At 37.4% G+C, this 63,790-nt stretch overlaps 1 protein-coding gene and 1 long non-coding RNA gene across 2 annotated transcripts; both read right to left on the bottom strand.

Annotated features, from left to right (window-relative positions):
- Nucleotides 1-12,635: 12,635 nt before the first annotated feature.
- On the bottom strand, nt 12,636-31,315 carry LOC133074176 (uncharacterized). Its single transcript, XR_009697093.1, has 3 exons — nt 31,181-31,315; nt 16,697-16,783; nt 12,636-12,948 (listed from the first exon to the last, which is right to left on the bottom strand). It is a non-coding gene; the product is annotated as an uncharacterized LOC133074176 (long non-coding RNA).
- A 4,130-nt stretch (nt 31,316-35,445) lies between these two features.
- On the bottom strand, nt 35,446-56,034 carry LOC133074174 (arylacetamide deacetylase). The gene is made up of 5 exons (XM_061168139.1): nt 55,841-56,034; nt 48,362-48,584; nt 47,331-47,400; nt 45,955-46,126; nt 35,446-40,425 (listed from the first exon to the last, which is right to left on the bottom strand). Exons 1-5 carry the CDS (start codon nt 55,976-55,978, stop codon nt 39,829-39,831), a joined length of 1,200 nt encoding a protein of 399 aa, XP_061024122.1. The 5' UTR covers nt 55,979-56,034; the 3' UTR covers nt 35,446-39,828.
- Between the last annotated feature and the right edge of the window lie 7,756 nt (nt 56,035-63,790).

Here is a 63,790-nt window from a genome sequence, read left to right as displayed (position 1 = left end):
TACATGAACCATGAACTTCCAGATGTTCAATCTGCATTTAGAAAAGGCAGAGGAACCAGAGATCAAATTGCCAACATTTGCTGGATCAATAGAAAAAGCAATAGGGTATCAGAAAAACACCTGCTTCTGCTTTATTGACTATGCCAAAGCCTTTGACTGTGTGGATCATGACAAACTCTGGAAAATTCTGAAAGAGATGGGAATACCAGACCATCTGACCTACTTCTTGAGAAACCTATATGCAGGTCAGGAAGCAACAGTTAGAACTGGACATGGAACAACAGACTGATTCCAAAAGGGAAAGGAATATGTCAATGCTGTGTATTGTCATCCTGCTTATTTAACTTCCATGGAGAGTTCAGTTCAGTTCAGTCACTCAGTCGTGTCCGACTCTTTGCGACCCCATGAGTCTCAGCACGCCAGGCCTCCCTGTCCATCACCAACTCCCGGAGCTTACTCAAACTCATGTCCATCGAGTTGGTGATGCCATCCAGCCATCTCAGCCTCTGTCATTCCCTTCTCCTCCTGCCCCCAATCCCTCCCAGCATCAGGGTTTTTTTCCAATGAGTCAACTCTTCACATGAGGTGGCCAAAGTATTGAAGTTATGCAGAGTACATCATGAAAAATGTTGGGCTGGATGAAGCGCAAACTGGAATTAAGATTGCCAGGAGAAATATCAATAGCCTCAGATATGCAGGTGACACCACCCTTACAGCAGAAAGTGAAGAACTAAAGAGTCTCTTGATGAAACTGAAAGAGGAGAGTGAAAATGTTAGCTTAAAACTCAACATTCAGAAAACTAAGATCATGGCATCCAGTCCCATCACTTCATGGCAAATAGATGGGGAAACAGTGGAAACAGTAACAGACTTAAATTTTGGGGGCTCCAGAATCAGTGCAGATGGTGACTGAAGCCGTGAAATTAAAAGATGCTTGCTCCTTGGAAGAAAAGCTATGACCAACCTAGACAGCATTTTAAAAAGCAGAGGCATTACTTTGCCAACAAAGGTCCATCTAGTCAAAGCTATGATTTTTCCAGTAATCATATATGGATGTGAAAGTTGGACTATAAAGAAAGCTGAGTGCCAAAGAATTAATGCTTTTGAAGTGTGGTGTTGGAGAAGCTCTTGAGAGTCCCTTGGACTACAAGAAGATTCAACCAGTCCATCCTAAAAGACATCAGTCCTGAATATTCATTGAAAGGACTGATGCTAAAGCTGAAACTCCAATACTCTGGCCACCTGATCAAAGAACTGACTCATTTGAAAAGACCCTGATGCAGGGAAAGATTGAAGGCAGGAGAAGAAGGGGATGACAGAGGATGGGATGGTTGGGTGGCATCACCGACTCAATGGACATGAGTTTGAGTAACCTCCGGGAGTTGGTGATGGACAGGGAGGCCTGGCGTGCTGCAGTCCATGGGGTCACAAAGAGTTGGGCAGGACTGAGTGACTGAAATGAACTTGCTATAGAGATAACTTCTAATTGTATCAGTATATATACTTTATACACACATCTACAGTCCATGATTTGGCAGAACCCATGCTAGGTGTGTTAGGGAATACAAAAGTGACTTAAAGGAGTCCTCTGCCCTATCTTCAAGAAAGTACTTAATTTTAAACAAAAACGAAAGCAACATTGTGATACATTTCCCTCTCACTTTTGTCTCCTTTTCTCCTTGGAGTCCTGAAATATATATTTCTTGGAAAGGCTGATACTTAAACAGATATTTAAAGAAATGATTGCTTGAACATACGCCAGTTCTTTTGGTGAGCACAAGCAGGTTCTCTCCCTGCAGGAAGTTGCAAACATATAATAGTGATATACGGGCTTCCCAGGTTGCTCAGCAGGTAAAGAATTGGCCTGCAATGCAGAAGACTCAGGAGATGCAGGTTTGATCCCTGGATCAAGAAAATCCCCTAGAGGAGGTCATGGTAACCCATTCAAGTATTCTTGCTTGGAGAATCCCATGGACAGAGGAGCCTGGTGGGCTACTGTCCATAGGGTTGTCGGATATGACTGAATCAATTGAGCATGAACGCACGCAAAGCACTGCATGGTTATGTTCCAAATAAGTCTAGGAATCCTCCCTTTCTTGTAGGTATCCACCCTCAAGCAGTGGATAACTAATCTTTCCTGTTTGGATGCAGTAGATGGGCAGGTGGTTATGTTTGATCATGGCTGTGGACGTCAAAAGGAGCCAAGGATTCAAGAATCTGAACTCTGCCTGTTTCTCTTCCCTATAGCATCCCAGCTCAGCACTCCCAATCATTCTTCATGCCTTCACATCTGAGACAGAAGGAAATCAACTCATTCATCTCATTAAATAAGAAGCCAGCCTTCCTCTCACTCCTAACTACAGTCAGTTCATTTTTAAATTTCTTAATGTGGAAAGACTTAAACTGCTTTTCTAAATCTGAAGGGAGAGAAAGCTATAAGAAGTAAATGTTGGGTGTTGATTTATTTTATTCCTGGTTTCCTTCAGGCACTTATCAGTTAAATGTAGGATAATAAAATATCTGTTTCATGAGGAAACATGATTCATGATTAGGATCATTAAGTTTGAACTGATAATGATTCTGTTTCAAATGGTTTTTTTTGTTGTCTTTAAGGAGCTAAGTGATAAATGACTTGAAAATGTGTAGCTTGTTTGAATCATGAAATCTAAGCCTGGTATTCTTGTCATCACATAAATAATTACTTCATGATCCACAGAGGGAAAATTATGTACATCTAGATTTGCACCTGTCTTAGTTTAGTTTAAAATTTCATATTGCTGTTAGATGCAATCAAAATAGCAAATAAAATATCTCTTCAGTGTTTATTGTACTATCATTATATGGTTGTGTTCTTAAATTTCTGCCAGTTTAATGTATCTTGTTTCAAACTCTGCAAGTATCAGAAAGAGAAATAAATAAAATATAAAATGAGTTGCCTTAACTTTGCCAATAAATTCTTACTTCCATGTTGTTGTTGTTTAGTTGCTAAGTCATGTCCCACTCTTTTGTGACCCCGTGGATGGTAGACCACCAGGCTCTCTGTCCACAGGATTTCCCAGGCAAGAATACTGGAGTGGGTTGCCATTTCTTTCTCCAGAAGATCTTTCTGACCCAGGGATCAACCCTGAGTCTCTTGGCAGGCGAATTCTTTACCACTGAACCACCAGGGAATTTCCAACTTCCTTGTAAGACTGACTAAAATAAACTAGAAAAAGAAAGTTACATTGTTGTTCTTATTAAAGTGGCCATCTAGGAGAGAAGGAAATGTTTAAAAATCCTTTCTGCCCCTATATATCCAGGGATCTAACCTGGCCCAATCTCAGGGAGTCAGAATGATGCGGGCCTTATCAGGGCCAAGAGATATGAGTGTTCTGTGTTGAGGAATTGACACTCTTTGTCTTGAAGGAAGAAATTAAGTCCATGCTTAATTCCAAAAATATTCCTGGACTAGAGCAATTCTACCTTTCTGTCTTCTTTTGCAGACATCCTTTGATAAGCGAAGGAGATGTGCTGTGCTGTGCTTAGTCACTCAGTCGTGTCTGACTCTTTGCGACCCTGTGGGCTGTAGCCCGCCAGGCTCCTGTGTTCATGAAGATTCCCCAGGCAAGAATACTAGAGCGGGTTGCCATGCCCTCCTCCAGGGGATCTTCCCAACCCCGGGATCGAACCCAGGTCTCTCGCATTGCAGGCAGATTCTTTACTGTCTGAGCCAGCAGGGAAGCCCAAGTAAAGGAGATAAATGCTTGGAATTTTCTAATCCCAATGAATGACTCTTCGCCCAAGTAAAGGAGATAAATGCTTGGAATTTTCTAATCCCAATGAATGACTCTTCCTACCCCCAAGATGGGTCAGGCTGGTCCCATGGTGACAGACAATAAGAATATGAATCACAGGGAAAGGAGGAGGCGGGTGGGATGAATTCCTAGATTGGGATTGACATATACATATATATTATTGATGTGTGTGTGCTCAGTCATGTCTGACTCTTGGCAGCCCGCCAGGCTCCTCTGTCCATGGGATTCTCCAGGCAAGGACTGGAGTGGGTTGCCATTTCCTTCTCGTATATTATAGATACTGTGTATAAAATAGATAACGAACGAGAACATAGGGAACTCTCCTCAATGCTCTGTGGTAAGCTAAATGTTAAGGAAATCCAAAAAAGAGGAAATATATGCATATGTGGAAATGATTCACTTTACTGTGCAACACTGTTAAGCAACTATGCTCCAATAAAAATTAATTGAAAAAAAAAACCCAACACGAATCACGTTCCCCCTCCAACTCTCAATGGCCTTTTTCCTTACAAAAATGACATTAGGTCATATTTAGTTGTATAACCAACAGAGGAACTTGCATGCCAATAATAAATCAACAAGATATTTCAAAATAGCTAATATTTCTCTAAAACAGTGTCTACAAGTCCATTCACAGAAGCTGTTGCATATTTCCCATGTACCAGAGGTCAAACCTTGAGAGCTAAGCCCCACGGGCCTAGAACTTTTCAAATTCTGGATTAGAGGTAATTACACTATATGGATTTAATTATAGTGTTTCCTTTTTGGATTTATATTTTCCTCTGAGATTTAAAAATCTTAGATATAATGTTTAGTGGTTAAAACTTGCAACTCTGGATAACGCATAATAAAGACCCATTAAGGACTATAATTTTGAAAAGTCAACATTTTATTATTACTGGCAGAACATCTATTTTCTTAAAAATAGCACTGAATCAGTGAACCGATGATGTACAATATATTATAGGTTATTTGTATTTTGAGTTGCAAATGTGATTTTAAAAAAGCAAATTAACTTTTATATAATAGATTATAGCATAGTATCCATAGCCTTATCTACATAGAAAGTGCCACCTTCCATATATTTTGGTAATAAATAAATTAATGATGTTAAGTTATCCCTATCATGGCTAAGTACTATGCCAGTTGTCCTGCGGTAGAGATAGATAACAAGATAAAGTGCCTGCCTTAAGAAATTACTTAATAATGTATTTGAAACTATCAGTCACCACCAAGAACCACACAGGTATGGGACTGAGGAGGTAACTAAACTCTTTTTTTTTTTCTTTTTTGATGGCCTGTGGCATGTGAGATCTTAGTTCCCTGACCAGGGATCGAACCCATGTCCCCTGCATTGGACGTGCTGAGTTCTAACCAGTAGATGGTCAGGAAATCCCTAAGACTCTTAATAGGAAGCCGCATGTCTTATACATTTCCTGAAAGAATAATTGGCATGTGGAATTCTAAGTATGGAGCTTTGAAAAATATACAATTATTATGTTGATTTCTTAATATATTGTGTTTTATATCCCTTGATATCTTTTCTTTATGAAACTTTATATGACATGTTAGAAGGGCTTGTAGCAGAGAAGCAAAAATGGCTGTTTAGTGATGCATTTTCTTGGTTTCTGGGAGGAGGATTAGATTAAGTGACATATAATTTCATAATCCATGAAATAATCATGGTCTTTCATTTCAGACCAACTCTGAAATGAGGAGCATATATCATGGAGTTCTAAGTACATGATCGTGATATGAACTATTCCACAATATCTTCACTCTGAGCTTCTAAAAATAGATTGTGATTTTTTTTTAAATCTTACTCTGTGTAGTTTACTGACAGTTTTAAAGGTCTTTAGGGATTACAGAAAACACTAACTAGGTAGATGATTTCACCCACAGTGTTCTAGTCAATGCACATTTGGTTGTAAGGAAGACTTATTTTAAAGAGTACTCATAAATAAGAATACAAATATAAGTGAGGTTAGGCCTCACTGAGAATCTGGAAGTTTAGAAGTCAGCAATTAATGAATGGAAGCTGGTCTGTTAGGGCTTCCCTGCTGGCTCAGTGGGCCAACCTGCCAATGCAGGAGAGGCGGGTTTGATCCCTTGGTGAAGATCCCCTGGATAAGGAAGTAGAAACTCAGTCCCATATTCTTGCCTGGGAAATCCCACGGACAGAGGAGCCTAGTGGGCTCAGAGTCAGATGTGACTTAGCAGCTAAACAACAGTCTGTCTGTCTGCCTTTCTCTGTGTTTACCTATATCTATCTGTCCATATGTCTGCCTATCTATGTGTCTATCTACCTATCTATCATCACTATCATCTATTCTCTCTCATTATTTACTCCATCATCTTCTCTTTCTGTTTGGCTTCAGATGGTCATTTTAGCAACTAAAAAACTACATATTCTTTCATCACAGCTTCCTTAGCCTAATGACTTCATTCCTAATTTTTGAAAGAGAGGTCTAACTTTCTAAGTTCACTTTTCAGCTGGGTCTATGAGTCTGCAGTAAGGAACAGACAAGGCATTAGGTCAAGTGGCCTATGTTGAATGCAGTTTTCCTTAGGAAGGAATAAGGATGGAACGAGCAGTAAGGCATCTCTCATAGACAAGCATTTTAATCACAACATGCCTAAAATTAGAATAGTCTTTCTCTTCTCCACATCCTTCCTAATACATATCCACAGGATACTCATCTTCTCTGTATTCTTAACTTTATGAAAGGTTGATCTATTGATAGTTATCCAATCAAGTTATCCAGTCCAAAAAAAATAGAAGACTGATTTATCTTCCTTATCTCCACATATCCAATCAGCTCTCAAAGTCTGAAGATTCATTGGTTTTGTGACTATAATACCATTCACTTGATGGAAATTTATGTAATCTATTTCACTTCAATTTTTTTTAAAGGATGAATTTAATACAATACTCATATTTTATAGGTTAGGAAACAAAAAACAAAGATTTAGAGCAGTTAGTTAACTTACTCAAAGTGACCTGCACAGCAAAAGACAACTGAGTTTTATCCTAGCATTCTGACTCTAGAACTATCCCTGCAGCAAGGAGTCCCTTGTCTAACTTTATGGGAGATTGGAGTACTTGTAAGCGGGTGCAACTTGAACTTGATGCAGATATTTTACTTCTAATGTTAACCTTATATTGGGCAAGTTAATGATTAATTCCTATCTTAATCAACTGCAAGGAAGCTGGTTGGATGGTGATAAAACAATGACTACTCTGTGCATATGTCTGTACTATTTCCTGCCTCTATTTCTTTTTCCAGCCACAATTCCTTACTATTCTGTATTCAGAATGCCTGGTTCAGTTCAGTGCTTGGATCTCCACTTTGTAAATTGTTGAAAGGGCAAGTTTAAATAAATCTAATCTTACTTAAGCAAACTCATGAGTATTTCTACCTAAAAGTAAGATACAAAGAGAAAGGCACAATTTATTTATCTTTCCCATAGTTAAAGGAAGTTTCAGATGAGGGGAAGGGAATTCAATATATTATTTTATTATTTCTATAATTTTATTTTTATTATTTCAATTATTTTTCTTTATCCTATCCTACATGGGCCCTATTTCAGATTTGAGTAAACATTGCAATCTTATCCTCAATATTTAGAATAGGACTGTCTTAATTCTTTGCAAATATTTGTTCATGATAATTGTTTGCCCCAAGTCATCATGCATATGTTTGTGTAACTGACTGTGTGGATGGCAAAGAGTATAAACCATGTAACTAGAGTAGGGTTTCTGTGAACGTCACTTGAATAATAAACCTCTGATTGTTGCATATTTGTTCTTATGACATTGATAGCCAAAGAAATGATTTATTTTGTGTTAATTCTTGGTCAGATTTGTGTAGAAATCAATAAACCATTTTGTAATGTCCTACTTTCTGACTCATTTTATAGCAATATATTTACAGGGAAAGTTGGGATTGTATATACAAAATGTTTTCCATTCAAGATTACAGGATCTTGATTTATGATCTGTTACTTATTTTTTAGAGAAAATGTACTTTGCCTTATTGGCCACTATTTTGTACTGTGTTTTTAACCTTCTTTCCATTCAGTCCCTTGTAGCTCAGCCAGTAAAGAATTTGCCTGCAATGCAGGAGACCCAGGTTCATTTCCTGGGTCAGGAAGATCCCCTGGAGAAGGAAATGGCAACCCACTCCAGTATTCTTGCTTGGAGAATTCCATGGACAGAGGAGCCTGGCTGGCTTCAAGCCATGGGGCTGCAAGAGTCAGATATGACTCAGCAGCTAAAACACCACACTTTAGTCAGTTCAAAACTCAGTTTCCCCCTAGAATTTTTAAATAAATTTGTTAGGGCATATAATACATTTTACTGTATAAAGTTACTTTGTTATTTTCATTGTTGAAACTCTAGATACTTCTCAAAGAGAGAGCATGCAATTACAGATCAATAAATATTTCATTCCTATCCCAAAGAAAGGCAATCCCAAAGAATTCTCAAACTACCCACAACTGCACTCATCTCACACGCTAGTAAAGTAATGCTCAAAATTCTCCAAGCCAGGCTTCAGCAATACGTGAACCGTGAACTTCCAGATGTTCAAGCTGGTTTTAGAAAAGGCAGAGGAACAAGAGATCAAATTGCCAACATTCACTGGATCATCGAAAAAGCAAGAGAGTTCCAGAAAAACGTATATTTCTGCTTTATTGATTATGCCAAAGCCTTTGACTGTGTGGATCACAATAAACTGGAAAATTCTTCAAGAGATGGGCATACCAGACTATCTTACCTGCCTCTTGAGAAACCTATATACCGGTCAGGAAGCAACAGTTAGAACTGGACATGGACAAACAGACTAGTTCCAAATAGGAAAAGGAGTACGTCAAGGCTGTATATTGTCACCCTGCTTTTTTAACTTATCTGCAGAGTACATCATGAGAAACGCTGGGCTGGAGGAAGCACAAGCTGGAATCAAGATTGCTGGGAGAAATATCAATGACCTCAGATATGCAGATGACACCACCCTTATGGCAGAAAGTGAAGAGGAACTAAAAAGCCTCTTGTTGAAAGTAAAAGAGGAGAGTGAAAAAGTTGGCTTAAAGCTCAACATTCAGAAAACTAACTTAATGGCATCTGGTCCCTTCACTTCATGGGAAATAGATGGGGAAATAGTGGGAACAGTGACAGACTTTATTTTTGGGGGCTCCAAAATCACTGCAGATGGTGATTGCAGCCATGAAATTAAAAGACGCTTACTCCTTGGAAGGAAAGTTATAACCAACCTAGACAGCATATTAAAAAGCAGAGACATTACTTTGCCAACAAAGGTCCATCTAGTCAAGGCTATGGTTTTTCCAGTGGTCATGTGTGGATGTGAGAGTTGGACTGTGAAGAAAGCTGAGCCCCGAAGAATTGATGCTTTTGAACTGTGGTGTTGGAGAAGACTCTTGAGAGTCCCTTGGACTGCAAGGAGATCCAATCAGTCCATCCTAAAGCAGATCAGTCCTGGGTGTTCATTGGAAGGAATGATGCTGAAGCTGAAACCCCAATACTTAGGCCACATGATGCAAAGAGCTGACTCATTGGAAAAGACCCTGATGCTGGGAGGGACTGGGGGCAGGAGGAGAAGGGGACGACAGAGGATGAGATGGCTGGATGGCATCACCGACTCAATGGACGTGTGTTTGAGTAAATTCCGGGAGTTTGTGATGGACAGGGAGGCCTGGCGTGCTGCGATTCATGGGGTCACAAAGAGTTGGACACAACTGAGCAACTGAACTGAACTGAACTGAACTGAACTGAAATATCACCTGAAATAAAAGAACGCTTTGCTGAATTGATTGAATCATGTTTATTTTTCTGTTTCATGTTTATTAAAGCATTCTCCTTTTTTCTCTAAGTTTTAGAATTAAACTCTTGGTTATATTCATTAGGAGTTCCAAGGACATATTCTTATAAGAAAGGTATAGTTGAATTAGAATTAACTACTACATTTAGCAGTGTGGAGTCATTGGTGACAGTCCCAAGAGTATTTTGGAGGATTTATGAGGTAAAACACAGATTTCACTGGATATATGAGAATATAAATGGAGAAGAATTGGAACCTAGGGTTAACACTTTTGAGAATTTCTCTATGTTTTAATCCCCCATTTAACCACCAACTTTCAAAATACCTTGTGTCTCAAACTCCAAGCTTACCTGGCTTTCTATGGCCAGAATCAGCTTGCTTTTCATAGAGATTTGCTACTGACGCTGGGCAGGACCCTGTGGGGCTCCTGGCCATGGGAGATTTTCTGTGTGCCCCATTTGTTATTTAAGCTTCAGCCTCCCTGACCTTACCTGAGCTGCTAAGGATAGGTTCAAACAGCTTTTAATCCAGGAAAGGAGGGGCTACAGAGAAAAGGGGGAAGCAGTGAAGAAAGAAGTGTACAGCCTTAGGGCAGGGTTCTGGTTCTACTTTAAAGGATACACATAACACTATCTTTGAATTCTTCTGTAAAACCAAGGCTCCCAACAAAAGGAAAATGCTAACTACTTGATGAAGCATTCTTCATCCCAGATACAGTCACACAGCTTGGTACCTTTGAGAACAACAGAAGCTCATCAGGAGACCACTTGAGATGAAATTAAAGGAATACAGGCCCTCAGTTGAGTCAATTCAGTTCAGTTGCTCAGTCGTGTCCACCTCTTTGCGACCCCATGAATCGCAGCACACCAGGCCTCCCTGTCCATCACAAACTCCCGGAATTTACTCAAACACACGTCCATTGAGTCGGTGATGCCATCCAGCCATCTCATCCTCTGTCGTCCCCTTCTCCTCCTGCCCCCAATCCCTCCCAGCATCAGGGTCTTTTCCAATGAGTCAGCTCTTTGCATCATGTGGCCTAAGTATTGGGGTTTCAGCTTCAGCATCAGTCCTTCCAATGGACACCCAGGACTGATCTCCTTTAGAATGGACTGGTTGGATCTCCTTGCAGTCCAAGGGACTCTCAAGAGTCTTCTCCAACACCACAGTTCAAAAGCATCAATTCTTCGGGGCTCAGCTTTCTTCACAGTCCAACTCTCACATCCACACATGACCAATGGAAAAACCATAGCCTTGACTAGATGGACCTTTGTTGGCAAAGTAATGTCTCTGCTTTTTAATATGCTGTCTAACTATCCTTCCAAGGAGTAAGCATCTTTTAATTTCATGGCTGCAGTCACCATCTGCAGTGATTTTGGAGCCCACAAAAATAAAGTCTGTCACTGTTTCCACTTTTTCCCCATCTATTTCCCATGAAGTGAAGGGACCAGATGCCGTGATCTTAGATTTCTGAATATTGAGCTTTAAGCCAACTTTTTCAGTCTCCTCTGTCACTTTCATCAAGAGGCTCTTTAGATCTTCTTTACTTTCTGCCATGAGGGTGGTGTCATCTGGATATCTGAGGTTATTGATATTTCTCCCAGCAATCTTGATTCCAGCTTGTGCTTCCTCCAGCACAGCATTTCTCATGACATACTCTGCATAGAATTTAAATAAGCATGATGAAAATATACAGCCTTGACGTACTCCTTTCTCTGTTTGGAACCAGTCTGTTGTTCCATGTCCAGTTCTGACTGTTGCTTCCTAACCTGCATACAGATTTCCCAGGAGGCAGGTCAGGTGGTCTGGTATTCCCATCTCTTTCAGAATTTTCCACAGTTTATTATGATCCACACAGCCGAAGGCTTTGGCATAGTCCATAAAGCAGAAATAGATGCTTTTCTGGAACTCTCTTGCTTTTTCAATGTTCCAGCGGACGTTGGTATTTTGATCTCTTGTTCCTCTGCCTTTTCTAAAGCTAGCTTGAACATCTGGAAGTTCACGGTTCATGTATTGCTGAAGCCTGGCTTGGAGAATTTTGAAATTACTTTACTAGCATGTGAGATGAGTGCAATTGCGAGGTAGTCTGAGCATTCTCTGGCATTGCCTTTCTTAGAAACTGGAATGAAAACTGACCTTTTCCAGTCCTGTGGCCACTGCTGAGTTTTCCAAATTTGCTGGCATATTGAGTGCAGGCCCTCGACATATTCAAATCCTTATCAGCAATCTCACCCTTGAAACACTGCTGTAGAACTTCTCACCAAACCCCTCTGGATTGGGACACACAGTTTTGATGCCATTAGTTCACGGTGTCCCTGTTTCCTGGCAAAGCAAAAAAGCTCTTCTTTTCTACCTCCCCCAAAACTCTGTTTCCAAGATTTGAGTCAGCTCTGGTGCACAGAGGTCAAGTTTTTGGCACACTACTTTAGCATTTTCAAAAATTTGTATCTTCCAAAAATTTGTAAAGCTCTCTTTTCTCCATTTCTGCTATTTTTTCCTTGAATATTTACATGATGTAATCCCCTCATTCTCATTTTAGTGATGTTTCTTGAGGAAGCAGAGAAATCCACATTTGTTCAATGCTCTGTTTAAGTAGAAACAATTTCAGATTCTTAGGAAAAGGTTATCATATCATTTATATCCTATATTGAATGAAAAGCAGAATATTAAATTTATTTTAGGGTAAATTTAGCATTTATTTTTACCTAATTTTTATTTTTCTAGGCCTAAATAAATAAAAAAATCCTAAGTTGAAATTATATTCTTATTCATTGCATTTAGAATTTCTCTTTAGTGCCATGTTTGGTCTAAAATCTGAAGAAGAAATCATACAATTTTAGAAAAGTCAAATAAAGCATTATAAAGCCTATATCAAAACCAAACTTTCAGAAAAATAAAGAATGCACATTTATTATGAATTGATTAATCTTATAAAATAGTTGAGTAAAGCTCAGTTAAAAATTCCTAAAAATACACACCAGAAAGCAAATGATACATGTGGGTTATTTGATGGATACACTTAAATGTATGTGGTTATATAATTATTGAGTATAGGAATTTAATTTATGAGAACTAAAAAGAAATAGATTGAATGACACAGTGGAATTTATGAGGTATGGGAGCAGAATTTCCCATGGTAAAATATATCTCTCTGGCATATTAATTAACTTTTCCTCCTTCTTCCTCTTCTCCTTCTTCTTTTCTGAGAAACAGCAGGTATAGGAAGGGCTCTGAAAACCAGGTCGGAGCTGTCATTTTGTAAGACTCATTTATGTTTGTGAGGGATATCGCCATTTGTAAGGGTGTTTCCTTCTCTATATCTGAAAGAAGATGACAAAAATCATTTTGAAACACATTTAGAAACATCAATATAGAAGCAAGGACAAATTTGCCTCACAGTTCACCCTTGTTTACTGTGCTTTTCTTGGTAATCTCCCATAACTGAACCCTTCTGACCTCAACATCCTCTTTTGTCTTTAGCTGAAGATGGTGCTTAAGGAGAGGCCTTTGGCCACTTTGGCCAGTGACTCAGTTTTTCTGGGTAACTCCCATGAATATGTGCTATTAAACTTTTGCTTGGTTTTCTCCTGCTAATCTGTCTAATGTTAATTTAATTTAATGTCAGTTTCTTCCAACGAGAAGGATAGAGGAAAATTTCTTTCTCTCTTTATAGTCAGGCCATTAAAAATGGTTGTTCTCTTGCTCTCAGTTCATCCCCCTCTGCTTGTCCAGTTGTTACCTCACCTACATCCAACTTAGATGACTTATCTTCCCTTTTCATTGTAAAGCCTAATTAGTAAATGCTTACACAGTTGCTCGCAGCTACAACTAGTGATTGTTCTAATCTTTAGATCAAAACATCTTGGCCATGATAGCTTATCAAAGGGGTAGTGAGAATTGTCCTTCTTTGCTGGTTTCCCTGGCACAAACTTGATGTTAATTCTTCCTTTAAAACTAATAATTTCCCCTCCCTTTGCCTCCATAGTGAAGATTGCTGCCATGTCCTGCCATCTGTCCATCTGTTACACAAGGTGGGGTGAAACTCCAGGACCTTGCTTCAGACGTATAAGACCCTGTATCCACTAAACCCTTGATGTCTCTGTCACTGACTGCAGGCTCTTTCTTCCATCTTCAGGCTGGGAAAGGACAGAGCTTGTAGACCTGTAGCGCTTCCCAGGTGGCCCAGCGATAAAGAATCTGCCTGCCAGTGCAGGAGATGTGAGTTTGATCCTTGGGTCAGGAAGATCCCCTGGAGAAGGAAACAGCAACCCACTCCATAGTCTTGCCTGGGAAATCCCATGGACAGAGGACCCTGGCGAACTACAGTCCATGGGGTTGCAAAAGAGCCAGATACAACTTAGTGACTAAGCAACAACAACCCCTCAACATTAAAATGGTGAAAATGGTAAATTATGACTTTACAGCTTGTTCCTGTGGTTTTGTTTTAAACACCATAGAAATCAAGTGTATGAGATAACTAAATTATAAAACAGAAAGATAGAAATGGTTTGTTTAGCACTTCATTTCCAGAATACTAAAGGTCATGTAAATAATCGATTGAAATATATTCTGATCAGTTAGTACGTTGAATGGACGGACACAGGAAAACAGCTTGATGGTAATAAAGCACAATCATTTTCTTTCATATTCTAGCAAGAAATGCTTCCTTTAGTATACTCTTTATAGGCATAATCCTAAATGCTACAAGGTTTCTATTAAATTTGGAAAAAAAATTATTGATATTACATTGCAGTCTTCAGTAATATAACATTGTACGTTCATTGTTCATTATTATTAGTGATAAACAGTTCAAGATGCTGTGTAAAATTATAGTGAGCAAAGAGCATTTTCCTAAATCATGCAAGTGCATCTGTGATGTGCTGCCTCATATGATGTGCCTCCCACTTTTATTGAGTAAAGCTTCATTTCTTACATATTCCAGAGGCAAAATAAGTAGTTTCATTCTGTTTAAAACAATTAAACATTATATCTGTTTCCAGACTTTATGGCCAATCTGTGCATTCTCATTCTATAGTACAATGGCATCAGAACAAGAACGCATTACAAAATAATGGGAAAAAGTATTGGCTCAGTTGTTTGTAAACCTAGGACTGAGTCTTAAGTGCACTGAACTGAGTTTTTCACCTCTAACAGCCTAAGATTCTTCATCTCTAAAATAAGCTTGTATGCATGCTAAGCTGCTTCAGTTGTGTGTGACTCTGCAACCCTATGGACTGTAGCTCACCAGGCTCCTCTGACCGTGGGACTCAACAAGGAAGAACACTGGAGTGGGTTGCCATCTTCTTCGTCAGGGAATCTTCCTAACCCAGGGATTGAACCCACGTCTCCTGCAACTCCTGCATTGTAGCTGGATTCTTTACTGCTGAGCCATTGGGGAAGCCCAAAATAAGGTTGGTAGAGGGTCAAGTCAGATGTCATAGGACATTTGAAATACTTTTAGACAATAAGATATTATAATATTATTATTATTACTGAAATTTAACTTAGCATCTTCTCAAATAATGCTGTGATAAAAAGTAAGGCATGTTAAAAGATTTCTTACAACCACAAATACAAATCTATTGCTGAAAAAAAAAAAAGATAGCAAAGGCTATGTCTCTGGCCAAAGGGCTGGGATTCAATGGAGAAGGAGCATGAGGAAACTTTTTAAAGGGCGATAGCAATGCTCTGTATCTTGTTACAATAGGATTTGTATAGGTATATATATTTGTCAGGACTCAGTGTTTGATATATTTAAGATTTATGTATTTCCTTATACATATATTTATCTCAAAGAAGGCAAAAACAAAAATAACTACTGTACTCTGGTTAGTGAAATGTTTACTAAAATGTTTAGAGGTGGAATTTACTGATGTCTGAGACTTTGACATATATTAAAAAACAAATTGGATTGATAGAGTTGATAGAGAATGAATAGATGAATAGAGAGCTAATGAAGCAGATGTAATGAGATATTTGTCGTCAAATCTAGGGGATGGGCATATAAATATTCACTATACAATTCTTTCAACTTTTATGTATGTGTGCCAATTTTTGCCTTAAAAGTTGAAAAAGAAAGGACCAAAAAAAAAAAAAAACATACCCCTTCCCAAAAGATATGCCTTGTCTCTAGCTCTTCCTTAAGGGTTAATGAATTGACCTAAATGTCTATATTTGTAAAGCAAACAGAATATAACTACCACCTCAAAGTCTCCAGCTAAGAAATCCAAAAAAAGGAAATATATTGAGAGCAAAACTAGATGAAACCGAAAGGAAATAAAATCAAGTTTTTAAATTTTCGAATAGACAAAGCATAGCTTAACTAATGAAAGACCAGATATGACTTGTCATTAAATAAAACGAAAACTAGAGAAGAGTTGGTTAAACATTCTCAGTGAATTTCCAACTGGAAATGGAAAAATTTTATACTTAAAAGTATAAAGTGGCAAAAGTGAGAATATCAAATAAAGACTATGACAGAAACAATAAAAGAGGAATTAATGAGGAAAAAAGGAAATAATTTTAAAACTAAGCTAAATGGAAAATTTCAAAATTTCCTAGTGATGAACAATTTTTATGCTATAAATCTTTCTCCAAGATATAAAAAGCATGGTTTATTATGTGGTTTCTTTCGTGAAGAATTTAAAAATATGTTTTTTTTTCTCCCACTTTTGGCCAGAGCAAAACTGAAAGGAAAATATTAGCCCTAGTGTATTTTGGAGATACACAGAATTGAAATTAAATCTTAGGAAATAATTTGAATTTTTTAAAAATGAAGTATCAAAAAATATCTTAGAAAATAGAATTTAGTTTCCAACCTGTTGAGAATTTCACTTGGAAAATAGAATTTAGTTTCTAACCTGTTAAGAATTTTACTTGGAAAGTGACTTAGGAAAAAAATATATGAAATCAACATATTTGAAAATAAACAAAGAGTAAAATTAAATTCTACCTCTGGACACACAAAGAAGGCTTTGAATAATGTGTTAGGTACCTCAGAAAAATCATAAACTTTTGGAGGGCAATGTATGAGAAAGCCCACTTGTACACTTAAGAAATTCTGCTCACCTCCAGGCCTTGCCGAGCAAGTAAGGCCTTATTCTGAAGTCTTGTTTAGGGGTGGCTGCGACTGGTTTCACCGTTGGTTTAAGTGGGCTGGTTTGGAAAAGTAAGTGCAATAATCAGAAAAAGAGGCAGAATCAAGAGCAGAAGCCAACACATATATCAAGGTTTTCTATGAAGTTAAGGTTGTTGCTGTGTCATTTATTCAATTTTAAAACAGACGTCCAGAACAAGAAGAGGATGCCTCTCTGAGAGAGAAAGATAGAAGTGCCTGACACACAACAGCAGGTTAAATATTTGCTGAACAAATAAATAAATTATAAAATAGAACATCTGTAAATTAATATCCCAATGAGGAAATAATTCACCACTTGAGACATGTTTTTAAAATGATAAAATTATGGAGAATGATTAACTTTTATTTATCAGTTCAGTCACTCGGTCATGTCCGACTCCTTGCAACCCCATAGACTGCAGCACGCCAGGCTTCCCTGTCCATCACCAACTCCTGGAACTTACTCAAAATCACGTCCATTGAGTCGGTGATGCCATCCAACCATCTCAGCCCCTGTCATCCCTTTCTCCTCCCGCCTTCAATCTTTCCCAGCATCAGGGTTTCTTTTCCAATGAGTCAGTTTTTCACATCAGGTGGCCAAAGTATTGGAGTTTCAGCTTCAGCATCAGTCCTTCCAATGAATATTCAGGACTGATTTCCTTCAGGATGGACTGGTTGGCTCTCCTTGCTGTCCAAGGGACTCTCAAGAGTCTTCTCCAACACCACACTTCAAAAGCATCATTTCTTTGGCACTCAGCTTTCTTTATAGTCCAACTCTCACATCCATACATGACTACTGGAAAAACCAAAGCTTTGACTAAATGGACTTTGTTGGCAAAGTAATGTCTCTGCTTTTTAATACGCTGTCTAGGTTGGTCATAACTTTCCTTCCAAGGAGCAAGCATCTTTTAATTTCATGGCTGCAATCACCATCTGCAGTGATTTTGGAGCCTCAGAAAATAAAGTCTGTTACTGTTTCCCCATCTATTTCCCATGAAGTAATGGGACCAGATGCCACGATCTTAGTTTTCTGAATGTTTAGTTTTAAGCCAACTTTTTCACTCTCTTCTTTCACTTTCATCAAGAGGCTCTTTAGTTCTTCCCTTTCTGCAATAATTGTGGTGTCATTTGCATATCTGAGGTTACTGATATTTCTCCCGGCAATCTTGAACTTTTATTTTATCTTAGCAATAAATTGTAACTAGGCAAAAAATAAATAAATAAACATTTAAACAATAGTTTAGTTTGTTAATTCTGTTTTTATGAAACAACTCTAAAAGCTTTAGACTCTACATCTGAACATAAGTTGCTATTATATGACAGCTGTGGAAGTTTCAATTTATAAAAAATAAAATATTTGGTGAAATAACTTACCTGAGTGCTGATATATATTCTATTAAATGAAATAAGGATAAAACTATGACTTTTTCCATTCTTCTTAGCCGCTGGCGGGGGGAGCTTTGTATATGTTATCTACATAAAAATTCTACATATTAGATTTTAAATTACAAAGTTAACCTTATAGATATATTTTAAAAGCTCATCTTTATTACATATTCAATGTTTTGTTATAAAAAATAGATATGGTCTTCATAAAAATCAACATATTATTTGTGAACACTATAATATAGACCTGTTTGAATATAATTACTTTCTATTTTTTTCATTTCATGAACTTATTCAGGAAGTGTCAATATTTATTTAGCTTTTAAATACAAAACACTGTGATGGCACTGGAGAGGAATACAGAAGTGAAAACTGAGTGAACTACTACTATGAGAAAAGAGGATGAAACTGTCACTGCTGACAAGTAAGTAAAGTTCTTATTGGAGAATTAAAAAGGATACAGTTTTGAATTGAGCCTTGGCGAATGAGATGGGTTATGTTCCGTCAAGTGGTGTTAATTGACCAAAGTCCTGTTGTGTTTTGGGCATAACTTTTTTGCCAAGTTTTATAATTTGATTCTGGAAATAGAATATAGATTGATTCGTGGTAGATTTTAGAGGTAAACAAACAAACAAAAAGATCTTGAGCATTCAAAGATTGATAAAACTGAGGAGAAAACAAGTAAACAAATAAATATAGCTCTGATTTCAGGCTATTATTGTTAGACATAAGTAACCTTAGAAACAGCAGCACATTCCAAACTGCACATTTTTGCAAAACCTAACTGTGTTTAACTTACATCCCTAAGTTGCTCTGAGCCTAATAGCTACCTTAACAGCCAATTGATTTGGAGCAAACATGATGAGACAACAACATCTCAGGAAAAAGAAATGATAAGGACAGCTGGAAAGCTCAGAGTCTTTAGAGGATGAAGTCTGTTGTCCCTCATGCAAAAGTACTGAATATATTCCAGTTTTGGGATATCCGATGACCTGAGTCATCTCAGAACTTGATACGAAATTCACAGTCTTTCTGTATGAAGGATCTGAACCATCACCATTCTTGGCCTTGTTATACTTGGCTCTCACCCTTTGTTTCCCAAGTATGGTTCTCTTACTGATGGCAAGACACCACATGATCATAGGGGATGCCATGACATCTGCTCACATACTCAGAAAGATTCAGTCACTTACAGTTAACTTTCAACCTTTGGGAATACATCAAGTAGACAGTCTGGTTTTAATATTTTAAAGAATATTAAGTTTTCAACATTCTTTAGCACTTACTATTGCCCTTATAGGGGCTTTCCTGATAGCTGAGTGGAAAAGAATCTGCCTGCCAATGCAGGAGATGCAGGAGACCCAGGTTCAATCCCTGGGTCAGGAAGATCCTCTGGAGGAGGGCATGACAATCCAATTAAGTATTCTTGCCTGGGAAATCCCATGGACAGAAGAGCCTGGTGGGCTATGGTCCATGGGGTCGCAAAGAGTTGGACACCACTGAGAAACTGGGCACACACACAGGCATTGCCTTTTTTAGAAGAGGGCTATGAAGTCTCAGGCGAGTGTTCAGATAGGGCTCTATGTTCGTTACATTCATGAAAGGTGATGTTGGTTTACTACTTGTGACATGAAGTTTACTTTCTAAGAATCAATGTATTTAATTTATAAGTAGTTAACACCAAGAAACATTAAATAAATCGTATGGTTTTCACATAGGTATGGCAAAATTGCAAGGCTTTGACACAAATTAGTGAAGTACTGAGCCGTTGCTCTGAGCTGAGGGAGAAGCTGTGAGAGGCGGGGCTCTCAGCTAGAAGTCCCCGAGAAAACTTAGAAGTCTCTTCTTCATGTGCCTTTGACATGAGACTGATCCACAGGAGAAAATCAAACAAGTTCAACAGCAAGTATATATATAGGAGAGACCCAAAAGCACTGAGTAACTTATCAAAACGGCTAAACCCTCACCTGAAATATCATCTTCAGCTAAAGACAAGAGGATCTGGGCATCATGGTTTGGGACTTCAAAGGAGAGAATGGCAATTCACAGGGAGATAGTAAGGTCTTCCCTGGGGGTCAGTGGCTCAGTGGCTCAGTGGCTAGGACTCTGTTCTCCCAATGCAGGGGGCCTGGATTTGATTCCAAGTCAGGGAATTAGATCCACGTGCCACCACTTAAGAGCTCCCATGCTACAACTAATGATCTCACATTCTGCAACTAAGATCTGGCACAGCCAAATAAATCAATAAATGAATATTAAAGCAGATGTTTGGTAAGTATGTTTGCTGGGCCTTGCAGGGACAGTGGGACCCAGAGTGGATTCTAATCACTACCTCCCTCTGAGCTTCTCCCACCACAGTTAAACCTATATTCTTTGCAGATCTCACTGGTGATAGCTCTGTTCTAGAAACAGGCCCTCTACCTAAAATCTTTTAAGGAAGTTAGGGGGAAAGTAACTATGTTTCTTGACTTTTTTGGGCCTTGATAGTTTTCAGCCAGAAATAATCAGCCTGCCAGACACATTTGGGGTGTGAAGTTTGCTGGTTTTGTTGCCTACACCTTCCATTCAGTTTATGAGACAGCATTCTCTCTAAGTTGAAGTTGGCAGCTGTGTTGACGACAGATGGCTTCAGTAAGACAAAGCCAGCTGTTGCTTTTATTCTTGTGTACTGTGAAAGCAGGGACAGAGATGTTTGCTTTCTCTTCTATTTGTGTTATCGCCATAATAAAATATGACCTTTTCTGCTATTTGTCTTTGACCTTGAGGTCAGTTTCATCCTTTCCACAAAGTTACTCAAGCTGCTTGTTTTTCCATTGTTGGTAAGAGAAGAAGGGGCAGATCCAACTTAGATGTACAGTTTCTGTCTGAATTTTTGTTTTTATTTTAACTGTGTTTAATAAGGAATGAATATATAGGGCTATAAAAGATATCTTTTTAGGATTAAAAAATTTGTCTTTTTAAAAATATGCATCATTTTAAAAATTATTATCATACTTCCATTATTAATTAGAAGAATATCCCCTCTAATCCATGCACAGTAATGAAACATATGTGTGACTAAAAAAGAAATTAATTGTATAATTGATATATTTCATAATAAAATGCTTACTCAGTTATGAATTTTAAACTACTTATAATTTTTATTGAAAAATTTAACCATTAAATATTTTGATAACAGACTCCTGATTGTGTTAAACTCAAATTATCAGACCAAATTAAATAAAACTCAACAGATCAGGACAGTATCATCAATATAGTGATTAAATAATTTGGTAGCTAATTATATTGAATTATAGAAATAAGAAATTCTGTATGTGACAAGTTTTGCATACTGCTTACTTTAAAAATGATCTTAACAAATTTGTGGATATTGAACTAATTGTTAGAGGAGACAAAGTTTGAACCTATCATTTTTGTTTGTAGAATAAATAAACAAACATTATTAGTTTTAAACAAACCTGTGCTAGAAGCCCACTAGATATCATTCTTTTTATTTATAACCTATTTCCTTCTGTCTGGAGTTATTTCTATTGATTAGTCCAAATACTCTGAACAATCTTTTCCTTTGGAGTATGTCCATTCCGAACCGCATCAGCAACCAATCTGTCCTGTTATTAATTGCTCTTATTACTGTTTAGTCCATTCATTTATAACCTCACTTTTGCATAAACTCTTAATTCCCTGACCAGGGATGAACCAGTGCCCCTGCAATGGAAAGGTCACTTTTACAGAGACCTAACCACTGGGTCACCTGGAAAGTCCTAAGCTCAATTATTTTAAAGGCTTCCTGGAATGACTTGGGTGCTTGTGGAGTGTATGTCCTTAACTTTTCACATTCTTTGCTTTAGCATCATTGGTGTTACAATATGTTTTGGTTCTTGGCCTTTGTTTTCCCTCAGAATTTATGACATCCTTTCCTTCCACCTCATTAAAGAGCCATCATGGCATCAGTTTGCCATCATGATATTTCAGCCAGCACTTCCTAGAGGCTGTCAATTTTCTTTCACACAACATTATTGCAGCTTTGCTTTAGACATCGTGTGTGTGTGTGTGTATTTGTGCGTGTGTTAAGTCACTTCAGTCATGTTAGGCTCTTTGAGACCCTATGGACTGTAGCCCACCAGGCTCTTCTGTTCATGAGATCCTCCCGGCAAGAAGACTGGAGTAGGTTGCCATGCCCTCCTCCAGGGGACCTTCCCAACCTGGGGATTGAACCCACACGTCTTATGTCTCCTGCGTAGGCAGGTGGGTCCTTCACCACTAGTGCCACCTGGGAAGCCCCATCACATGTCTGCTAAATTCATTTGCGTATTTTGACATGTGTATAGGAGATAAACACCCAAAAATAATGGAGAAAAATCAATTTGTCTTTCTTTTGTGGTGTGCGGCCTTCCTCTGGTAGTTCCATTTAAAGCTGATCAATATCAGATTTTAAAATAAATGTGAAAGGCTGAAGGGAGGTTGAGAAACATTTCTCTGATTTGAACAGTGATGGAAGTCCATCAAGAATACTTTTGAAAACTACAAAGATTCTTAGACTATATATTGAGAAACTCCTTCTTACAAATTCAAAGTCTCTGATTTAGGTTTTAGCTTTATGGTGGTGCCTGGTTATCTAACTTAGCAATCATCTAAATTACCCACAATTTGCGTGTGCAATTTGCATTATTAAAATTATTAAATGAAAATACATATAAAATTCTCCTGGAAGACTGTAAACACCTGCAAATAGATATGAAGATATTAGTTTGAAAAATACTGACCAGCTCCCACACTATGATTTCACAAGTGAAAAAGCTAAGTTTAGAGAAGTGTGGGGGACTTGTTCAGAATCACCAAAGAGTTACAAGTATAAGGCTTGGTAAGAAAACTGTGTGTGTGTGTGTGCATGTGTAATTGTGCATACATTTAACATAGTTTGTGCCCACCTAATTTTACTTTGTTTTAAATCTTGAAACAATATAATTCCCTTTACTTAAAAGGTTATGGTCATACTGAAACCTGAGGCATCATTTGGGAAAATGGCATTGCAGTTAATTATAATGTTTGGGTTTATTCTTTCCTTTATTCATTTAATTTAAGAATCAACTTACTTATTAAAACATGGAAAACTAAAAACCAGTTGCATTACCAAAAAAGAAAACAAAACAGAAAAACAAATCCCGTCACAGAAAAATTGTGCATAATCTATTAAAAGTTAAAATGAAAGATATAGAATAAGTAATTTAAAAATTAAATCAAGTTTAATATTAGTAATATTATAGTTTAGAGATTACCTGTTTAAACATTCAAAATTTAAGAACTAATACATCATTCATGTAGACCCATTAGTTACCAAGATATGCCAGCAGATAGTTATCACTGATATCTTTTAAAATCTACAAAACATTGGTATTTAAAGTTTATGCAAACCAAAGAAATGTGACAGAATCAGCATCAAAGTGCTTATCTGGATTGCAACATCTTTATTACAGCAATTTCTAAGGGCAACCAGCTACAATAATATTGAATGTGCCTTTTCCTCTCACACAATAAAATCTCAACTTATTTTGTAAGAATGTGGATAAATGCTTTCAAAATTTATTCATAGGATGTTGAATGAATGCAAAAAAGGCCTCAGCCAAATTGTTTCATATGGCAATTTTTGACAATTACTCCCAATATCCAATTTCTACAAAGTTTTTGAAAATAAAAATCAAAATTTTTGAAGTATGTGTGTAATTTATACAGCATTTTCATTCTAAAAATAATTTTAGGAACTAAAAGAAATGTCATCAATTTATCCAAAGATGTTGATTTTGAGGCATGAGTATGTCAAGGCTGTATATTGTCACCCTGCTTTTTTAACTTATATGCAGAGTACATCATGAGAAACACTGGGCTGGAGGAAGCACAAGCTGGAATCAAGATTTCCAGGAGAAATATCAATAACCTCAGATATGAAGATGACATCACCCTTGTGGCAGAAAGTGAAGAAGAGCTAAAGAACCTCTTGATGAAAGTGAAAGAGGAGAGTGAAAAAGTTGGCTTAAAGCTCAACATTCAGAAAACTAAGATCATGGCATCCGGTCCCATCACTTCATGGCAAATAGATGGGGAAAGAGTGGAAACACTGGCTGACTTTATTTTTCTGGGCTGCAAAGTCACTGCAGATGGTGATTGCAGCCATGAAATTAAAAGACGCTTGCTCCTTGGAAGGAAAGTTATGACCAACCTAGACAGCATGTTAAAAAGCAGAGACATTACTTTGTCAACAAAGGTCCATCTAGTCAAGGCTATGGTTTTTCCAGTAGTCATGTATGGATGTGAGAGTTGGACTATAAAGAACGCTGAGCGCAGAAGAATTGATGCTTTTGAACTGTGGTGTTGGAGAAGACTCTTGAGAGTCCCTTGGACTGCAAGGAGATCCAACCAGTCCATCCTAAAGGAAATTAGTCCTGGGTGTTCATTGGAGGGACTGATGCTGAAGCTGAAACTCCAATACTTTGGCCACCTGATGCAGAGAGCTGACTCATTTGAAAAGACCCTGATGCTGGGAGGGACTGGGGGCAGGAGGAGAAGGTTGGATAAAGATTGGAGAAGGATGAGGTGGTTGGGTGGCATCACTGACACAATGGACGTGGGTTTGGGTGGATTCCAGGAGTTGGTGATGGACAGGGAGGCCTGGTGTGTGGCGGTTAATGGGGTTGCAAAGAGTTGGACACGACTGAGCAACTGAACTGAACTGAACTGATTTATAATTTTAAATATTTTTGTATGACAAACTAAAGCAGGCTGAAACATTTTTCTAAACCACTTCAAGAGATATTAAAACTTGATATTATTGGATATATATAGCAAGACTATTATATTTATATGTGTGTATATATATATAGCAAGAGTGTTTTATAACTGTGCTGTTTTATGTTGGATAACAGCTTTCTGGAGACCACAAGGGGGCAGACCAAGAACAAATGAAAGAAAATAATCCTCAATATGTAGCCTCTTAATTCTGTCAAAAAGTTACTTTCAAATTCAATGGATCTGGTTCTAATTTCTTTTTAATGAATTTTATATTGTTTTCTTGTGACTGTGAAAACAATTTCACAATCTCTTGCAAATAGTGAAAAACTGATTGAGAACTAATATCTAAATTCATTTGATTATAATCAGTTTCTTATTTTTTTCTAAGACATAGAAGAACTGTATGAAAGTGACAAATTATGCTGGAGGAACGCATTTTCATTCCATTATTTTCCACTAATTAATTTTATTTTGATACTTTAAATTAAAGGAAATATTAATCCTAACTAATATCTTATTTGTTTTCATACCAATCATATAGATTAATACTTTAAAAAGAAGTAGCTTGGAAAAGTCTTGTATTTCTCTTATTCTTATGGCAACTTCATAGTTTGACTGAAATAATTTTATTTATTAGTTTTTGGCCAGGCTGAGTGGCTTAGCCTAGTTTCCCAGCCAGGGATTGAACCCTTGGCAACCTCAATGAAAGCACCATCTCTTAATCACTGAACTGCAAGGGAAGTCCCTTGACTAAAACTTTTAAACACCCCTCTGTATTTACTGAAGGTAATTTGATTAGCTGGGAAAAATGTTTTCCAACAGAAGCTGTTTTTTTTTTTTTTCCAGCAAACTATATTTGTGTGTGCTCATATATCTAAAAAAGATAACTATTGTGTAACAATTATATGACTAACACATTGAAAACCATCCTTTGGGACAGATGAAAAAGCTCATGCTTGCATAATCCTTAATAATTAACTGAATGTCTGAATGTTTTGTTCATGAAGAGTTAATGCCTGTTTAGAATGAAGAAAAGATCTTCATTGAAGTCAACACTTTGATCTATTATAAATAAGTGAGATTTAGCTAACACGTTAATCTACATTTTCTAGATTCAACTAGATTTAAAAGTAGAAGTTATCTAACAGCCTACATACTTAAATATATCCAAGTAAGGTATTTCATTTAAATTATTACAGATAAAAGGCTTCTCAGGCAGCACTACTGGCAAAGAATCCATCAGCCTGCCAATTCAGGAGATATGGGTTCAGTCTTTGGGTTGAGAAGATCCCTTGGAGGAGGACATGGAAACCCATTCCAGTATTCTTACCTGGAGAATCCCATGGACAGAGGAGCCTGGCAGGCTATGGTCCATGGGGTCGAAGAAAGCCATGACTAGGCACCTGAGCACTCACACAAGCATCACAGATAAAACATGAAGTTTCCTGTTCACTTAGCCCCTGTCTCTAATTCCAAATTACTGCTGAGATCTAGCCCAGATATAATGCTTCCTACAGTCCAATACTTACAATTTTTTTTTTTGTATTTTTTTTTTTTTGTATTAGTTGGAGGCTGATTACTTCACAACATTTCAGTGGGTTTTGTCATACATTGATATGAATCAGCCATAGATTTACACCAATACTTACAATTTAATTCACTGCTATTCTTTTTTGAGATTTTAAAAATACATACATTTAAATTTGATATTTAATTTGCAGATTAAAATTTTTTAAAGTTATAAAATTGTGGTTAGATCTCTAAACAGACACCATACATCTCAACTTAAGGATAAAGAGAATGAAAAAGCAACTGAAATTAGAACTATTCACAGCTGAAAAGCCACTCCACATGTCATCCTGCTGAACTGATCCCCACCCCTTAGCAAGAAAGCTTAGAATGAGAGGAAGTACGTATTCTAAACTTCAGCTGTTTTACAGACATAGAGTTTTAAAGCCCACAACTAAATTTGATAATGATCTTTGCTTAGAATCAACCACTTTTTAGGGAAGAAGAGATTTAATTTCCAGGCAGTATAATTTTGGGGACTGTTAGGGTCAGGATATAAGCTTTAGCTTTAATCACACTACGTTTTTGGTTGACGTGATCTGAACTGGAGGACCTAGTTCATCTTGTCAGTAGTTAGAGCCTGTCATTCTGACTGCAGGCTTTCTGGGTTCTACCGCAGGCGTGAGTGGGAGTCCCTGCAGGGTGAGTTACCACCTGAAAACTTACGGGAGTCAAGGCCTCCGCTTGGAAAAGGAGAGTGACGTCATTATGCTAAGAGCCAAGTGGAGGATATGCTCATCACAGAGTCAACCGTTCAGGGATTTTCTTGTAAGAGAGAGATCGCACTCAGATATGCCCTCTGAATGGTGTCAACAGACATTCTTTGAGGGAAAACAGCTCCAGAATGAAACATGTACTCCTATGCCGGCACCTCATCTCCTCAGAGTCTTAAATGTACCACACACACACACACACACACACACACACACACACACACACACAAGTCTCCTGTTTTCTAGAAACCAACGAATGAGACACTTCCCTAACCCACCCTTGGCCCCCTTTCAGAATTGTACAACCTTTTATGAGAGATTTAAGTTTTAAGGGATCTTAGGCTTTCCAAAGAGGGTTGTGATGTTATTTTATAATGATGACCCTTGCCTAGAGCCTAGGGGAATGGAAGAGCTGAGAATCTTAGAAATACAATTAGAAACAATTCCAATTCTAATCAAGAGAGAGAAGTGAATACTAGTCCTGGGAGAACATTCCTATGTAGAATACTGCCTACCAAGATTAGACTCCAGTTAAAAAAAAATGATATGAAAAAAAAATTTGAAAAAGACAAGTCAAAATTTGTAAAATTTTAAAAACTAGAAAGGTAGTTATCAATTATATGGCACAGTCAATAATATTAGGTGATCTTCTCACATTCGAACACAAAGATTTCCCGTGTTTGAGCTAAAATGTTCTAAATTCACCGGCCACAAGTGTGTGACTTTCCCTCACTGCTTCCTTTTTTGAAAGGTTGCTGGGCAGATTCTCCTCAGATCCATGTTAAAATGCTCAGAGCACAAAGAAAATCTAAATCCTTTCTTCTGGCTTCTGGCTCCTCTCTCTCCTGCCCCCTCTGGAATTTGATGAGTTTCTTAATACTTGGGCACTTTTGTGCAGCTCAGACACTCCCCTGCCCTTCTCCCAACACATCCGCTTGGGGAAAGAAACAGCCTGAGCCAGATCTACTAGGAAGAATACACGCTATTATTTGCAGTGCTTGTTATGCAGAGAGTTAAATGATGCTTGCACTATAGATGTACCTCAGAAATATGTTCTAAATTAGTGTATATGATTGGTGTGTGTGATAAACAACTGGTTTAGTCCCTAAGTCATGTCCGACTCTTGCTACCCCATGGACTGTAGCCGGCCAGACTTCTCTATCCACAGGATTTCCCAAGCAAGAATACTGGAGTGCGTTGCCATTTCCTTCTCCAGGGGATCTTCCTGGCCCAGGGATTGAATGTGGGTCTCCTGCATTGCAGGCAGATTCTTTACTGACTGAGTTATGAAGGAAGCATTCTTTGTGGTTTATGTGATACACTATCCCCAGTGGAGTCGTGGAACTTTGGGGCAGACACAGGAAACTCAAGATTTGCCCGAGGGGACCTAGGTAGTTAACAGTTTTATAGTTATCCCTCTTCTCCCAATCCCCTCCCTAAGGAAGAAGAGTAGCTCCAATATCACTAAATCATTTATAGGACAGGCTTTGAAACTGAGCTGTCTGGTGTTGATTTCCAGACTTACCGCTTACTAGCCATGTGTCCATGGGAACCTACCTAATCTCTACTTATATATCTCTCTCTATATAAATATATATATATTTATACTTAGATGTTCATTTAGTTGTATGATAAGTATTATGATGGTCTAAGATTTATGTCTTTAGGAGACAGATCTTTTTAGGAGTAAGGTCTGACACATTTTAAGTGATACCGATTATCATTGAGAAATAAACCATCACTTACTTTTAGATCTTCTTTTTGCCTGAAAAACACACACACATACACATTTTTTTTTTCTTGACTCTGATCAGCAGAGGCCTAGCCTTCACTTTCCATTACTTACTCAATCTTATCTAAGAAGCACTATTATTGTTATCTTTTGGTGTAATCATGCATCAGCCAATAAAACTGAGAATCTTGGTATGTAACTCATCCGGTCTGAAAACAAACCAACACAACTCTTGGTTGGTTGATATGACAATAGCATATCTGTCCATCTTGACAATCGGTTATGATTTTGTGAAGTTGAAATAAAAGGAATAAAAGCAGGATATTAGTAAGAATGAACACATGAAAAGAACTGCATTTTCTTCACAAGAATTCTTCTTTATATTCTGGCAGCTCTCCATCTGTTTCACATTGAAATACTAAGGAGACAAATTTAATGCTGGGTTTTATAAGAAAGCACTCTTTCAAGTACAGTAGAACTGGAGTTTCTCAGTGAACCCCCTAAGTTCTTTGTCTCTTTTATCTTCTGTCCTGCATATTTGGTCATTGGCTATTTTAAACCAGCTTCATTCTCTGAAAGACTAATTCCAACTCCCTTATAGGAAGAGATGTCAATTTGCCTCTGTGTTAGGTGATGAATATTTAAACATAAAAAGACAGGTCATTGACTTGACCAATGTGCTATTAGATATGTGAACCAAGGACATATAAACAGAATTGTGGTAATATAGAAGGACCACTTAAATCTTCAAGGACAATAGCAAAATTTCTAAAAATAAGCAAGATAGAACTACATTCCGTTAAAACGCAAAGCTGGAATGCCTTCATTAATTGCTTTTGTCTGCTTTATTATCCTAAAAATGTATCTGGCTTAAACTTGTCTTTGCCTCTTTTTGTTTTGTCTAGGAGGAAGTACCAATGTTCTTTGTATGCTTCTCCAATCCTTCTACACTGGTTGCTCAGTTGGTAAAGAATCTGCCTGCAATGTAGGAGACCCAAGTTCAATCCCTGGGTAGGGAAGATCCTCTGGAGAAGAAAATTGCAACCCATTCCAGTATTTTTGCCTGGAAAATCCCATGGACAGAGAAGCCTGGTGGGCTACAGTCCGTGGGATCTCAAAGAGTCAGACACAACTTTGCAGCTAAATCACCAGTCCTTCTATCCACATCTGATTCTTTGCCAGTGTTCTGAATCTTCTTCCCTCTTATTTTCTCTGGGATATTCATCCATTGGTCAATATTTCCAGCTCATCTATTTCTCTAACATATTGCTATTAATTAACCTTACTTTTTTCAGTTTATGAACTCTGACTGGTCTCTCCCACATAAAAAAATTAAAATGAAATGTTTCTTTATTCTTTCTTCAATCTATCATCCTCTTGCTTATTACTTTCACAATTAAATCCCTTTAAGACCAATGTTTAAAAAGTAATTAGCTGCAGGACTCATAGAAATAATAATCAAGGAACTCACAAGTTGTAGAGCAAAAAGCAACTATGAGAAAAAAAAAAAATGTTCTACCACTTGAAACTCTTCAATAGCTCTACAATGCCCAAAGAATGAAAGCAAAATTGGCTGCCATTGCCCACAGACCACTGTGGGGTTTTTGTTTCTGGTATTTACTTATTTAGCTACACCAGCCCTCAGTTGTAGTATGTGGGATCTCCTATCTTCACTGAGGCATATGGAATCTAGCTCTCTGACCAGGGATCAACCCTGCATTGGGAGGGCCAGGGAAGTCCTGCCTACAGACCATTGTTAATCTAACATCTTTGAATTAAATTACAGCTTCCCCAACAATCCCAAATGTCTCATAGGATTTCTTGAATTTGTTGGTATTTTTGCGGCAGGGACCTTTCCTCTTTTTTACTAGCTCTGCCGGGCAACTTCAACACTCAGGATGGCTGTTTCCTTTTTCAATATTCCAGTCTCTAAGCAGATGTTTCCTCTTCAGAGAGGAGCTCTGTGACCACACAGCCCAACCCCTCCCATCTGTCCAAATCACTCCTATTTATCTCCTTCAGAGCACTTCTCCTGATCTTAAATTGCTCATTTGTTCATTAATTTGATGTTAATTTGTTAATTTTCTCCACCACTAGAATGAATGCTCTGTGGGGACAGACTCCTTGTTTGACTGGTAGCATTTAATAAAGAATTCATTGTTGAATAAAGGAGAAAGAATATACCATCTTTAGAAAGAGAGATTTTTCAATGGAGGGAATAAAATAATCAAAGAAATAATAGGAAAACATACCCAAGAGGTTATACAGAGCCAAATATTTTTTTGCAGGTCAGCATCGGGAGCTACTCTGGCAGGCAGTTAGTTGCTATGACATCCTGAAGTCTTCCCCTCCTTCCATTCCTGCATATCATGTCTCTCATTGTTAACCCTGAGCACAGGTCAATCAGCTTGCTTATAGAGCATTTCCTTGAAGACTTCCTCACATGCCTTTAGTTTATACTCTGGATCCCCAGATGATGGCCTAATAGTATACAACTAACACAGGGTCAGATGATCTCTGATATGTTGGTGAGGTTAAATGCTAAACAACATCTCAGATGAGAATTTCAAAGAGCTGCCACTCTTTTGACATTAATGCTACTTAAAGCATTTTTATGTAAAAGTTGCTCAAATGCCTCCTTACTTATTTTTGTTGATTTTTAAAACCATGACTTCTGTTATTAATATATAAACTAGAAAGCAAACAGGGAAGCAACATTTATAAACAATAAATAAACAAAAGATGGTGGTGGTGGTTTAGTTGCTAAGTTGTGTCTGATTCTTGCTGACTGCATGGACTGTAGCTCACCAGGCTCCTCTGCCCACGGGATTCTCCAGGCAAGAATACTAGAATGGGTTGCCATTTCCTTCTCCAGAGGATCTTCTTGACTCAGGGATTGAATGTGGGTCTCCTGCATTGCAGGCAACTTCTTTACCAACTGAGCTAGGAGGAAAGCTCTAGTGATTTACATATAGACCAGTCCAAATGTTAGATTTATGAGACCAGAATTATTGTTTTCTCATCAATGAATAAAATGAGTTTTTAGAAGGTTAAGTAACTGGGCCAAGATCGTATGTCTTAAGTACAACAGCCAGAAGAACTGAGGTGGCTAAGGATGGCTTCCCTGACTGCTCAGGCCGTAAAGAATCTGCCTGCAGTGTAGGAGACCTAGTGAGATCCCTGGGTCGGGAAGATCCCCGGGAGGAGGAAATGGCAACCCCCACCAGTATTCTTGCCTGAAGAATGCTGTGGACCGAGAAGCCTGGCAAGTGACAGTCCATGAGATTACAAAGGGTTGCACATGATTGAGCGACCAACACTTTCACTTTCAAAGCTGGAAACAGAAGAATTTTTTAACTTTTAATTTTTATCCCCAGATGGGCTTCCCTTGTGGCTCAGTTGGTAAAGAATCCACCTACAATGTGGGAGACCTGGATTCGATCCCTGGATTGGGAAGACCCCCTGGAGAAGGGAAAGGTTAACCACTCCAGTATTCTGGCCTGGAGAATTCCATGGACTGTACAGTCCAAGGGGTCACAAAGAGTTGGACACAACTGAGTGACTTTCACTAGTGTATATATACACTCTAGAATGTTTGGAAATACAAAAGGGAAATAATAATAAAAAATCACATCTCTACATTGCTGAGATCAGTACATTGACAGTACATTGACACCTTAGTATATTTTCTGCCATAATTTTTTTCTGTACACATACATCTTTTCTGTCTGAAACTTGAGATAACCATTTTTTCAAGGAGTCCTGGATTCCTCTAGTGAGGAATGAAAGCAAAGAAAAAAAAATTGGCACATACTCATTGACAGTAATCTATTTTAATGTACAGAGCTAAAAAAATACATATTTTAAAAATACATACATGAGTTTACAATCATATAAATTTAACACTATAGGATTGTTTATTAATTTTTTATTTTTATAATTGCATATACTTTTTAAGTAAGCATTTTATTTTATATTACTAAAATTTTGTTTCTTATGATTGTAAAATTAGAAAACATTGATATGCCAAAAGGAAAATATAAACCTTTAAAGTATTCCATGGAATATTGCTTTTAAAGCAAAAGAGTAGGAGAATAATTAAACTCAATAGATATTTTTTATATTCTTTGTGTATTCATTTTGGGTTTAGAAGTAGTATAATACAGTAATAAAGTAGATTTTAAAAATTAAAGCAACAAATCCATGCTTACTCAACTACCTGACCTGATGACATTTCTACTTGTGCACATTCAGGGTCATGTTGCTTATACACCCAGTAATTCAGGGCTCGCTTTGCTCTTTTGTGGTGATATTTAACTTCCTGTGATGATGTTTACTACCCTGAAATGAGGTGAATCTGTGTCACATTTTATTGAACCTCCACAGGAATTATGTTTTTACCATTTGAGACAGTCACCTGTGGTCTTTTCTATAAGGAACTTTCCAGAAGTCTTGGCTTCTTCAGGTAGTAATAATAATAATTATATCTAACATTATTGACACACGTGGTTTTCTCATTTAATTCTCTTCACATTGATGAAGTGTTACTGTCTATGTATTAAAAATGAGGAAACTGTTGCACAGAGAGGTTAATTAACTCACCAATGTCATACAGCGAATTATCTTTTGCTATCACAGTAGTTTCTTATTACAAATGAATAATTTACTTCAGTGTGGAATTGTATCTTTTTTCACTCTTGCTTTTTATTCTCTTTAAAGTAAGACAGTCTGGGCTTGCATTTGGTTTATCACCCATTAGTTGTATATGTTTATTATCCCGAACACTTTGTTGCTGATAATTATTTCATATTTGCTTTACACAGGAAATGTCTCAAAGTATTAATAATATTTGCCCAGGTGGCTCAGTGGTAAAGAATCCGCCTACAATGAAGGAGACATGGATGATGTGGATTCCATCCCTGGGTCAGGAGGAACCCCTGGAGGAGGAAATGGCAACTCCCTGCAGTGTTATTGCCTGAGAAATCCCATGGACAGAAGAGCCTGGCTTTGCTACAGTTCATGAGGGTCACAAAGAGCCAGACACAGCTGAGTAACTGAGCACACACACGCATATTAGTAACGATTTACTGTAATTAATAAAATCACCTGGAGATTATTTACATTTCTTTGCTGTACTTTCTACCTTGAATTCATCCATTTGCCTCAATTACACAATAAAGTCACTAGAAATTCATTCTTTTGTAACGTTACCAATATAAAATATGGCTAGGTTCATTTGTTTCCATTTGTATTCAACTAGTGGCAATATTCTATATCTAAATTATTTTTATAAAGCTCAACATTCAAGAAATGAAGATTGTGGCATTCAGTCCTATCAGTTCATGGCAAATAGATGGGGGAAAAGTGGAAACAGTGGCAGATTTTATATTCTTGGGCTTCAAAATCACTGTGGACAGTGACTGCAGCCACAAAATTAAAAGATGCTTACTCCTTGAAAGAAAAGCTATAACAAACCTAGACAGGGTGTTAAAAAGCAGAGACATTACTTTGCTGACAAAGATCCATATAGTCAAAGCTATGGATTTTCCAGTAGTCATGTATGGATGTGAGAGTTGGACCACAAAGCAGGCTGAGGGCCAAAAAATTGATGCTTTTGAATTGTGGTAATGGAGAAGACTCTTGAAAGTCCCTTGAACGGCAAGGGAATCAAACCAGTCAATCTTAAAGGAAATCAACCCTAAATATTCATTGGAAGGACTGATGTTGAAGCTGAAACTGCAATACTTTGGCCACCTGATGTGAAGAGCTGACTCATTGGAAAAGATCCTGATGCTGGGAGAGATTGACAGCAGGAGGAGAAGGGGATGACAGAGGATGAGATGGTTGGATGTTGTCCTCTACTCAATGGACATGAGTTTGAACAAACTCCAGGAGATAGTGAAGGACAGGGAAGCCTGGCATGCTGCAGTCCATGGGTTGCAAAGAGTTGGACATGATTTAGCAATCCAACACAACAACAAAAATATTAGCAATATACTACTGTATCTCTGATTATAGCCCACCTTTCTGTATTCTTCTCTGTAAGGCTAGGGATGGACTCCTATAAACTGTTTTCAAACTCTTGTCCTCTGGATACTGATTACTTTCTGCCAGTAGAAAACACTCATACAAGATTGAACAATGGGAAAGAAGAAAAATGATTCTTCTTCCTACTTCTGGTTTCTTTTGGCAGCCTTCTAGTAGCCAAAGACACACCAGCTCCAGCATTTCTGAACGACCAACAAGAGCCCAACCACTGCCTGCTGAAGGTTTATGCACCTGCAGTATCAACATCAGTCACATGGCCTCTCTGAGAGGTCTGAACACCAAGGTGTGCAACTGCCCTTCTTCTGCACACCTGGGTTATGACCACTATCCCATCCCTTTTGTTCATGGGTTCCTGGGTTGTTGAGGGAAGCCTGCCTTCAGATCCCTTACCTTGGGAGCCTCTCCACAGGGCCACTCACTGGAGGCTGGCTTCATTAGAGTAACACAGGGAGAGTGTGAGTGCCTGAAAAGGAGAAGTCACAGCCTTTTACAACCCAATATTGGAAATTCCGTGTCCTCATTATTGCCCTATTCTATGCCTAAAAGGGAAAGCATGAAGTCCAGCTCATAGAAAGGGGAAAGCCAACATGCATGGTTGTGTGTGAAGAGCAAGAGATGGGGAGTCATTTTAGAAAGTGTCTACTACTAAGAAGATAGTTTTTTTTTTAATGTAAAGTACTAACACTGATATTTAAAAAAATAAGGTGTTTCAGTCCTGTATACCTATCACAGAAGTTAAATTAAAAATTTCACAAAGAAAACTGTAGTACTAGGTGTCTTTGAGTTCTTTCAAATATTTAAGGAAGACATACTATGAATGCTACACAAAGTGGTATTTCTACTCATTTTTAGGAGACCAGCATTATGATACTAAAGCAGACAGGGCATTACAAAGAAAAGAGAAATGCATATCAATGTTCTTCAAGGACATAGATAAAAATCTTGAGCAAAGTATTAACAAATTACTCTTACAGAAAAGGTAATATTTTAAAATGTCTTGTCTTCAGCAGAGGGAATAAAGCCAAATGTGATGTTATGGTATGATGGTGACCAGGGTGTTTTGAATCATCCCAACCTAGCCAATTCAGGATATTTAGAGAAAATACTGCAGGAAAACGTGCTTTTCTTGGAAAACCATTCTGAGTAGAATGTTCACCAAAAAATTACCAAATTTTCAAAAAGGTGGCCTCATGAAAATACTAACTGGGTTTTCTCTTTTTTGACCACACATGCTTTTAAATTATTTTTTCTGAAAACATACATTTTCTAACTTGTATCCTTAAAAAACTTTTTAATACAATTTTTAAAGGTTATGCTCAATTTACAGCTACAGCAAAATATTGGCTATATTCCCCATGTTACAGAGCGCAGCCTTCTAGCCTATCTTACACCCGACAGTTTGTACCTCCTGCTCCCCACTCTTATATCGCTCCCATCCCTGTAATCACCAGTACGTCCTCTATATCCACGTCTGCTTCTTTTGGTTGTATTCATTAGTTTGTTGTAGATTTTAGATCCCACATATAAGTGATATCATACAGCATTTGCCTTTCTTTCCATTTTAAAATATGTAAATTTATTTAAAATAAGCAGCCAAATGAAAGTCTTGTCAAGAGGAGGTGGGGTGGAGAATATTTGTGTTCATTTTATTTCTTTTTAGAGGAGCTACTACTGATGCTCTCTCTCCAGGTGAACTAGAAGCTCAGATTGCATCAAGCAGTTGCAAAATGTAGAGATGAAGGAGGATATGCACAACAGAGGTTCCCACAAACAACTATGATTAAATTATCAATGATGAATAAGTCAAAAGAAAAGGCAAAAGGCAAAGTAGGATGTCAGAGCTGAGCAAGAAATCATCAACTTCAAAAGCTGGTAAGAAGGCAAGTGCATGAACACAGGAGACCTCACAGGCTGTGGGACAGTGCGGGGGTCTCTCAAAGACCTTCGACAAAATAAGCAGGCTTGGCATAGACTGAATGGAATGATACAGAGCCAGTCTTGTGGGGAATTACACATGAGAGCACTTTGTGCTGTGTTTTTTGTTGTGCATTTTTATCCCACCTGACAGAAATTTCTGTTGATGATTTCCCCTTTTCTTTAGCAGAGAGCGAAGGCATCATGATGGGCATTTGATAAAAATGTGGGGCTGAATTTATAGTCACTCACTGACTGTCAAGTACCCTAATGCTGATGGAGCACAATTAAGAGTCTCTAGTTGGAATAAAAATCTGTTATTTAAAAAAAGAAAGGAAGAAAAGTATTATATAAAGTATTGTATGCCATTATGGAATTCATCTACTGAATACAAAAACTGATCAACTTTGTAGATTAATCAACGAGATAAACTGAATTTTAAAAAAACATATTTTATCTTATTTTATGTAGCAACCATATTAGACAAAATCCAACAATTATTTTCTGGTCCCAAAGTCACCAAGGAAACTTGAGTCAGAAGAAAATACACACATTTGGTGAAAACGAGCTCTAAAATACAGACCTAATATCAAACAGTTAAATGATTGACCTAATAGTTAAAATCTGAACACTGGAAAAAAAATAGTCTCCATTCTCTTCAAATTTTCTGTACCTAAAATTATACTGGAGATCCTAGACAGTGCAATAAAACAAGAAAGAGACATAAAAGACATACATATTTTTAAGGAATAATTAACTCTTATTCACAGATGACAGGATTACCTACAAAGTAAATCATAAATCATTTAGTCTAAAGCTATTACAACTAATAAGTAAATTAAGCAAGGTCTTGGGATATAATAAGATCAATATATAAAAGCAAGTGTGCTTCTATATTCCTGATATCAACAATTAGAAAATGAAAATTACAAAAAGAAAACACTGAAATTTGCAATGGCCTTAAATATGAAATAATCAGGTGTAAGCTTAAGAAAGTATAAATGATAATCATATAGGAATTACACATCTGTACCTAGTTCTTGTCAAATTCATCAGTCAGGTCAGTCGCTCAGTCCGACTCTGTGACCCCATGGACTGCAACCCACCAGGCTTCCCTGTCCCTCACCAGCTCTATTCATGTGCATTCACTTATTTGGCAGTGATTTTGCTTGTTTTATGTTATAGTATCACATGTAATAATACATTGATTCAGTTAAGCATGAATGTTTAGTACACTGAACTTTGAGTAACACTGGGCCGTCTTTATTAGCTAAATTTTTCTGTTGCAGCACCCTTTGAGGCAACCAGAGGATAATGGCAAACACCAGTAACGAAAGTAAGAGGGCGGGTAACAGGCAGGAAGGCCAGGGGTCTCCAAATGGAGGAAATAAGCTGCAAGTGCCAGACATTTTTATCTCTCTTAAGTGGCAGGAGGAAACAAACTAGAGATATTTTTTTCCTTCTCTACAAATTTAAAAGGAGGTTTCTCTTAAAATGCTCTGTTGCCATGACACCTGGTTTCACCTGAAGCTAACTATTCTCAAACCTTGAGTTAACCAGTACATTTTTCTTATGGAAATGTTTGTCTTAAGCTATGTTAATGTACCCCAGACTCTGTCTTCAATCCAAATGGCTCAGAACCTACTTGACAAACCAGTATGTTATACTCAGGTATTGTTCCCCTAATCTATGTAAACGAAACTATTTGTGTGGTAACCTGCCCTTCTACAAGATTCAAGTCAATCATTTTATGGCCTGGGATGAATCATCTGGTGCCAGGATTATCACAAAATGCAATTTATGGATGAGGGGCCTGGTACCATTCTGAATTTTAAAACATTCCTTTCTTTTCATTAACAGACAACTTGTGACCATGTAACATCCAGCTGAAGACTAACAGGGGGGTACTCTTTCTGCCCCCTTCTGATGCCTATGTCAGAAGCTTTCTCTATCTCCTTTATACTTCAATAAAACTTTATTACACAAAGCTCTGAGTGATCCAGCCTCGTCTCTGGCCCTGGACTGAATTCATCTCCTCCGGAGGCCAAGAATCCCGGCGTCTTATCATTCAGCAACAACCTTTCAAAAGTATTCCACAAAGACTTCTGAAATGCGTTTTTCAAATTATTGAATTCATAATGTTTCAGGAAGTCTCCATTAGGGGCACACACACAATTTTTAAAAATCAATTTATTTCAAGTAAAACATCTTCAAACTCACCTATTTCATTCCTCAATAATTAATTTTCCCAGAATTATTTTAGAATACATATTACTATATTGAGGTTTGGTATGTGGATATGGATATATGTATGGTGTGTGTGTTTACACATATATACATATACAAGCATATGTCACACATATATGTGTACATATATATACATATGTACATACATATATATTTTGTTTACTTGTGTTTCTCCTATTACTGATCAGCCATGCATATTTGGAATTATTTACTTACACTGACTCCTTGCCAATCTCAAGGACCCAGATTAACCAAATGTATATGTTGCTTTTGTCTGGTTAAAGTAAGTTCTCCCTACCCTCTCATCAAAATTCAAGAGATCCAGATATCTTTAATATATAATGACTTATATTTCATTTTTCTGGACTAAGGAGATGAATTGTGCACTAAGAAATGTATTTTGCAATGGTGAACAGTTGATATTGAACTGGGACAAAAAATACTTAGAGAAACAACTTAATTCATGCTAGAGATAAATAATATCTATCTATTCTGAGGAACAAAAGTGAGTGAATTACTCTGAGACTAACCTATAAAAATCATTCCTTGACAACAACAACAGTTATGTACATGTGGATTTAGGAAGACTGTGGTAGATAAAACATGTGTTCCTAACAGGAATCCATTGGGTTATTGTCCTTTTTTCCTGAAATTCTGGGGCTTACCTTTTTCTATATTGATCAGATTTTTACTACAGGTTTTCATGTAGCCAATTAATATACTGATCAGCTGCTCTATAACCAACTTTAGTAAAAAGAAAAGAAAGTATTCCATGGAATGCACCCTCTATGTGGTTATGGATCACTCGAACTCCAGAATTCTGAAGTCGAGTAACATACATGAGTCCATCATCTCTTAAGACATCATACTGACAAGTGATGACATAGGTCAGGGGTAAACCACGCAACTTGCTGTCATCAGCTAGCAATGGTGAAGCTTTCACATCTAGAATCCCTGGATATTTTTTAGCCAGCTCCGAACTACCATGAGTTGGAGTCTTATAAACGTGGCCTTTCTTAAACTTCTCAGGGAGCAAAGAACTCCAATTAACAAATTTGAACAGATGGCTTGATTCCAGAGGAATGTGTTGGTTGGAAAGCATTGCTTTCTTAAGTGATCTATCTGTAGTAAAATATTCACTCCAGAATCTGACCATGAGTGATTTCGACAGAACTGGATAATGTGCATTTTCTTGATATGATGGTAAATCGAAATCAAAATTCTGAAGGGCAGGATATATTAAAGATTGGACCTTAAGCTTGATCTTGACATCTGGATCTTCTAAGAGCTGAAAAAAATTATAATATATTGTTTTAATAAGTCTTTTTAATGAAAAAATTAACCACAATGTTAAAATAATGCATTATTAAGGTTCTTAAAAATACAGTTCAATAACACATTTTGATAAAAAAAATTAAAATGTCAATATCAAGTAAATTTTAGTATTCAGTTCAGCTCAGTCACTCAGTCATGTCTGACTCTTTGCAACCCCATGAGCCCCAGCACTCCAGGCCTCTCTGTATATTAGATGTTCATAAACTTAATATGTTTTAATTTTCAAAGCAAAATTAATTCGTATCCTCCTCATAGACTGTGCAAGAGAATCATTATTTTTTTAAAGAGGATCTCTTACTAAATGTAATTTCATACTTATGGAACCTGGATTTATAATCTGAGGTTCTATTAGTTTATAATCACATACTTGATCTTCTCTTTTCTATTATTGAGCTTCCCTTGTGGCTCAGATGGTAAGGAATCCACCTGCAATCCCGGAGACCTGGATTCAAACCCTGGAAAAGGAAAATCCCCTGGAGAAGGGAATGGCTATCACTCCAGTATTCTTGCCTGGAAAATTCCATGGACAGAGGAGCCTGGCAGGCTACAGTCCATGGGGTCACAAAGAGTCAGACACGACTGAGTGATTAACATATTTTTCTATTATTAGAGTTATTTTAAATATCTAAATATGTTAGCAAGCATTGAGATGGGAAGGAGATAGCTTGAGGTTTAAAGAGATGCTTGATTCTGGATAAGTTTAAATTATACAGAACTATTAAGTTTTTAATATTTGAACTTATTTGATATTTTAACTTATTACTCAAATTTAATATTTAAACTTAATAGTTCAAATAATATTTGAATTTTTGTGCTTTTCTAAATATAGTCCCCATCTTCTTCTGGAAACAGTAGAATTCTATTGTTTTCTTCAAAGCTAATTTTCCTGCAATGTGCTTCTGTTACTGGAACAAACTGATCATTTTATCAGTCATAAAATACGTATGTAGTTTACTGCATAGTTATGTTTGGTAAGTTAAAATTTTCAGAACCAACTTTATCTTGTATATGCTTGAAGCACCGACTTACTCAGGAAGAATCAAACTGATTAGCACACCAAAAAATAGTATCGCTTGCTTATCATTCAGAGCACTGGCCATAATTTCAGGTACAGTTGGGTACAGGTAGTGTGTATCCAATTTTCAAGAGAAAACTTTTAAGAATTACCTATTAAGTATGATGTTTCTTCTAAGTGATTTTGTATACACACTTTTTCAAATTAAGGAAATTCTTTTCTATTCACTGTTTCCTAATTTTTTCATATTTATAGATGCTGGATATTATCTTTAAACAATTTACTTTTATTAGGATAATCATTATTTTGTTCTTTAAATTATTAATTTGGAGAATTGTATTAAAGGTATTTTAATGTTAAACCTATCACAATCTACTAGAGTGAATTCAAAATAGTCATGATATACTAACTGTTCAAAGTATTGATAGTATTTTAGTTCAGGATTTTGCATCTGTGTTCATAAATGTAGATGTTTATCATTTTTCCTTCTCAAATTGACCTTGTCAGGTTACAAATCAAGATACGTCAGCTTCCCAAAATGCAACTTTTGCAACTTTTGGAATTTGCTTTTAGAAGTAGATATTCCTATTAAAAATACTTGTTAGAGTTTGTGTTTAAAACTATTTGATCCTGGAGTGTGTGCATGCAAAAATATTAAAATGACCATTCAGTTTATTTCGTGATAATAATATAATCCTTGTTTCATATTTCCCCTAGAGTCAGTTCTTTTTATGGTGAATATTTCTATTTCATGTAAGTTTGAATGCATTGCAGTAAAGGTGTTCAAAGTATACTACTGTATTTTTAATATCTGTAAGACATATAGCTATAGTCTCCTTTTCTTCCTTATATAAGGTTATTAAGATTCTCATCATTTTTTCTTGGTCTGTCTCACCCAGACTAATCAACCGTATTGCTTTTTCAAGAAACCATTTCTGTTGACTTTGCTGATCTTACTGTGTTTATTTTCAATTTCATTTTATGCTCTCATCTATCTCTTATCCCTTTTTATTTTGTCTTTGTTTCTATTTTTAAGCTTTCTTTTCTCATTTTAATTTCATGAAATGGATACTGACCTGTCAATTTTGGCAATTTTTTTATATTTACTTAAGGCTGTATATTTTCCTCTGGATGATGATATATATGTATTTCACACAGGATAATGTATATCTATTATAATGCAGGTCAAATATTTTCACATTTTCATTACGATTTCTTCTTTCACACTTGGATTAATCAGGAATGAGCATCTTACTTTCAAAACATAACAGAGTTTTCTCTTGATATTTTATTAGTAGTTCAAAGCATTGTGCTAACTGTGGACAGAGATATAATCAAAATAATTTGATTTCTCAAATTTTATTGTGCATACTTAGAATCACTTGGAATTCTTGTTACCTATGCATAGTGTTATTCAGGACCTATGCACAGTGGTAAGACCAATGATTCTCTATCTCCAGTAAGTGCCCAGATACTGCTGATACTGCCAGTCCACATACTATGCTATGAATGCTGCTAAATCACTTCAGTCGTGTCCGACTCTGTGCGACCCCATAGACGGCAGCCCACCAGGCTCCCCCGTCCCTGGGATTCTCCAGGCAAGAACACTGGAGTGGGCTGCCATTGCCTTCTCCCATGTGTGAATGTGAAAAGTGAAAGTGAAGTTGCTCAGTCGTGTCCGACTCTTAGCGACCCCATGGACCGCAGCCCACCAGGATCCTCCATCCATGGGATTTTCCAGGCAAGAGTACTGGAGTGGGGCGCCATTGCCTTCTCCGATGCTGTGAATAGCAGGGGTCTATTTGATTTCAGTTCTTAGAATTGTTTGAGACTTGGTTTATAACCCTGCATATGTGCCTGATTAAGAAAAATATTTTGTGTGTTTCAAAGAAATGTACATTCTGCTGTTTATTATTTTATGTTCACTGTTTAAATTTATCAACCATGCTGTTCTATTACTGAAAGAGATTAGTAAAATTCTTCCAAGTTTGCTATTAACTTGTTTATTTTCCTTTATTTCGTATTAGATTTGCTCTGTGTTTTCAGACTGTTATTAATGCATGTAAATGGGTGTGTGTTTTTTTATCATCTTCCAATAAAGGGAATTATAGTTAGGAATGTTGCATGTTAATTCTAGGAATAGTTCTTTTCCTCTAAGATTATTTAATATGATTATAAAATAAGTATACTGATTAGTATTTGCTTGACATATCTTTTACTGTCTTTTTTTCTTGCATCTATCTATATCTGTTTTAAAGCATCCTATTCATGCAACTTCTGTTGGAATTTAAAATTTTATTGTTTCTATTTTTTGTATTCTACCAGAATTTTTAGTACATCTACATCAGAACATTTATTAATATTTTTGGTTTAAATTTATAATTTATGTATTATTGTGCATTCTATTTATCTCATCTATTCTATTATTTTTTTTCCTTTTGTACTCTTTGAAATATTTTTTATTATTCAATTTTCCTGTGATATCAATTTATTGGTACATTTTTATAAAAGTTTTTTATATGTATGCTAAGGATAAACATAAAATTCATTACTTTATCAATGTCTAATACTAATTATATCTTTATTACCTTCTTACAGAATAGAAAGTTATTGGAATATTTTGATATTCTAATTAGCCCTTCTATGCATGGGTTATTGTTATTTTGCATAATAATTTATTTCTATTTTTACATCACAGGACACAATTATTATTGTTTTACAGAGTCATGTTCATTTTCATTTTAGTTTGTGAATATAGTTACTTTTTTTACTTCTCTTTATTTTTTCCTACCTTCTTGATCCTCCCTCTGTGGTTAATTTTCTTCTGCCTGAAACAATCCTCTTTAAAATCCAGAGGGAGAGTATGTTGGGTTGTGAATTTTCTGGAATTTTAATTCTAAAAAAAGTCATCATTTTGTCCTCAGATTAGAAGGATATATTCATATTAGTCTTTTTGCCATATATTTAATGACTTTTCATTATTTTGTATTTTCTATCTTTTAATCTCTCTGTTCAATATTACAAACAATTTTCTAATCTCTCTTCCAATTTTCTATGTTGTTGTATTGCAGTCAATATACTAACACTTCTACATAGTTAAACCTAGAATGAACCCTAATATAAACTATGGACCTTGGAAGATTATAATGTGTAAATATAAGTTCATTAACTGTAACAAGTGTACCACTCTGGGTGGGGTTGTTGATAATGAAGGAGTCTATGAATGTGTGGCAGAGGGTAGACTGTAAATTTCTCATCTTCTCAATTTTTATATGAATCTAAAATTGCTCAAAAAGTATAAAATCTTAAAACAACTACATTGAAAACCTAATTTTTATGGGTAATGTTTTTATTTATTGAAATTTTATTTATTTTTCAAATATATTAGTTTTTATAGCTTCTTTCATGAGCTTTATTTATTGAAATTTTATTTATTTTTCATATATATTAGTTTTTATAGCTTCTTTCATGAGCATATTTCCAAATTTTAAAATATACTTTCATTTATTTTAAGCAGATTCTACTAAAACATTTTTCTAACAATAACAATATCTGAATCTGGGTGATATCTTTTTCCTGTTAACTTGTTTTTATTTTCCTCTTTGTATATGTGCTTACCTTCAACTCTGTTGATTACTGGGAAAAAAAATCAGTTTAAGAATAAATTGGAACCTAGGATCATGTTGACTTCTCTCAGTGATGACCTATATTTCTTTCCAGCAAGCATATATACACATATTAAAGTATATTATAATATACAATATTCTGAACATATGTCATGAATATACTTGGATTACATACAATATTCTGATTTCTTAATTATGCTAATTGTTACCCTTTATTGATTTTCTTTCATTAAAAATGCCAATGGACTATATAGGAAATTGTTTCAGCATTTTATATATAAAGAAGTAAGCCAGAAAGATAAAGAACATTACAGCATACTAACACATATATATGGAATTTAGAAAGATGGTAACGATAACCCTATATGCAAAACAGAAAAAGAGACACAGAAATACAGAACAGACTTTTGAACTCTGTGGGAGAAGGTGAGGGTGGGATATTTCAAAAGAACAGCATGTATACTATCTATGGTGAAACAGATCGCCAGCCCAGGTGGGATGCATGAGACAAGTGCTCCGGCCTGGTGCACTGGGAGGACCGAGAGGAATCGGGTGGAGAGGGAGGTGGAAGCGGGGATCGGGATGGGGAATACGTGTAGATCCATGGCTGATTCATGTCAATGTATGACAAAACCCACTGAAATGATGTGAAGTGATTAGTCTCCGACTAATAAAAAAAAAAAAAAGAAGTATCAAAGTATGAAATCATTCTTCTCAACGTTTCCTAAATAAGTAAAATAAAATTAGTGACAGATTATATTTATAACCTTGATGTATGAGTCAAAAGTTAGTAAATGAAATGTAAAGAAAACACAGTAAGTGAAAATGCTGAGCATCTTACCTGCTGTGCTACTGCTGCAGCTAAATTCCCTCCAGCGCTGTCTCCAGAGACACCGATTCTTCCAGGATCTACACCATAGCTCTCAAGAATTTGGGGGTCTAAAAACCATTTTAATGCAGTGTACACATCTTCAAATTGAACTGGGAAATGGTACTTTGGGGCTAGTCTGTAGCTGTAGATAGGAAAACAATGCTTTCTTAATCATTGATTTTCTTATCATTTAAAATTTTTTATTTAATTTTTACTTTATATAGGCTTATATTTGATTAACATTGTTGTGTTAGTTTCAAGTGTACAGCAAAGTGATTCCATTACACATATACATATTATAGCCATTCTTTTTCAGATTCCTTTCCCATATAGTTTATAGCAGAATATTGAGCAGACTTCCCTGTGCTATAACCATTGATTTTCCTGGACTCTTGACCCAAAATCAAAACTAAAATTTTGCTTCTACCAACATATTTTTTGGGAACATGCTTTTCCTAATCATAAAATTTGACTGGGAATCTCTAAATATTGCCATTTCTATAATCAAAATGTAAAGTCCAATTGTTAAATTTGGTTCAGTCTTGGGGAAAAACTTACTAGGTGCTGCCTTTCCTAGAGAAAAATATTTGCAGAGTGTTTATTTTTGGTAAATGTTTTAATTTTTTTAAAAAATATATCATTATTATTACTTGTTTCTCTAGAATTACTGTTATTTTATCAAAATATATCAATTTAATATGATAATTATTCCATTAGTCCATTAACTGAATTTTCTGTATGTTTAAGAAGGTTCTCACAGAGAGTGTGTTCTATAGAAAATTTAAACCCTTTTTCTATTCTTTCTAAAGTGTATATTAGAATGGACTTTGAGATAGGTTTTGTCTTACTTTCATGGTAAATATGGGTAATATCAATGGATTACTAACTTCTAGGCACCTTTCTAAGCACTGTTACATGTATTATAACATGTAGTCCCCATTTCAATGATGAGATATGCAAATCACTAATACTTAGAATTCAGTATCCTTTAAAATATCACACAGACCAGATCTGCAGAGCTGACATTCAACCTCAATCCTCTGGCTCTAAAATTTCCTTAATTATAGGGAAAGATCCAGAGGTAGTAGTTAAATCCATGTGATACTGTTGGCTAACTTCACTTGAACAACATCTTGCCTTTCTGAGCTCTCTTCCTTCTTCAAATATGGTGTATGCCTTTTCTCTCCTCTACTGGACTGGACAGCTTCTGACATTAGGTTTGTCTGTCCATAGTCAATGTCATCAGAGGCACAGATTAATTTTTGCCATAATAAGACACTCTATATAGTTGAGTGTATACTGATATGTAAGGCATATGGCCTAAAATAAAAGAACACAGCTCTTACTTGGTTGATATGACAACTGCGTCAAGTCTGTCTGCTGTCCATCTTGACAGAAGGTCATAGGTATAATAATCTGAAATAAAAGAAAAAATACTGGACCACTGTAAGAATTGAAAAATGATACTGTCAAGAATAAAGTTTACTGTGATGACTTTATATTTCCTCCCTTTATCTTAAAATATTACCTAAAGAAAAAAGTCTAATACTTAGCTTCCTGTTGATCAGTTTACATATTCACATGTCAGTAGAATGTGAATCGTTAAGTCTGGTGATCCTTTCACTTGCCCCTGATCAGTTTTCCTTTTCATTTGCCAAAGTTTTCAGCAGAGCCCAGTGGCATGTCTTACCCTTGCCAACCATGCTCTCAGAACACTCGACCTTGGACCTTAAACACCATCCTCCTGCTTTCAATCCACAGTCCAGTCCATTGTGATAACATACATGAAAAAAGGTACTAAATGTCTTCTTTCAACTTAAAAACTAAACTGTTTTTCTGGAGTACAACTTGATCTGGAAAAGGATAGAAATGTTCTTCAAGGAAATAAAAGAAAATGCAATCCATTATTTAGTCCTATACTGTTAATCAGGACATGATTTCAAGAAAGCTGACTATATCTTAACATTTAATTAAGTAATTGGAAAGTTTTTTCACATCTATATTGGGCCATTAGGAACTTGGAAAATAATCATTTGAGTCTTGAGGTATAAATAAGACATTTCCAGCAATATGTTAATGAGTTCAAAAGACAAAAAGGGTTTTTATTTGCTAAGGTGCTTAGTCTTCATTCTGCAAAATTTGTAGGTTCTGTCAGAGAGTGGTAGGATCAGAAAGTGTCTTAATTTTTGTAACAAACATGTGTTAAATTCTTAAGGTTAATAAAATTTTATTCAGACTGAGATTTCAAAAACTTAATTCATGCCGCTTTCATGAAAAGAATTTCAGAAGCAGGAACATGATATTTAATTTGTACCTCCTAGTATGAGAATCATCATTTACATTATATGAAATGAATCTACCAGTGCATCACCCTTACCATTACTACCCAAACTCCAACCACCACCATGAATATAAAACAAGCCTCTTCTTAACGATTTTATTTTCCGTTGGGGCACGTATACACGGACAGGAATATCGTTGAATGTGGTATCTCTCACAGTTATGTTTTCGTCTGATGTTGGTGGAAAACCTTGAAAGCTTGAAAAGAATGTCATCGATTTCATGAAATGGTTTAGCCCCAATATTTCAGCAAACTGGGCCTGAAATGAAATAAAAGTACACATATACTCTAACTATAAAAAATGTTTTGAGTAAAGAGGTGTACATAAATATTCAATATGACCCCCCAAATCTTAGTTATATAGTCAGAAGAATTAATGATTATACCACCAGAAGATATACAAACCCAGGTGCTTTATTACTGTTTGAAGAATAACCTAAGTGACATTAATCCTCACTTATACATTCACCCAATAGATATTAATATGGAGTATATAATTCTCTAGTCAATGCCCAGTAGAATTAGGCAAACTATTCATCCTCAAAAAAAAAAAAAAAAAAAAAGAAAAAAAATCACAGTCAAATGAAAGACTTAAGTTATAAAAGGACATTGTAATATAAATATGGGAAAAATTATTTGGAATAATTGTCAAGGTGAGGAAAAGGGTTTTTTTTTTTCATTTATTTTTATTAATTGGAGGCTAATTACTTTACAATATTGTAGTGGGTTTTGTCATACATTGACATGAATCAGCCATGGATTTACATGTATTCCCCATCCTGATCCCCGCCCCCCCCCACCTCCCTCTCTACCCGATCCCTCTGGGTCTTCCCAGTGCACCAGGCCCGAGCACTTGTCTCATGCATCCAACCTGGGCTGGTGATCTGTTTCACTATAGTTAATATACATGTTTCGATGCTGTTCTCTCGAAACATCCCACCCTCGCCTTCTCCCACAGAGTCCAAAAGTCTGTTCTGTACATCTGTGTCTCTTTTTCTGTTTTGCATATAGGGTTATCATTACCATCTTTCTAAATTCCATATATATGCGTTAGTATACTGTAATGGTCTTTATCTTTCTGGCTTACTTCACTCTGTATAATGGGCTCCAGTTTCATCCATCTCATTAGAACTGATTCAAATGAATTCTTTTTAATGGCTGAGTAATATTCCATGGTGTATATGTACCACAGCTTCCTTATCCATTCATCTGCTGATGGGCATCTAGGTTGCTTCCACGTCCTGGCTATTATAAACAGTGCTATGATGAACATTGGGGCGCATGTGTCTCTATCAGATCTGGTTTCCTCGGTGTGTATGCCCAGAAGTGGAATTGCTGGGTCATATGGCAGTTCTATTTCCAGTTTTTTAAGAAATCTCCACACTGGTCTCCATAGGAAAAGGTTTTTAACTTCCACTTTAACTAAGACTTAAAAGGAAAATAGAGTTTGGATGATTAACTGAAGAGATAACCTTTCAGTCAGATTAAGTAAGCTTAGTCTAGAGAAAAACCAAACGTGGTGATAGAGAAATACAGGTTGTTAGCTATTCCTATACTTTCAGACTCCAAGAGGTTGAATGAAAGGAAAGAGTCCTTAAGAAGAATTTAATAAAGTATACAACACATACATATTAAAAACAAAACAAAACCCAAAGGCTATGAAAGACATATTGATAAATTAAGTTTTGTTATATTTAAACAGTAATATTTTAGAAATCTAGTAAAGTGGTTGAAAAGTCAAAGCACAATGTAAATAATAAACTTGCAATTATGAAAATGATAGTCTTTAGAATATATAACAAACTGATTACAGTAAGAAATAGACTAACAAGTCAATAGACAAAAGACTCCAAAATTTTTTTCATGAAAGGTCTACAATGACTGCAGCTCTAAGGAACAAAAATACTCAATTTTCAAATATATAATTCAAAAGGAATGGCAAATACAACAAAATGGTGGAATAAGCACTGTTTTAACCTTCTTTCATTTCTCCTAATTTTATTAAAATGATGGTAAAATAAAAATCTTAATACAGTTATGCTAAGAAAGCAAAATACAATTGGCCCTCCATATCCTAGGGTTGTGATCTCTGGTGGGTTGAATCTAGGCTTCTCAGGTGGCACTTTGGTAAGGAACCCACCTGCCAATGCAGGAGACGAAGGAGAGGCCAGTTTGATCCCTGGGTTGGGAAGATCCCCTGGAGGAGGGCATGGCAACCCACTCCAGTATTTTTGCCTGCAGAATCCCATGGACGGAGGATCCGGGCAGTCTACAGTCCGTAGTGTTGCACAGAGTCGGACATAACAAGCGACTTAGCAGGCACACACAGGTTGAATCCACAGATACAAAATCCACTGATAGGAGACCGGCTGTATTAATTGGTCTGTGCCATTTAATACAAGGGACTGCAGCATTGATATTGGTTTCTGAGGGGGTTTTTGCAACCAATTGCCTGCCACCTTGATAACAAGACTGTATTATAATATATACTTCTGAAAAAAGGCACAGTATTAGGAATCATAATAACAAAAAGCCTAGTTCTCCAAGACAGAGCAATACTAAAATGTGTATGCAATAACAGAGCTTAATAATGCAGGAATTGAGAACTGAAAAATTGAAAGGAGAAACAAAAAAAAATCCAAATTGTTAGTTGGAAATTGACATTCTTATCTCATTTGTTGATAGAAAAAGTAAATAGGGAAATAGTAAGCATATAGAAAATTTGAAAAAACCATCAACTCAACAGAATTAATGTATTGAGGACATTCTACCCAATGAAAACAGAATACACATTCTTTTCAACTGCATAAAGAAATTTCACAAAGATGTACCACATGACAAATTTGGGGGAAAAAATATCTCAACAAGCCAAAAAAATTAAGATCATACAAAGTAGTTGTCAACCCACAGCATAAGTAAAATAAAAACTGGAAACATAATAGTGTATGAGAAATCCCTACACATTCAGAAATTAAACAACATATTCCTAAATAACTCACTGGCCAAGAAAAGATATCTCTAGACAAATTGAAAAAATATTTTTAAGCAATTGAAATGAAATTATAGCATATCAAAATTTGTAGAGTGCAGAAAAAACATTGACTGAAGGAAAATTCTTAGCTTTAAATGCATTATTAGAGGAGAAGAAAGGTCTAAAGGAACTGATCTAAGCTTCCTCCACTACAAATTTAGAGTTAGATTAGCATATTAAACTCAAAGTATGAAGGAAAGAATAAAGGGAAAAAATCTAGAAATCAATAAAATCAAAATAGATAAAGAAAATTAAAGATTTACTCCTTGAAAAAAAATTCCATAAAATTGATCAGCCTCCAGTCAGAATAATCAGAAAAAAAGAGAAGTTGCAGTTTACCAATATCAGAAATAAATGAAAGGACACAATTTTAAATGGTCAGACCCATAGACACAGTAGGCAGCAGTCAGCGTGTGCTCAGATCGACTGGACTGGCCACCCGGGGGGGTGCAGTGTAGGGAAAAATGGGACCAGGACTTGGATAACTGTTAGACATGTGGAAAGAAATTGAAGATGACACAAATAGACAGATATACGATGCTTATGAATTAGAAGAATTGATATTATTACTGTTAAAATGACCATACTCCCCAAGGCAATCTACAGAGTCAAAGCAATCTCTGTCAAAATACCAATGACATGTTTCATAGAACTAGAATAAAGAGCTCTAAAATTGTATGGAAATACAAAAGACTCTGAATAACCCAAACAATTCTGATAAAAAAGAACAATGCTGGAGGCATCATGCTCTCTGATTTCAAACTATACTACTAAGCTATATTGATCAAATAAGGACTATACTGGAAAAAAACAAACCCAGACATCAGAGGATTAGAATTGTGATACTGGAAAAAAACAGATCCAGACATCAATGGATTAGAATATCAAGACCAGAAATAAACTCACACTTATAAGGGCAATTAATCTATGACAAAGGGCAAGAATATACAATGGAGGAAAAGACAGCCTCTTCAATAAATGGTGTTGGGAAAACTGGACAGCTACGTGCTAAGAATCAAACAGGACTACTTTCTCAGATCATTTAAAAAATATACTCAAAATATGTTAAAGACATAAACATAAGACCTGAATCAATAAAACTCTTTAAAAAATAGGCAGTATGCTCCCTGAGATCAGTATCTGAAATATTTTTTGGGGAAATGTCTCTTCAGACAAGGGAAACAAAAACAAAAATAAACAAATGGGACCACATCAAGTTAGAAAGCTTTTGCACAGTGAAGGAAACTATCAACAAAATGAAAAGTCTGTCTACTGAATGGGAAAAGATGTTCTATAAATGATATAACTGATAAGGGGTTAGTATCTAAGATATACAGATTATTAAAAACTAATGTGATTTTATGTTTGTCATAAGCAATTGGTCTCACTTTCAATTATATGTATCGAAAATGAAGTTGCTAAAAGTATAGATCTTGTTGACCTGATGAGTAACTTTATAGAAAGATGAGAAAAGACTTAATAAATCAAAAGCATTACATTAATGTTATTATTCTTCATTGTAACACATAAAGACATGCATATTTTTGTAATTTGTGTATGTTATTCATGTATCCACTATTACCTGTATTATTTGTTGCTGCGGTTTACTTGCTAAGTCGTGCTTGACTTTTTGTGACCCTGTGGACTGTAGTCTGCCAGGCTCCTCTGTCCACGGGATTTCCCAGGCAAGAATAGTGGAGTAGGTTGATATTTCCTCCTCCAGGGGATCTTCCCTCCAGGGACAAAACCTGCATCTCCAGCACTGGCAGGCAGATTCTTTACCGCTGAGCAACCAGAGAAGCCCAGACATACCTAGCTCAACACTGTGTGTGTGTGATCGGTCGTGTCTGACTTTTGCAACCCCTGAACTGTAGCCCACTAGGCTCCTCTGTCCATGGGATTTTCCAGGCAAGAATACTGAAGTGGTTTTCATTTCCTACTTCAGGGGATCTTCCCAAACCATGGATCGAACCCCTGTCTTTTGCATCTCCTCCATCGGCAGGTAGATTCTTTACCATTGCGCCACCTGGGAAGCTCACATATACTATATATCATGAGTAATAAATGTTTTTAAAGGAGAAGTTTTATGATTAAATATTTTTGCGCATTTTTCTCCCTACCTTTTGAACAAGGGTTCTTGAGTTTTCATTTTGCACCAGGCTCAAAAAATTATTTAGCCAGCTCTACTTGATAAACACAAACTGGGGCTAGACTACTATTTTGCTTCCCTAATGGAGTACACCTGTCAGCCATTATCATGAATACTAGTGCAGATATAGACCCTGAAACAAAGCTGGTAGTTGCAAAGAGGAAGACATTTGTTATTTCCTTAGCCTTTTTGGAGCTCTTCCAGACTTGTCTCACGATACTAGCAGTATGAATCAGCTTAAAGGACTATCTGTGGGAAATACAGTTTCTGCTTCCTGAGCTTCTTAGGCAGAATCTAAGAGAGACCCAAAATAAAATGGTACTAGCATACAATTTATCATTTATTTGATTTAAAAAATCAAGAAAAATTGCAATATATTTTTGTTAAGAACTGAGAGAATATGGATATTCTCATGCCTTGCTGGTTGGAGTGGAAAGTATTACAGAATGACTTTGCAATAATTAGCAAAATTCCAATTGGCTCAGCAATCCCATTTCATGGATTTATCATAGACAAAATGCAACCTCTGAAAGTTTTTTATGTATTACTATTTTATTGCTTGTAATACCAAAATACTGAAAATAACAAAACCTCAATAAGGCTGAATAAGTGAACTGTATTTTATACACTTACTGAATCCTTTGTATTATGTAAAGGAATGAGAGGACTTTTTACATGAAGATGTGGAAAGATCTATAAGATATATGATTAAATGAGAAATGCAAAAAACCCAACAGAATACTTGTTATGCTGTTTCTTATGGAAGAATGGAAAAGAGACAAAAATATGTTTTTATTGTTGTATTCATTATTATTAGCATCATGTGTAAAAAACAACCCCAGGATGAATCACTATAGCTAATAAAACTGATGTTCTCCAAAGGCCTGGGAGAAAAGAATGGAAAGAGACAAGAATGGGAGCAGGAATTCTCAGTGTCCACTTTTTTCATATTGTTTTGATTTTTGAAATATATGGGTACATTACTATTCAAAAAATAAAATTTATTTAAAATTGTTTTTAAAAAATTGGAGTGGACTACATAAAACAGTAGTGAGCTTTCCATTCCTGGAAATATGCATGTTGAGATTAAAGGTTTCTACTGGTCAGAACTCTAGCAGTTTCCAATCTGTCACCAAACAATCTTTGCTGATTCCTTTTTTATATATAGAGGGACAGAGAGAGAAAGACAGAGAGACAGACAGAGGGAGGAGGCTAACTTTGCAGTGAGGAGGTTAGAGGAGTAAACTGGGTCAGTTTCCAAATAAGTAGTCATAACAAATCCAGTGGTGATAACTGATTGCCTCTAACTAAACCTCTCATTCTTGACTATACGGAACTTGGACACTTGGGAAAGTTAGGGATATTGTGAGGGACAGAAAAGCCTGGCGTGCTGCAGTTCATGCATGGGGTCACAAAGAGTCAGACACGACTGGGCAACTGACCAACAACAACAGACCTCTCATGTTTTTATTAGGCATTTACAGTCAGCTTTTCTATACCATGAGAACCTACTTGCATGTCTAAAGCACATATTGTGTTCCAGAACCATTACTAGTGTTTAAATGTCATAGGTAACTACAGAGTAGTTCAAGCTTATGACTTCTGAATTTTGTATGAAATTCTGAAAGCTATACAGAGTGAAGTAAGCCAGAAAGAAAAACACCAATGCAGTATACTAACGCATATATATGGAATTTAGAGAGATGGTAACGATAACCCTGCATGCGAGACAGCAAGAGAGACACAGATGTATAGAACAGTCTTTTGGACTCTGTGGGAGAGGGTGAGGGTGGGATGATTTGGGAGAATGACATTGAAACAGGTATATTATCATATGTGAAATGAATCACCAGGTCAGGTTTGATGCACGATACAGGATGCTTGGGGCTGGTGCACTGGGATGACCCTGAGGGATGGGATGGGGAGAGAGGTGGGAAGGAGGTTCAGGATGGGGACACATGTACACCCATGGTGGATTCATGTCAATGTATGGCAAAACCAATACAATATTGTAAAGAAAATAAATAAATAAAACTAAAAAAAAAGGGGGGGAATTCTGAAAGCATGCAAGAGTAGAAAAAACCAAGATTGTCACACACACATATGCACACACACACATTTTTACTGCTAGCAGAATACATCACTTCAGAAACACAACCTGAATGCCTCCTTGGTCATCTTGCTACAGCCTGCTTTGAGACCACTCAGCAGCATAGCAGTCAGGAGAATTTGACAACAGGAAGCCAAGGTTATGAAGAACTTGCCAAAACGAAATGAAACAAAACTAGAATCTTAGAAAACTTGACTTTCTTGATTAAAAAATATTTTCACTTACCAAATATGATGAAGTTTTTAAAAAGGTATTTAGCAGCATTATTTTCCATGGTTCTTCAACATTATCTGGAAGAGGTTCATAAATATAACCTGCTAAGAGGACTCCCAATATCAGAAAGCCAAAAGATTTTTTCCCCATGCTGTGACTGTTCTGTTTCTTAAGCAAGACAGTATTAGGCCTCTTTCAATGCCTGAAGCTAAAGAGAGGCAAACACCACCTAGTTATTATGTAACTTCTGGGCCATGGAGTTCCCTCATTGGCACAATAGGTTATTACATGGCAGGTACAAAGGACTAGAGATGAGGAAAAGAGCTGAAGTTCCAGCTCGTGTGCAGTTTGTAAGGGATAACACTCACATTTTGGCAGGTCATATCAAATCTGCCTGCATTAGCATATGAGAAAAATAACTGTGGAACACCAATTTAGAGACTATTCTCAAAGATTCTGGAAAATAGAACAGACACACCCTTCTTCTGTGTATGTGTCTTAGTTACTCAGTTGTGTCTGACTCTTTTGACCCCATGGGCTGTAGCCCACCAGGCTCCTCTGCCCATAGAATTCTCCAGGACGGAATACTAGAGTGGATATTCCAAGGGATATTTTACAGGGGATCTTTTGATCCAAGGATTGAACTGGGTTCTCTGCATTGCTGACAGTTTCTTTACCATTTGAGCCACCAGGAAAGAGAGGAAAACAAAGGGATCCATAAACAAGTTTGATATATCTTTAATGATATCTTTATTTATAGCTTTATTAAAAGCCAGTCATATACAAATTGATCATCTTAATGGCTATGTAGTGTCTGGAGTAGTTTTGGGGTGAATAATGGAAAACTTGGCAGCACCCAAGCCTAAGCCAAGTCTTAGGTCCGCTGTTGGGTTAACCAGGGAAAGATAATGGACTTTGTGAAATAAAAGGCACTGATGTAGACTTTGTAAGTTCAATTTTAAAAGTGCATTTCTCAGCTTAATATATAACTTGCTATTTCAAATTCTATTTGGTTAATATATAACCTCAATTGTTACATAACTCCACTAAATAATATTGGAAGTGAAGATGTCATACACATGTACCCAAGCTAATTCTGCTGATTTATGTAAAATGTGTGATTCTGTCACTGTTCCACTTTCTAGAAAGGAAGAAAAAGAACTTGGATAACTACCTCGTTAGGTGTTGTTAAGGGAATTTCTGTATAGAAGGCGGATAGTATAAAAGGAAAATTTTTAAATTACAGAACTACTTGCCCAGGAGAGAATCAAAACTTAATGCTAAAACACTTCTGAGGCTAATTTTCTTAAAGAACTGAGGGTAACAGGCAGGAAGGCCAGGGGTCTCCAAATGGGGGAAAGAGGCTGTAAGTGCCAGACATTTTTATCTCTCTTAAGAGGCAGGAAGAAACAAACCAGCGATCTGTTTTTCCTTCTCTATACAAATTTAAAAGGAGGTTTCTCTTAGCATTCTGTGTTGCCATGACACCTGGTCTCACCTAAAGCCAACTACTCTCAAACCTTGAGTTAACCAATACATTTCTTTTTCATATGGAAATGTTGTCTTAAGATATGTTAATGAACCCCAGATTCTATCTTCAAGTTGGTTCCACCAAACGGCCTAATTTACTTACTCAGGTATTGTTCCCCTAATCTATGTAAACGGAACTATTTGTTGGTATTCTGCCCTTTTACGAGATTCAAGTCAATCGTTTTATGGCCTGGGATGAATTATCTGGTGCCATTCTAAATTTTATGACATTCCTTTCATTTCATTAACAGACTGTGAGTGACTATATAACATACAGCTAAAGACTAGGAGGGGGGTACTCTTTTGCCCCCTTCTGACGCCTATGTCAGAAGCTTTCTCTATCTCCTTTATACTTTAATAAAACTTTATTACACAAAAGCTCTGAGCGATCCAGCCTCGTCTCTGGCCCCGGATTGAATTCGTCTCCTCCGGAGGCCAAGAATCCCGCGTCTTATCGTTCAGCAACAACCTTTCAGAACCATGAATTTAAGTAACCCTGACCTGAATTTAACTGGAAATTCTTTCCTGACAATTGATCGAGGGGCCTTGTATACAGACCTATGGACTCATCACTCCTACATAAACAGCTGCATTTCGGTTCTTAATGACCATAATCATTGTGGAGTATGCCCTTTCACTCCTTAGTTCTTAAAAACGTCTGCTTTTCCTCCTCTGAAAATGACTCACTGAATTTCTTACCTGGTATGTGTTCTCTGCCTGGCAATTAATTCAGTGTCAAAACAAAAACATACAAATTTTCATATAGTTGTTTTAGGAGAAGGCATTGGACAGGATGAAAGAGCAGGTTAAGACTCAGGGTGAAATGTTTAAAGATCAACTATCACACTTCTCTGCCTCTGTCTCTTTCTTCTTGCTTTGTTCAGCAGTTTCTGTCTTAAAATACATACTTTAATTTTAAAAACATTCAGGTGAAGTTTAGCAATAAGTCACAATAATAGTATAAGTAATAGAATTTGTGAGCAATATCTTGCCTATCAAAAAGCAAACCTTTATCAGATTAAAACAGATACATGAAAACTAAACTTCTGTATTAACATGCTATCAAAAACAAATTCTTGAGGAAAATGCATAACAGTTTTCATGGTGGAAGAACCAGTTTACATTCCTTCCAACATGGGTTCAGGTTTCCCTTTTCTCAACATCTTCTCATTTCTCTCATGGCTTTTTAAGAAGTCACCATCTGAACTGATGTGTGGTGATATCTCACCATTTGAATTGTATTTCCCTGATGATTAGTCATATTGAGTACCTTTTCATGTACCTGTTGATCATTTTGATGGAAGAAATTTTCAGCTACTGTGATATGCAGAAGTCATCATAGATTATACATGATTTGGCTTGAACTTTCTGCCAAGTAGAGCAGTCTGTCTTATGGCCTGTCAAACGTCCATCTGTTTTAACCAACTAAAAAAAAGAATGCAGTCACCAGATTGTTTAGGATGCCCAAATTTGAAGGTAGGAATAAATGCTCCCCTTCCTATTGTCACTAATGCTAGTACTACTGAGGATGAGGTTTTCTTCCCAAACACCAATGTTGTTCTATCTTACTATGTGCATGCCATTCTCTCTTTGGAAACCTTGAAGGAATGTACCAGTCACATTTGATGTTTGTTCTCTGTTTTGACAAGATATAAAACTGCGGTTCAGGCATCCAAAATGGGGCCAGGTGGCCATTGTACATGTGGTTATGGACACGTTCCTGCATCCTTGAAAAGCTGAACTTTATGAACTATATAAAAATCAAGGACAACACTGGTCATCCTCAGAACATCATCTGTTAGTGTTACTGAACATAGATTGGGGTCTGCTTACCCAACACATAGCAAAGTCAATCAACTGACCCTGGATTGTGGTAAAGGAACGTACAGCATTTATTGCATGGTGCCAAGCAAGGAGACCTCTAGTCTTTCCCATTCTATTGTTTTCCTCTATTTCTTTGTACTGATCACTGAGGAAGACTTTCTTATCTCCCCTTGCTATTCTTTGGAACTCTGCATTCAGATGGGTATATCTTTCCTTTTCTCCTTTGCTTTTTACTTCTCTTCTTTTCAAAGCTATTTGTAAGACCTCCTCAGAGAGCCATTTTGCTTTTTTTGCATTTCTTTTTCTTGGAGATGGTCTTGATCCCTGTCTCCTGTACAATGTCACAAACCTCCATCCATAATTCTTCAGGCACTCTGTCTATCAGATCTAATCCCTTGAATCTATTTCTCACTTCCACTGTATAATTGTAAGGGATATAATTTAGGTCATACTGTTATAGCCACGCTTTCCGCGAAACAGACTCACTCAGAAGGACAATGCAGATAGTGGAGTGCAGTTTATTACACCGGCGGGCCCAAGGCAGAGTCTCCTCTTAGCCAAGGGCCCCGTCCAGCATTTGTGAAAATCTTTTATACCCCATGCGTACGTGTCTAAACCCACCACCTACCCCATGTGTACGTGTCTAAACAGTCAATAGTCAATAAGCCTGCAGTTACATTCCAACCAGTTAATAATCGATAAGCCTGTGATTACATCCTGATAGATACAAAAAAGTTTATGACCTGTCCAGAGACAGGGGTGATTACGGTATGCTTCCTCTTAGGCAATGAGTAGCCTGGATGTGATCTTCAAGATTCCCCTGTCTGGAGGGGGTCTTATCCTTCCATTGTCGTCCCCACAGGCACTAAGCAGAGAGTTCAGAGTCCGCTGGAGAGGCAGCCAAGCACAGCCAGCACGGACAGGCCTGAGATGGAGTCCAGGCCCTATGAATTCCTTCTTCATTCCCCCCTCTTGATGCTCTTAGTTTCCATAACGAGCATCACTCATTGAGATATATTGTACCTTAGCCCTCCTGTCACCCATATGAGAGAATGCTATCAACCTCTGGGTTACAAAATTCACAAGACATTGTAGGAAGCAGGGCCCACAAAGCAGTATGATCACGATTACTATAACAACAGTTACAATGGTTTTCCACCAGTCTCCCTTTACCCAGGAGAGAACTGAAGTCCAAAAGGGAATATTTTCATTAGACATGGCTTTCACTTGATTTTGCCTATCCTTCAAGGCAGTAGATACATTTCCAGACAGGTCAGGGATGTACACACAACGTTCGACTTTAATTACGGCTCAAGTCCCTCCTTGGGCTGCTGTGAGTATGTCTAATGCCATCCTATTTTGAATTACTGCCTTCCTCGTCTGAATTTGTTCTTCGTTCAAAGCTTGAATGGCTTTTGTACTGTCTAAGAGGGCCTGTTTAATGAAATTAGTTTAGGCCTCTACCTTAACCATGATATCCGTTGTCCCTACAGAGGGTACAAACAAGGCAGCAAGATAGTCACACCATTGGAACACAGATCGTGTCCATCTTGCATGCAGATAAGGCAGGTTTACTGGAGGCTGGTGTAGGCTAAGCTTAATTCTGCCATGGGCAAAAGCAAATCCTAATGTGCAACGCCCCACCCAGCCAACTGGTAACCGTGGCCATAAGTTAAGCCCACAGAGCCACTGGGTCCCATTGGGGGCTACCCAGCAGATTCCAGGATTATATTTCCAGTCGGAACCGGGCCACTGAACAGACTGATTGGGGTGATAGGTAACTTCCAAGATTTGTTTACATTGTTCAGGGGGCAAATAACCCATATATTTTAATTCTTTTGGGTCTAGGGGGTGGTCTCCAAATCCAACTTTCTGTTCTTTTTGTTCCCAGCAAATAGTAGCAGGGGTAATCAACTGTCCTTTCTCAGGAGTCATCCAGAAATATTCATCCCAGACCTGGTAGTATTGCTCAAGGTACCGGGAGGCCTGTCCCCCTTTTGTTAAGGGAGCCCTTTTCCTCTTTAATTTTCGTATATGAGGTATAAGCCTTTGTTACTTCCGTAAGGCTGGTGTTCATGTTAAATGTAACCCTATGTCCCTGGCTCATTGATGGCTTCTTCTTACACCAGGAGAGCAAAGAAAGGTTATGATTATTGAGAGAGAAAAAAAGTTCCTTTCTATTGCTCTAAGAAGGAACACAGTGGTATAAAGTCCCCATAACGGAGTGGCGATACCCACCAGGGGAGTCCGTCCATTACTGACAGGGGCATGGCCCCACATACCCAACAGTTGGAGGAGTTGTGGAAGTTTGCGTAAGAATGTGCCCACGAGATGAAGACGTTGTCCTGTGCAGGAACACTGGTCAGGTTCAGAATTGCGTTGATGAGGCCGAGCAGCAGGAGTCATTTACCCAGCTCCATCCTGTAGAGGGCTCGTCCGGGATCTCGTTCTCTTCTTCCTCTTCAGAATGATCTTGGTTCCCCGTGGGTCGGTGGGGTCCTTCTGGGTGGTCCACTTGGCGTCCTCCGGGTCAGCGTGGTATGCCTTCCTCACTCTGGTGTGATGGATCAAGGGACAATACCTGCAACTTTAACTGCAGTAGGGGTAGTTAGAATAACATAAGGGCCCTTTCACCAAAGGTCTAGCAAATCATGTTTCTAATCTTTGACCCATACTTGGTCACCAAGTGTAAACTCATGAATCTGTTCCCCAAGGGGGAACGGCACCCTTTCTTGTACAAACTTAGTTACCCGATTTATTACCTTACCCAGTTCCATCTGCTGTGAAATCCTATCCCCCCTTACCTGAGGCAAATTTGTTGACACCTGTTTTATTATGGGAGGAGGCCTCCCATACACAATTTCGTGTGGAGAATAGCCTTGGGACTGTGGGGTCATCCTGAGTCTGAGCAGAGCCATTGGAAGCAAATCCACTCAGGAGCAGTCAGTCTCTCTGATCCACTTGGAGAGTCCCTTTAAGTGTCCGGTTGGTTCATTCCACCATCTCAGAACTCTGGGCCTATATGCAGCGTGCAGTTTAAAGTTTTGCTTACTTGTTATACTAAATCAGCTACAAAAGCCGGGCCATTGCCTGATCCAATGCTGGTAGGAAATCTAAATCTAGGAACCATTTCCCTAATCAGGCACCGGGATACTTCTGATTCTCTTTCAGTCCAGGTAGGAAAAGCTTTTACCCATCTCAAGAATGCACATACCATGACCAGCAGGTAACGGTAGTGTCGGTGAGGTTTCATTTCAGTGAAGTCCACTCCCAGGTGTTCAAGGGGCAGTGTGCCTTTCAGTTGAATACCCGGAGGTTTTTGTCTGAATATCCAAGAGGCAGCATTAACCTGTGAGCAGGCAGCATGGTCTAGGTGGGTCGCTTGTTGTGTCTGGCTTACCAGAGTGTGTGCCAGCTCCTCCGGTACCAATAATTTGCCACTTGGCAATTCCCACCCTCTCTTTTCAGTCTTGATGGCCCCTTCCACTTTGGAATACCCGAGAGCTGTTGTCCCTGTTTTATCAGGCGAGTGCCATCAGTATATAGGACCCAATTAGGGTCTGGAACCTTGAGTCCTTCTTTAAAACAAACCCCAGATACCTTACCTCCTCTTTGTAGATCTGTGCCTTCTTCTTTGACACCCGGTAACCTGCTTTCATCAACAGCTGGAACAGTGCATTTGTCCCTTTCCAGCATTTTTCCTTGGTCTCAGGCAGCCAGCAGCAGGTCATCCCCCTATTGTAGGAGCTGATATCCATACTCTTCTGGATGGAATGAGTCCAGATCAGAAGCCAAGGCTTCCCCAAAGATGGCTGGGAAGTTTTTAAACCCTTGTGGGGGAGTCCAGATGAGCTGTTGTTTGGTGCTCCCCACTGGATCTTCCCATTCAAAGGCAAAGATGGACTGTGACGCTGGGGTGAGGCGTATGCAGAAGGCATCCTTGAGATCTAGGCAAGTGTAAACTTTAGTCCTCGGTGGGAGGAGGCTAAGTAAGGTATAGGGGTTTGGAACAGTGGGGTGTAAAGTCACAGTAGCCTGGTTGACTAGCCTGAGATCTTGTACAGGCCTATAGTCCTGTCCTCCTTCCCTTTTGACTGGCAGGATTGGCGTATTCCAAGCCGACTGGCACTCTACTAGAATGCCTGCTTGTTTCAATCTATTGATGTGGGGCAATATGTCGGTTCAGGCTCCATCCATAGCGGGTACTGGCGCCCTCTAACCGGGATGGTGTCTAGTTTGAGTTCCATTATCACTGGGGCGTGATGTTTAGCCAGCCTGGGGGGAGGGGAGTTGTCTTCCACCCAGACCTCAGGGAATAATTGAGTTAGCTCCCTCATGCTCTCCTGGCCCACCCAGTTCTGCCTTCAGAGGCTCATGCAACCTCCACTCATCTTGGGTTGGCACTGAGAGAGAGGGCAAATAAGTCATAGAGTCCGTCCAGAAGGTGGGCCTCTCTCAGGGGAGAAAGTCACTTGTGCGCCTAGTTTGGAGAGCAAGTCTCTTCCCAACAGGGGTACTGGGCACTCAGGAATGTAGAGGAATTCAGGAATCACTTGGTGCCCCCCCCCCCCCCCATCTTGCTTACCTTCTCAGACCTTCTTCTACTTT

This window comes from Dama dama, chromosome 19, assembly GCF_033118175.1.
Source record: "Dama dama isolate Ldn47 chromosome 19, ASM3311817v1, whole genome shotgun sequence".
Lineage (NCBI taxonomy): Eukaryota > Metazoa > Chordata > Mammalia > Artiodactyla > Cervidae > Dama > Dama dama.
The sequence above is the reverse complement of the archived record's forward strand: the minus strand, read 5'-3'. Positions and strand labels throughout refer to the sequence as shown.

Excerpts from the sequence above, each read along its gene's own strand:
- LOC133074174 (XM_061168139.1), bottom strand. The coding sequence starts at position 55,978 with ATGGGGAAAAAATCTTTTGGCTTTCTGATATTGGGAGTCCTCTTAGCA. Across the intron at positions 46,127-47,330 it reads GCAGTTGTCATATCAACCAA|CTACAGACTAGCCCCAAAGT; the intron begins GTAAGAGCTGTG and ends TCCTATCTACAG. Across the intron at positions 40,426-45,954 it reads CTGCAGCAGTAGCACAGCAG|CTCTTAGAAGATCCAGATGT; the intron begins GTAAGATGCTCA and ends AATTTTTTTCAG.